This window comes from Triticum urartu, chromosome 7, assembly GCF_003073215.2.
Source record: "Triticum urartu cultivar G1812 chromosome 7, Tu2.1, whole genome shotgun sequence".
In the NCBI taxonomy this organism is placed as follows: Eukaryota; Viridiplantae; Streptophyta; class Magnoliopsida; order Poales; family Poaceae; genus Triticum; species Triticum urartu.
This window is the reverse complement of record NC_053028.1, coordinates 47409053-47481141: the sequence shown is the minus strand read 5'-3', so window position 1 is coordinate 47481141 and position 72089 is coordinate 47409053. Positions and strand designations below refer to the sequence as shown.

Genomic DNA, 72089 nt, shown 5'->3' with positions numbered 1-72089 from the left:
CCCGATGGCTTCGCCGTCCCCAGGAGCCACTTCACCCCGCGCCTGAGCGCCAGCTGCTGCTCCTACCGCGTCACCACGCCGGTGAGCAGCGGCGGATGCTCCCGGCCGCCGAGGGCGCCGCCGTTGGCGGATTCATCGTACGTGAGGGCGAAGCAGACGTAGGTAACACGACCGACCACCACCGCTACCATCAGGCGCGATCCCTTGCCCTTCAGGTTCCGAAACCTGCCCGCCAGCTCTTGCTTATCTGCTGTGGATGGATGGATGGATGGATGGATGGATGCATGTTCATGTGGGACGAGGGCAAGTACCCCGTCAACGCCCCGCTCAAGGAGACCGTCGCCAGCATCCAGTCCCAGGTCGCCAAGATCGAGGACGACATGAAGGTAACTAACTCTGCTTCTCTCTCTATTCATTAGCCCACTTCTTCTTCATACTAACCAAATCACGCATGGATGCCAGTGAGATTTTGGAACATTGGCAGCAACTTAACACTTCATTAGCTAGGCTAGGCGGGTACTGTATTTTGGATAGTGTTGCTTCAAAGTTACATTTGGGGTGGTCCTCAACGCTGAATTGGTAGATTTTGGATGTAGCTTACGTCCTGTTTGTCTTGGTCTGTTTGGCTCCGACTAGCTACCTGTTTGCGCAGCTAGTTTCATGATTATTTATTTAGGCCCTGTTCGGATGTACTCCACTCCACAGCTCGAGTCCGGGAGCAGGTGGAGTTATAGTTAAAATTCATGGAGTGCCTGTTTACCAGCTCCGCAACTCTCAGGATTTCACGGAGCTGGAGGGATTCCAAAAATTTGTGGATCACCTGTTTAGTCTTCTGTCCCCTTTTCTGGCACTAAATTGCCACATAATGTTCACAATGCAAACAAGTAGGGAATTGGTGCCACATTTTGTCAGGAAAAGGAATAAATTGAAGTAATTATAACTGAAATACCGTGTTGATCTTGCCTGCCAAGTGCAGTCTTGGTTTTATACATACCTTCATTTTATTTTGTGCTCATAGATGCAAATAAGTGTTTTGGTTGGATGTTACATTTACAGAAGGACTGAATATGCCCTTTTCCAGCTTAGAGTTGCTGAATACGGTAATGTTAAGAGCCATCTTGGCGCAATCAATAGGAAGCAAACTGGAAGGTAAATCCTCTCACCATACTTTGTGACTAGCTCTAGAGGGAGGGACATGCTATCTCATCGTTCAGGCCATTCTCCGTCGGGTAGGGTTTCGGGGTGCCTAATTAGATGCAACTGATAGATATGGTAGATCGACTTGCTGTGCTGCACTTTGTGTTCCTGATTGTTCGTATAAACTTGTCTCAGGATGATTCTGTTAGTTGAATTGAGCATTGTAATGGTATTCTGCAATGACTACCGCTTGCTGAATTTTGAGATAGAGTTCTTAAGCTGACAAGTTTAGCAAATGTTGCGGTGCTTATGGTTTAGTTTTACACCTGCGTAAAAAATGAATGGCTGCTACTGTTTCTAGTTTTAGGTTGGGATGAGATGCATGTTTGCATGCTTCCGCTTCTGTCAATACAATCTATACTACTGCTATTGTCATATCCTGGTTGTTTTGTTGCTACCAATATTTGTCCCATGTCTTGTTTCCTTGCATGCTTACTACTACAATCTGTACTACCGCTATTGTCATATCTACTACTTGTGGTTCTCCTCAAATTATCTATACCTGCTATTGTCATATCTCTATTCACATGTACAGTCAAACATCTTTGTACTACTGTTGTTGTTGTATGGCAAACACTAGAGGCAAATCATGAGCGATGCCAAGGAAACAACCAAGTCACTAGCCTTGCTTATTAATTTATGCTTTAATCCGCTTATGCGATTCTGCTAAGTTTGTAGAGGAAGCACCCGAAACTAGTGTTGCATCCTAGTACTAGCTTAAACCCTGAGATGCTTTGTTTGTTTTCTAGATAGATAGAGTGCTTGTTCATCTGGGCTTCTGATGTGTTGTGCTTATGTGTTATGCTTGCAGCTGCCGACCTCTTCCTATGGTCCGAGTCGGCGCCTGGAGCTGGCGAACACGGCGATACTGCCAAAGGAGGAGGTGCAGGAGCTGGCCAACGACGAATGGCTCATGGGACAATGGCGACACTGTCCAGCGCCAACACCGTCACCATCGTCAGCCGTGTGTCCCGGCCGGCCAGGAGGTAGCCGGCACCCTGGAGGCCCCGAAGCCACTTCATGGAGTACGGGTTCGCGCTGGACGGAGACGGGAGCGTCATCGATGAGATGTTGCAGCTTTACTGCTCTGCTTTCGGTTACTATTCTTTGTGTAAACTAGTGGCTTGATTTCCCATTTTGTTTGCCAAATCTGAAGGTACTGGTGGTGCCTATGCTGTCTACGAGATCCTACACCCGAGAGGATGTGGTGGAGCTCCAGTGTAGAGCTACTCATTTGATTCATTTGAAAAGATGAGTAATTCTTTTTCATTAACAGAAACTTCTCATCTCTTTTCTTCTATTTTCCTCTCTTCTCTTCTCATTGTTGCTGTTAAGTTAGGACTCGCTGCTTATGATTACTATTGTTAGAAATCATGATTGCTTATTTTAGTGTAGGACTTGCTGCTATTGCTGTCATATTCATACTGTATTTACCAAAGTTTGATAGCATGTCGTCCTTAGGATAATTTGTTTATAAAAAATGGACTAAATTAAAGCATTCCCAGGACTTGATGCTGTTGTTATTGACCTGCTGCTGTTGCAAACTGTTGTTGTCATTAACTTGGTGTTACCGAGCTTTAACCTTTGTTTAAGCTTTCTTGTTCTTGCAATTACTAGTTGTGATAATTGTATGGTGATAAGAATGCCTCTGTAGGACAATATATTTTGCTGTTTCCACCGCGCCATCACATGAAACTTGGTGCTGCTGCTTCCTGGCTGGCTGTAGCTTTGCATGAAGCAACAAGAGATGGCTTCACTTTGCTGGCCTATTTTTTGCCCCCTCCGACTGAGATGCCAAAGCATAGAGGTACACGCATCCCTGTTAATATTGAGTAGAAAGCACACCTTCTGATTTTGAATTGGGTTACTCTGAAATGCTGTCACCTTCCTTCCATGAGTTTATGCAAGCATGTGTTGCCAAAGTTCAAGAAGGCGTGCTTAATAGGCTGATTATGCGCGCTGAAGCAAGATGCGCTGGCTCAACGCCTCGCCTTGGTCATGTGCGGGCAGAAAAGCGCTAGGCCTCTAGCTGTACTGCTGTTGTTGATGCTCTACTGCTCTAGAATCTAGCTGTACTACTGCTGTTGATGCCCTGGGCCTTTAGCTATACTAATGCTATTGATGCTCTAATGCTCTAGGCCTCTAGTTGTATTGCTGCTGTTGATGCTCTAGAATCTAGATGTATTGCTGCTGTTGATACTCTAGGCCTCTAGCTGCACTGCTGCTATTGATGCTCTAATGCAGTGCTGCCATGCTAGTTTTGTTTCTGCTAGCTATTGGCTGCTTCTATGCTGCTGCCGATGGTGGATGGCTGGCTGCTCATGTTGATCCACTAGTTAGTAGTTACTGCTGCTTATGTTGCTTGTGCATTTGTGCTAATGCTGCGGCTATATTGGCTAAAGAAATAAGCTATGTACAACACACACACACACACACACACACAGATAGGCAATCTTCTTCTGTTTCCATTTTCAATGTGTTATTTGCATAATTCCTTTGTTGTGGATTGCTTCTACTTACTGCCTCCTAGTCCCCCTTTTCTTTCTGTTGTCACTTTTGCTTTTGGTAGCCATTACGTAGTTGTCTACTAATTATTAGTTAATAGTATTTGGCTTCTATGTGATGTCATGTATTGAAAGATAGGTACTATCTATATGTTTTCCAGGTTACACGCTAATTGTACTCCTTCAGTTAACTCTTTTAAACATGACTTGGTTACTTAAACCCAACTCTGCCCGTGTATAGGCCAAGTGTAGCTTCCCCTAAGATATTCATTTTGCAACTTCATCTATTGATGCTTTGCCACTAAATGCAATTTGCAGGGAGCTTGATAAAGCTTGGACGTTGGTCAGGGCTCCAACGGTGCTGATGCTATTGGGTTGGTTGTGGCCTCATGCATGGTAGTAGGCTTGGCTGGCCCATGATATAGAGTGCTATATTGTTGATAGTTTTACCTGTAGAGTGCCATATTGTGATTGGTGGAATAATGTATGGTGTATATTGTGATTGTGTGGAATATTGTAATAAACTGAGTTTGGCTATTATTTGAATCGGTGTGTTGACTACAAGATGTGAAAAATTAAAACTTGATGATTGGTATACTGGTGTTTTCACTACAAGCAATGTGCACCCAGTTGACTACAATAATCTAAAAATTGAATGTAATAAAAAAACAAAGAAAATCCAGAAATAGAAATTATATAGAATGTGAAAAGGCTAGATCATAGAAAGCAAAAAGGCCAAATTAATGGGCCAAGCCCATGTAGCTGACCAAAATTAATAGTAAAAAATGAGTAAAAAAGGCTGAATTGTTGGGCTCGGCCCATGTAGAGCACCGAATTGGACCGGGCTGAATCTAAGTAACGACCTTTTGAATTGGTCACAATTTTGCCACGTCAGATTGCCACGTCGGATCCGATGTGGCCTGAGAAGACAGCCAGTGGCCAAAACAAAAGGTCATGGGTTCAACGACCTTCTGTTTTGGTCGTAAACATCTACGACCTTCTCACAGAGAAGGTCGTTAATTTCAGTTTACGACCGCCAGCTTTTGACCTTCTATTTTTGGTCACAAAAAGGTCGCAAATGAAAAACTATGACCTTTCAGCGGCCAATAGTGAGGGTCACAAGTTGACATATTTCTTGTAGTGACCAAGGTGGTTCCTCAAGGAAGCAAGGACCCAGGCCCGCGATACGTAAGCCGGACTATGAATTACCAAGAGAAGCTCAAGTGCGGCCTTGTGAATGGCCGTCAGAAAATTTTATGATCCAAGCAGGAATTAAGGAGGAATTTGACGTGTATGGGCGTAATGCTGAACTTGAGGGCTTCGTGTCAGATAAGTTCCCCCAATATTATCTCCTAACTGATTCCTTTGTGAGAAGCTTTAAATTTACATCATCACGCAATTCGCACACAGTCCTATTTGATCTCTATGATAAATCTTATACCATGGACTTAGAAGATTTTAATACTGCTTGTATACTCCCGCAGTGGGGTAATGTTAGTGAACCTTGCAAATCTGAATTTAAAGAATTTCTTGCTAGTATCACTGTGGGGGAATCTAGAGAAATAACACAAGCTACCATAGGGAGCATTCATTTTCCTGCCATACATTATTTTGCTCTCTTTATTGGTAGATGCATTAATGGTAAGGATGAGGCATGTCACATGTGTGTTCCCGATCTTAGTGTTCTCAAGAGTGTGGTATTAGGAAATAAACAATACAACTTAGGGGCCATTGTTGCACGTAGGTTGCATCATAACAGTATTAGTGGAGATTTGTTCGGTGGAATTTATGCAACCCCTTTAGCTTATTTTCTTGAGGTACCCATACATGAAAATGATATGGAGTTGCCTCCTGCTTATCTAGATTTTAATGCTATGGTTCGCCATCAGTTTATTGAGAGGAATGAACAACCTCTCCAGTACCGACTAATCTTTGACAGGCATCGCACTGTCCATGTTGCTCTCCCTGCTCCTACTTTCTTTGACTTTCAGGCAAAAGGGAGATATGTTATAACCAGTGAGGAGGCGACGAGTACGAGAGGAGGACGGAGGCAACTCGCCTCCAGGCTGCAGCTCGTGAGGCAGTAGCGGCTGCATATCAGTATGACCCCAGTTACAACTTTGGATATCCGCCAGGCCATCCATGGGCATAGACCAACTTAGGCCAAAAGCCTAAGATTGGGGGAGTACGTATTTCTCACCGACATTACATTCATGTTCACACACTCATGCTAGTTGTCGGTGCTCACACTTTTTCATTGCATGATCCATGCTAGTTTACTTTCTGTTTTAAGCTTTCTTCTTCGGTGTTTGAAAAACCTTAAGAGAAATAAAAAAATTAGTTGTAGCTTTTAGCTAGTTTACTTTCCATGCCTGTAGTAGTAATAACTAAAAGAAAACCCAAAAAGATTTTCCGTTCTTCTTTTGCTTGTTGGGAGCTTTCCCCGTGTAAATAGTTTTGTTTCTTTTCTTTTCTTTGGGGGTCGGGAGGAGAAGACCATGATGAAAATGTTGAAGTGGCTCTTATATGAATTATTGTTGATTTAACCAAGAGGCCATATTACCTTGTCTTCTCCCTTGTATTGAATTCTTGCAGATTCCAGCTTAGTCCAATGCACGTGCACTATTATTATTATCCACACCATTTGGTCGTGCAAGTGAAAGGCAATAATGACGATATATGATGAACCGATTGAAATGAGAAAAGCTGGTATGAACTCGACCTATCTTGTTTTTGTAAATATGATTAGTTCATCATTCCTGATTCAACCTATTATGAATCAAACATGTTTGCAATGACAATTAGAGATTATAGTTGCTCATGTCATGCTTAAGTAGCTAGGAGTTTATAATGGTTTACCTTGCGTGCCAACATGCTATTAAAATGGTTGTGATGTGGTATGATAGGGTGGTATCCTCCTTTGAATGATTCGAGTGGCTTGACTTGGCACATGTTCACGCATGTAGTTGAAACAAAATCAACATAGCCTCCATGATATTTATGTTCATGGTGAATTATATTCTACTCATGCTTGCATTCAGTGTTGATTAATTTTAATGCACGTTCATGACTATTGTCGCTCTCTAGCTGGTCACTTCCCAGTCTCTTTCTAGCCTTCACTTGTACTAAGCGGGAATACTGCTTGTGCATCCAATTCAATAAACCACAAAGTTATTCCATATGAGTCCACCATACCTTCCTATATGCGGTATCTACCTGCCGTTCCAAGTAAATTTGTATGTGCCAAACTCTAAACCTTTAAATGAAATTCTATTTTGTATGCTCGAATAGCTCATGTATCAACTAGGGTTGTCTATATCTTCCATGCTAGGCGGGCTATTCTCAAGAGGAGTGGACTCCGTTCCACACTCACGAGAAAATGGCTGGTAACCGCGATGCCCAGTCCCATGCTCAAATCAAATCAAAATAATTGCAAACAAAACTCCCCCAGGATTGTTGTTAGTTGGAGGCACCCATTGTTTTGGACAAGCCATGGATTGATGTTTGTTGGTTGTAGGGGGAGTATAAACTTTACCATTCTGTTTGGGAACCACCTATAATGTGTGTAGCATGGAAGATATCGCGATCTCTCGGTTGTTATGTTGACAATGAAAGTATACCACTCAAAATACTATTTATCTCTATTTCAAAATCGAGTTGTGGCACCTTTACAAATCCCTTCTTCCCTCAGAGAAGGGCCAATCTATTTACTTTTATGTTGAGTCATCATCTTCTTATTAAAAAGCACCAGTTGGAGAGCAACGCTGTCATTTGTATGCATTACGAGTAGTTTACATTGAGTATGACTTTGACTGAATTACAATTTCCAGTCAGTCCTTGATCTTCAGAGGTGCTCTGCATTTATGTTTTGCAGTCTTAGAAAGGGCTAGCGAGATACCATCTTGTTATATCATATTATGATTGTGTTGAGAGAGTGTTGTCATCCGAGATTTATTATTATTGCTCGCTAGTTGATTATGCCATTGATATGAGTAAACATGAGACCTAAATGTTATTGTGAATATGCTTAGTTTATAATCTTTGCTGAAAACTTGAATGCTGGCTTTACATATTTACAACAATAAGAGCAAACAGGTTTGTAAAAGTTTTGCTTTATCACTTTCAGTTTATCAACTGAATTGCTTGAGGACAAGCAAAGGTATAAGCTTGGGGGAGTTGAGACGTCTCCGTCGTATCTACTTTTCCGAACACTTTTGCCCTTGTTTTGGACTCTAACTTGCATTATATGAATGGAACTAACCCGGACTGACGCTGTTTTTAGCAGAATTGCCATAGTGTTATTTTTGTGCAGAAAAGTTCTCAGAATGACCTGAAAATCAACGGAGAATTATTTTGGAATATATACAAAATACTGGAAGGAAGATCCACGTCAGGGGGGCCTCCACCTGTCCACGAGGGTGGAGGGCGTGCCCCCTGCCTCGTGGGCCCCTAACGCTCCATCGACCTCAACCCTGACCCCATATATTCACTTTTGGGGAAAAAACAAAGAGAAGGATTCATCGCGTTTTACGATACGGAGCCGCCGCCAAACCCTAAACTCTCTCGGGAGGGCTGATCTGGAGTCCGTTCGGGGCTCCGGAGAGGGGAATCCGTCGCCATCGTCATCATCAGCCTTCCTCCATCACCAATTTCATGATGCTCACCGCCGTGCATGAGTAATTCCATCATAGGCTTGCTGGACGGTGATGGGTTGGATGAGATTTATGATACGTCTCCGCCGTATCTATAATTTTTGATTGTTCCATGCCAATATTATATAACTTTCATATACTTTTGGCAACTTTTTATACTCTTTTTGGGACTAACATATTGATCCAGTGCCCAGTGCCAGTTCCTGTTTGTTGCATGTTTTTTGTTTTGCAGAAAATCCATATCAAGCGGTGTCCAAACGGGATAAAAACTGACGGAGATTTTTTTTGGAATATATGTGAATGTTGGGAAGTGAAATCAATGCGAGACGATGCTCGAGGAGCCCACGAGGCAGGGGGCGCGCCCCTGACCCTCGTGTCCACCCCGTAAGGTGGTTGGTGCCCTTCTTTCGCCGCAAGAAAGCTAATATCCGGATAGAGATCGTGTTAAAATTTCAGGCCAATCGGAGTTACGGTTCTCCGAGAATATAACAAACGGTGAAAGGGAAGAATCCCAGAACGCAGAAACAGAGAGAGACAGATCCAATCTCGGAGGGGCTCTCGCCCCTCCGCCACCATGTAGGCCATGTACCAAAGGGGAAACCCTTCTCCCATCTAGGGAGAAGGTCAAGGAAGAACAAGAAGAAGGAGGGCTATCTCCCCCTCTCTCCCGGTGGCGCCTGAACGCCGCCGGGGCCATCATCGTGTGACGGCGATCTACACCAACACCTCCATCATCTTCACCAACATGTTCATCACCTTTCCCCATCTATCTACAGTGGTCCACTCTCCCGCAAACCGCTTTACCCTCTACTTGAACATGGTGCTTTATGCTTCATATTATTATTATCCAATGATGTATTGCCATCCTATGATCTCTGAGTAAATTTTCGTTGTCCTACCGGTGATTGGTGAATTGCTATGATTTGTTTAATTTTCTTGTGGTTATGCTTTTGTCCTTTGGTGCCCATCATATGAGCGCGCGCGTGGATCACACCATAGGGTTAGTTGTATGTTGATAGGACTATGTATTGGAGGGCAAGAGTGACAGGAGCTTCAACCTAGCATAGAAATTGATGCATACGGGATTGAAGGGGGACCAATATATCTTAATGCTATGGTTGGGTTTTACCTTAATGAACGTTAGTAGTTGTGGATGCTTGCTAATAGTTCCAATCATAAGTGCATAGAATTCCAAGTCAGGGATGACATGCTAGCAGCGGCCTCTCCCACATAAAACTTGCTATCGGTCTAGTAAAGTAGTCAATTGCTTAGGGACAATTTCGCAACTTCTACCACCACTTTTTCACACTCTCTATACTAACTTTATTGCTTCTTTACCTAAACAGCCCCTACTTTTTATTTACGCGCTCTTTATTATCTTGCAAACATATCCAACAACACCTACAAAGTACTTCTAGTCTCATACTTGTTCTAGGTAAAGCGAACGTTAAGCATGCGTAGAGTTGTATCGGTGGTCGATAGAACTTGAGGGAATATTTGTTCTACCTTTAGCTCCTCATTGGGTTCGACACTCTTACTTATCGAAAGAGGGTACAATTGATCCCCTATACTTGTGGGTTATCAAGACCCTTTTCTGGCGCCGTTGCCGGGGAGCAATGGCGTGGGGTGAATATTCTCGTGTGTGCTTCTTTGCTTTATCACTAAGTAATTTTTATTTGGCGTTCTAAGTTGTTCTCTATCTTTAGTTATGGATATGGAACACGAAATACCAAAAAAATTAGGTGTACCTGCTACTCATGGAGATGGGGAACCTCCTAAAACCCTCGATGTTGGTTATGTGAAAAATATTATGTACTACTTTGATAATCCTGAGAAAGCCCCATTCAATTACGTAATGGGAGACACGTTGGATCAACGTGAATACTTTAGGGATTATCGCTTGACTCAAAAAGGGAAACTATTATGGGATCAAATTCATATGTTGCATTGGTATGCTCGGGAACTACGGTTGAGATATGATTATACTTGTTGCTCTAGGATGAAGGATCCACACCTTCCCTTTTCATGCAAATTTAATGATGATAAAACCTTGGATTCTTATGCTAATGGTATATATGATTACTATGATGTGGAACAAACAGAAGAGTTCACTGCTTTTATGGGTGCTTATGAAATTGAATCTTTGTTTCAAGAGTTTGAAGATTTTGATGATTCAGTTTATAGACCTGAAAATTTTGCTATACTTAAATATTGCTATGAGAATTATGAATTCAATTCCGATATTGATGATTTTATTGGGAAAGTCTCCACTGTCCAAGAAGAGACTAATATTTTGCAGGAGTCTATGGAAGAAGAAATTAATGACATTGTGAGCTCATTGGATGAAAAGACGAGGAGGAGGAGAGCCAAGAACAAAAGGAGGATGTCAGGACCCCGATTCCATGTCACATCGATCTAGCCGGTAACACCTCATATCACTTTGCGGCCTCACGCACGGTATTCCCACGGGTGTCGCCTTACCATGGCCCGGGACCGTTTGCGCCTTTTGGCTCACGTATATGATAGTGTCGCTAGCATCCATATGACAGTGAACCCGGGCAGACATGGCTAGTCGTGAACCCAAAGCGGCACTAACCTATGGGGACAGGCATACATGAATCACATCGAGCATGTCGGTCAGCAGCGTGTGAATCCGGGCTGTAGCACTGGGCTAACAGGACTCTGGGAACCCAGGCTGTAGCAGGCTAGGCAGGCCTCCGGATGTCACCGCGTGACATTTCCCCGAAGGGACAGACACAGGAACGAAGTGAAACACATGCCGGCCAGTCAAGTGTCCTGAGAAGTAGTGCTGGGCTGACAGGACTCCGGTGAACCAGGCTGTAGCGGACTACTATGGCTCATGGAAGCACTAGACTACATTTCCCCATAAGAGAGGCTGCCAAGGATAAACAACTAGATTGTCGGATCCCACACATACCAAGCATTTCAATCATACACACAATATGCTCGATATGTGTAAATACAACATGGTATCACAACATAACTCTACAACTCAAGTATTTATTCATTAGGCTCCGAGGAGCGAGATATTACAAACATGGGTCTCATGACCCAACAATCATGGCATACAAGTCAAAGCACATGCGGAAGCTTAACATGTCTGAGAACAGACATCTACAAATGAAAAAGGCTAAGAAGCCTGACTATCTACCAGATCCTGCCGAGGGCACAAGATCGTAGCTGAGGTATCAAGCTAAACGTCGAAGTCCACGCGGAACTACTAGCGAGACTGAAATCTCTCTGCAAAACATAAATTAAGCAAACGTGAGTACAAAGGTACTCAGCAAGACTTACATCAGAACTAGCTACATATGCATCGGTATCAACAAGGGGGGGGGTGGTGGAGTTTAACTGCAGCAAGCCAGCTTTGACTCAGTGGCTAACCTGAACTACGACTGCAAGCAACTCTTTTGAGGTGGCGCACACGAGTCCACATATTCACCATATCAATACACCACTATGGATTCGCTCCCGCCTCCCTACGAGAACGCCATCCATAGCACTCACGCTTATCTTGCGAGTTTTAGAGTATCCACTTTCACTTGTCTATGAACTATGCAAGGGGTCCAAGTTTCCATATCCGAGGAATCCGGCTATTCGAATAGATAATGATAACCCTGCAGGGGTGTACTTCTTCACACACGCTCCCACCACTTACCGTCGTTTACACGACATGTACTCGGCAACCTTCAAGCGGAAGCCCAACGAGGGTGTCGGCCACGGCCTACCTAAAGACTCAAGTCTCTAGTCCAGGTTTATCGCCTATCCAGGTTCCATCCGCAGGGAGTCCGGCCGAGGTTTCCACATACGGCCCCGAACGATGTGTACAGGGTTCCGAGACACCAAACGGGCGCCCGGCATGCCCGGCCACGGTGTATCTACCGCAACATAGCCCACCCCTAGGGTCAGCGCTACGCACGGCCGCCAACACATATCCTACAAACACCAGAAACTAGTTGCAACTCCTGGACAAAGGACTAGGGTGATTAAGAAGCCGAGAGGGTCAATTAAGGATCCCAATGAGTGGTAGTAGCTGTTCATGGATCACAGACACAGAACTCAGTTCCTAAGAACGGCTGGAATGAGACAACCCACCATGTACTCCTACATGGCCTCTCACCGCTACCTTTACCAAATCGTGTTCACACACTTAGCTCTCAACAGTAGGACATGTTCACCACATTCCAACTCATCCCCGATGAATCAGACCTGACTCAACTCTAAGTAGTAGCAGGCATGACAAACAAGCATTAATGAGTAGGCACATCAGGGCTCAAACAACTCCTACTCATGCTAGTGGGTTTCATCTATTTACTGTGGCAATGACAGGTCATGCAGAGGAAAGGGGTTCAGCTACCGCAACATGTAATAGTTAAATCGTTGTTATCCTAATGCAATAAAAGAGAGCAGGAGCGAGAGATTGGGATTGTATCGGAATGAACAAGGGGTTTTTGCTCGCCTGACACTTCTGAAGATAGCATTGAAAAAGGTCTTCATCAGTGTCAACGATCACATCGTCGAAGCAACGTCTACTGAGAGGGGACAATTACCGGCAATAGAGAGAAAACAGAATCAATGCAATGCAACAATATGATGCATGAACATGGCATGTCAATATGCTGTGATTTGAGCTAATGCAACTAAACCAGATTAAATGAAGTTGGTTTGAACCAAAGATTTAAATTCAACTCCATATGTGATTATTTAAATGCCACTTATTTGATTTGACCTGATCAGCAGGCATAAGTTGTTCAAACATGCATGATAATGCCATAAACAGATTCCTTGAATTTTTTTGATAATTTTTCATATATAATTTGTTTGATTTGGAGTTATGGATAATTTACTATGATTTTTACAAGTTTTAACTATTTTCTGGAATTTCCTGAATAAGAATAAATCCAGAAAAGGGCATTAATGCGTCAGCACTACGTCATTGTGACGTCAGCTGGTCAACAGGGTCGCCCAGAGTCAAACCTGACGGCTGGGACCCACTAGTCAGTCTGACAGTTAACTATTTGGGTTAACTAGACTAACTAAACAACACCGGGCCCACTAGTCAGTGACCAATTAAACTAACTTAATTAAGTTTAGCTGTAACTAACTAGGTTAGCCGGGCGAGGCCCGCATGTCAGTGACTCAAGGTCAAACAGAGGTCAACCTTGGGTCAAACCCGACGCTAACTGGGCTTTGACCCACTCTGGGGCCTACTGTCAGCGTCTGTTAGGATGGGTAATTAATGGAGATTAGCACTAATTACGCCGCCACGTCGGCATGCCGGAGTTTGGCCGGCGGCGACCTCAAGCCGTGGCGGAGTCTGCTCGGGATTGAGCTACAGGTGATGGTTTTGAGCGTGGTTTGCAGCTACGGGACGCTGGCACTCGCGCGCATCCAATGGTGCCATCAGTTGGTCGTGGGGTGGCCGGATACATTGACGGCGTCGAGTTCTGCGGCGGCCAGAGTTCGGACCTTGACGGAAACGACTCTACGGGGCGTCTCCGGGCGAGCTGGTGGTGTCTGCGGGTTCCTAGGGGCGCAGTGAGAATGAAAACGTGCTCAGACGTGACGTGTGTGGGCTCTAGCCATGGCGGTGACATGGCCGGTGGGTGGGAGCTCACGGCTCCGGTAGTTAGCGCGGCAGAGGAAGAAAACCGGCGGCGGGCTAAGTTAAATAATCAGGGGCTCACAGCGGTCACGGAGAGCTTCTCGGTGTGGCCGGGGATGATCTGCAGGCGGTGAATCGACCGATGGCGTTCGGTGGCCGTGGCGAGGGAAACGGCGATGATGGCGACGGTGTGCTGCTCCCAAGCTTGCGTGCGTCATTGAGGGGAAGCTCCACGCCATGGTGATGCTCCAGAACCAGGCGGTGGGGTGGTTTGAGGGCTCTGACCACGGTGATTCTCGGTGGCGCGCTCCGGCGTTCTCGGGTCCGAGGGGGGAGCGAGGCAGAGAGCTGGGTGGGGGCAAGTGAGAGGTCGGGCGGATCCGTACGGCAACGGGGTGGTCATCCGCGGCGTCGACGTGCGTCGGGGCAAGCAGGAGGTGGAGGCTGGCGCGCGTGCTGGCGCCACGCACCTGCCTGTCCTCCTGGCAGGAGGTGGAAGACGGGTGTGCCCCTGGTGGGCTAGGCCGCCAGGTGGCCTGGCCAGGTAAGTGGCCCAGGTAGGCGTTCTCTCTCTCTTTCCTAAATTGTTTCTGTTTTCTATTTTTTCTGCAATTGTTTTGACTTAAATAAAATGCTAAGACATTTCCAAAAATCATGAAACTAATCATGGCTACTGTTTATAATATATCCAATAGTAAACATTTTAGTTTATGATTATTTGAGCATTTAGAATATTTTATAGCATTTAAATGCCCAAATGCAAATATAATATGATTTAATTCAGAGCCCAATATGTCATGGAAAAATGTGCAACACCTCTGGTTATTGCTTCCAGCATTTTCCAGAAATGATGAACATTTTTGAAAACCATTTGGGTTCACTGAGAATATTTTTAGTTGAACCTAGTGAATTTCATTTGGTGCTAGGGTTTCAACAATCCCCATTCCAAGTTTCTTTGGAATTAAAACATGATGGCATGAAGAACAAGCAAAGTCAAGCAAGGGCTGAACTGGGGCTGTGATAGAGGAAGAGCAGATTGATCACCCATGCCCACCTTCTAATGATAGTAACTCTTCAAATCATACATTGTTTAATTTCCCTTCGTGCTTACCGAAGGATGATTGCTATGATGACTGTTATGATCACGTTGATTCTCTTGAAATATCCCTTTTTGATGATGCTTGCCATGCTTGTGGCCAAGATGCCAATATGAATTATGCTTATGGAGATGAACTTGCTATAGTTCCTTATGTTAAACATGAAAGTTTTGCTAGTGCACCCACGCATGATAGTCCTATTATCTTTTTGAATTCTCCCAACTACACTATATCGGAGAAGTTTACCCTTATTAAGGATTATATTGATGGGTTGTGTTTTACTATTACACATGATGATTTTGATAGATATAATATGCATGTACTTGCTTCTCCTACTTGCAATTATTATGAGATAGGAACTACATCTCCGCCTCTTTATTTTTCCAATATGAAAAAATTGCAAGAAATTGTTTATACTATGCATTGGCCTTTACTTTGTGTGCATGAATTGTTCTTTTATGACATGCCGATGCATAGGAAGAGAGTTAGACTTCGTCATTACATGATATATGTTACTTTGTGCTCACTACAATCTTACAAATCATTGTTAATTAAAATTGGCTTTGATATACCTTGGGATCCGGGTAGATCCATTACTTGAGCACTATATGCCTAGCTTAATGGCTTTAAAGAAAGCACTGCCAGGGAGACAACCCGGAAGTTTTAGAGAGTCATTTATTTCTGTTGTGTGCTTTTATAAGGTTTAAAAATAAAAATAATGTGCCAAGGTTTTCCTTTAGGATGTTTACAATGCTTGTTGGTTTATGCGGTGCAGGGCAGAAACTTTGGCTGTAGTGCGCGATTTTACATTTTTTACTAGAACGTCAAACGGTTCTGAAAATGTTTGCACTGTCCTTCTATACAAATTTTTTATTTTTACTAATTTTGGTAGAATTTTTGGTGTACCAGAGGTATGCTGAATGTTCAGATTATTACATATTGTTCTGTTTTAGACATATTCTGTTTTTGATGCATAGTTTGCTTGTTTTGATGAAACTATCGATTTATATCAGTGGATTAAGCCATGGAAAAGTTATATTATAGTAGCTACAATGCAAAAACAAAATATGAATTGGTTTGCAATAGTAATTAGAGTAGTGATTTGCTTTATTATACTAACGGATCTTACCGAGTTTTCTGTTGAAGTTTTGTGTGGATGAAGTGTTCGAAGATCGAGGAGGTCTCGATACACTAGTAGAAAAAGGGTCTTCTATCCCGGTTGGTAAGGGCCTTTTGTCCCAGTTTTTGAAATGGGACTAAAGGGTCGTTACTAATGCCCTGGCCCTTTACTCCCGTTTCAAACAGGAACCGGGACAGATGGGCCTCCACGTGGCCGGTGCGCCGAGCCCAGGCAGGAGGGCCTTTGGTCCCGGTTGGTGGCACCAACCGGGACCAATAGGCATCCATGCATCAGCATTTCAGGAGCTGAGGTTTTTGTTTTTTTGCCTTTGCTCCCGGTTGGTGGCACCAACTGGGACCAATAGGCATCCACGCGTCAGCATTTCAAGGGCTGAGGTTTTTGTTTTTTTTTGAAAGGGGGGGGATTGGGGGTTTTGGGCGGTTAATTTAGGTGTTTCATATATTGTGTTAGCTAGCTAATTAAAAGAAAAGTGTCCTATCTTATGTCCATGCTTAATTGGTCGACGCTACGTACGATATACGTATAGAGAGGACTTGACACGCTAGCCGCCTGACCCCGTGCGATGGTGAAGCTTCTTCTTTGCAACATTTTTCTTGTTTGTCGCCGACATCTTCTTACTCTTTTCCGATGTCTTGTAGGCCACAAATGCGGGCCAGTGATCTCTGATCTTCTCATATCTGCCGATGAATTCTGGTGTCTCTTCGTTGTCGAAAAACATTTTTAGCTCATTCTTCCACCTCCTGAATAGCTCTGCCATCTTCTTAAGAGCATGAGACTTGATTAATTGCTCTTTAACTGGCTTCTCCGGATCCTCCTCTGGCGGTAGGGTGAAATTTGCGTTCAGCTCAGTCCAAAGATCATCATTCTGCATATCATTGACATAAGACACCTCAGGGTCTTCGTTCTTAGGCTTATACCGTTGCTGGATGCTGATCGGGATCTTGTCCCTAACAAGAAACCCGCACTAAGCAGAAAATGCTTCCTTTGTCCGGATGGGTTCAATCGGTATGCCATCGTGCGCGATTTCTGTGATCTCAAACCTTTCATCCGAGCGCAACTTTTTCTTCGGGCCTCGTCTCTTTACCGAAGTTGTTCTCGATCCAGAGGGCTAGAAAAAAGAAGAATTAGATGATAGTTAATTAGTATGTGTACATACCAAAATAATGAATGCATCAATTAGCTAGTCATCACATGCTTAACTAATATATTTACCTGGCCGGACTCTGTTCGGTCATCGGAGCCGTCATCACGGGCTCCTTCTTGCACCAGCATTGGGTCACCAGAGCCATCATAATCATGTGTTTCCTCCTCCATTCTTCGATCACCGTAGACTACTTCTTCTTCACCCTGTTCTGCTTCCAGACCATCATTGTCGTTAAGATACGACATGACATCACCTCCGGCTAAGATTATGTCCCCAACACCTGTTCTTGTTCCTCGTCTCGTCCGAACTCCATTGTTTCTGCAAATATTACAACACGGCAATTATTACGCAAACATGACATCATGTGGATATATTAGTGGCAAACGTAGACCTAGCTTATTCCGGGTTTGGGGTGGCCTCGGCAACGCTTCAAGGGTAGGGGCGCGGCAGGAGGGGATAGGAGACCGACATCGTTTTTTTTAGGGTTTGGGTGTCCTCGAGAGTTTTGGTCGAGCGATAGGGCCGGGGGTGCTCCGTGGTATAAGTTATCGGGGAGCGGGTAGGTCGAACCCCCTCCCCTCGTTTTGAAGTTATCGGGACACGGAGTATATCGACAACGACATATCCGATAAAAAATAAGAAGACGAAGAAGAAATAAAAAGAGGAGAATTCTGTTTTCTCTTCTTCTCCTCTATTCCTTTCTTCTTCTCCTCTTCTTTTTCTTCTTTTTTCTTCTTCTTATTTATTTCTCCTCTTCTTCCTCTCCTCTTCTTCTCCTTTCTTCCTCTTCTTATTTTCCTTTTTCCTCTCACTATTTTTCTTCTTCTTCCTTTCCTAGCTAGATATATAAAACTTTTCTAAAAATGTAACTTTTGCATACATACATGGGAAAATAATATTATCGGGGAGGGGGTAGGTCGAACCCACCCCCCTCGTGTTGAAGTTATCGGGACACGGGTTATATCGACAACGACATATCCGATAAAAAATAAGAAGACGAAGAAGAAATAAAAAGAGGAGAAGAAGATATTAATAGAGGAGAAGATCGAAGAAAAAAAAGAAGAAAAAAAGAGGAGAATAAGAAAGGAATAGAGGAGAAGAAGAGAAAATAGAATATTCTATTTTCTCTTCTTCTCCTCTATTCCTTTCTTCTTCTCCTCTTCTTTTTCTTCTTTTTTCTTCTTCTTATTTATTTCTCCTCTTCTTCCTCTCCTCTTCTTCTCCTTTCTTCCTCTTCTTATTTTGCTTTTTCCTCTCATTCTTTTTCTTCTTCTTCCTTTCCTAGCTAGATATATAAAACTTTTCTTAAAATGTAACTTTTGCATATATAAAACTATTCCATGGATCATCATTTTCATATATATATATATATATATATATATATATATATATCCATCTATAGCCACATACATATATAAATGGAAAAAAATGCTATGAACAAAAATACATATATATCAATGCACACATCCATGGATCATCATTGCTCATATATCCATAGTCATATATAAAAACTTTCTATATATGAACAAAAAACTTTATATGAACAAAAAAACTTTCTATGAACAAAAAAACATTTTTGACATATTTAACACATTCTAAATTTTCCTAACTCTTTTACAACCACAAAAATTACTCCAACTTCATGACAGTACCCACACTCCATTTCACCAAAAACCTTCTTATCCATAGTTCAAAATTTTCAAATTTCATTCAAATGAAATTTTAACCAGATTCAAATTCCTTGCTGAAAACCTATTCTAAACCAATCCAAAAATTCTAAAATTTTGCCATCACCTTTGTCTTGCATCAGTACCTCACCACAAAAAATATCCTAAATTCTAAAAATGCCCAAAGCCATCTAGCACTTGATCAAACAACCTCTATATGCACTGTTCATATCTGAAAAAAAATCAGAAATTTCAGATCATGGAGCAGGGGCGTGTTGCTGCTGCTGCTCCACTCCTTCTCCTCTCCTCTCCTTCTCCTCTCCTTCTGCTCTTCAATGCGTCGGGGCCGGCGGTGACCATGGAGCAGGGGCAGAGAGCAAGGACGCTCGGGCGCAAGAGCGGCGCTCGATCGGGACCATGGGAACGGGGGGCTCACTTCGAGGGGGGCGCCGATGGCAGGAGTCCGGCAACGAGGACGGCGGGCTCGGGGTGGCACGCCATGACGGGGACAGCACGGGGCGACAGGGACGAGGAGGGTCGGCTCGCGGAGGCACGCGGCGACGGGGACGACAAGGACGGTGGGCTCGGGGATGCTGGCGACGAGGACGGCGCGTGCTCGGGGAGGCGACGGCGTTGGCGGCGGCGGCGTAGACGGCGAGGTGGAGCAGCCTGGCGGCGTCGATGTGCTCGGCGTCGTCGGGGGCAACTGGTGTGATGAACTCTGCAAAATTTCTAAGTGCCACTTATATACCAAGAGCATTGGTCCCGGTTCGTGGCACAAACCGAGACCAATGCCTCCCTTTAGTCGTGGTTGGTGCCACCAACCGGGACCAAAGGTCTCTTTTCAGCAGCACAAAGGGCGGGAAGCGGAGGCCTTTGCCGGGACCAATGCCCCTCTTTTGTCCCAGTTGGTGGCACCAACCGGGACCAAAGGCCTTGTGCTGCCCCGCGTCAAAAGTTTAGTACCACCTCGCTAGCTGAGAGAGCTCGAGAGTGGTTTATAAGCCCCACCGCGGCTGCCCTCTCGAGCTCCTCTCAAATGCAGGCTTATGGCCTAATCTGACACTATGCTGTCTGTTGGCCTATTGGGCCTTCTGCGGGCCTTAATCCTGGCCCAGGTTGGGTTTCTAGTCGTATTCAGGCCGTGGTGGCACAATAGGTGGCAGTTTTTTTTATTTTCTTTCCAGTTTTTTTGTTTTTTTTTGCATTATTTATTTTCTTTTGTTTCTTGCTTTATTTTTTAATTCTTTTTGCTTTTAGTTTTAGAAAAATTATAAACTTTATGTTAGTGCCATTAGTTTTCAAATATGAATAGTTAAAATTTGAATTCTTTAAAATTTATGTGAATCACAAGTTTGTGATTAACTTTACTAGAAACATAGTTTTTTCCAGTTTTTTTCTTTTGTTTTCTGCATTATTTATTTTCTTTTGTTTTTTGCTTTATTTTTTAATTATTTTTTCTTTTTGGTCAGCAAAATTATAAACTATGTCCCGCGAACTCCAATCCACTACTTCGGGCCCATGAGGCCCAATAACCCCCGGGGGGGTTCCGGTAACCCCCCGGTACTTCGGTATATATCCGATAACCCCCGGAACCATTCCGGTGTCCGAATATAGTCGTCCAATATATCAATCTTCATGTCTCGACCATTTCGAGACTCCTTGTCATGTCCGTGATCACATCTGGGACTCCAAACAACCTTCGGTACATCAAAACTCATAAACTCATAATATAACCGGCATCGAAACGTTAAGCGTGCGGACCCTACGGGTTCGAGAACTATGTAGACATGACCGAGACATGTCTCCGGTCAATAACCAATAGCGGAACCTGGATGCTCATATTGGCTCCCACATATTCTACGAAGATCTTTATCGGTCAGACCGCATAACAACATACGTTGTTCCCTTTGTCATCGGTATGTTACTTGCCCGAGATTCGATCGTCGGTATCTCAATACCTAGTTCAATCTCGTTACCAGCAAGTCTCTTTACTCGTTCCGTAATACATCATTCCGCAACTAACTCATTTAGTTTCAATGCTTGCAAGGCTTTAGGTCATGTGCATTACCGAGAGGGCCCAGAGATACCTCTCCGACAATCGGAGTGACAAATCCTAATCTTGAAATACGCCAACCCAACAAGTACCTTTGGAGACACCTGTAGAGCACCTTTATAATCACCCAATTACGTTGTGACGTTTGGTAGCACACAAAGTGTTCCTCCGGTAAACGGGAGTTGCATAATCTCATAGTCATAGGAACATGTATAACTTATGAAGAAAGCAATAGCAACAAACTAAACGATCAAGTGCTAAGCTAACGGAATGGGTCAAGTCAATCATATCATTCTCCTAATAATGTGATCCCGTTAATCAAATGACAACTCATGTCTATGGTTAGGAAACATAACCATCTTCGATCAATGAGCTAGTCAAGTAGAGGCATACTAGTGACACTCTGTTTGTCTATGTATTCACACATGTATTATATTTCCGGTTAATACAATTCTAGCATGAATAATAAACATTTATCATGATATAAGGAAATAAATAATAACTTTATTATTGCCTCTAGGGCATATTTCCTTCATATAGTTTTCGCCTTTTCAAAATTCTCATAAGCTACATATGGCTATGTGTATCATGATGATGTTGAGGCCGGGGTCCTCCCCTTTTCCGAAAAAATAAGCTAGAGTACATAAGGCCAACCCCATCGCGCCGCCGCATTTGGTCCGCCGTGTCCGTTTGGACCGATACAAATATAAGCACGTGATGGCCCAACACGCCTGCGCATGCGCAGATTTGGTCCGCTTGATGTCTATCTGGACACATTTCCAGCTTGAATTTGCGCCTGATTTGCGTCCACGCAGACACGAGATGGACGCGACGCACGTCTTCTAGGTGTTCGCCTTGGGCCCATGTGTAGGCTGGCCAACCACCCAGTCAGTCATAGTCAATGCAACCCATCAACCTCGGGCCCGCTCCTCAGCCAAAGGAAGAGTCGAGGCCACATCCTTTTTAAAAGGCAAGCGGGGGGGGGTGTGGAGGGTGTCACACCCACTTCTTCCTCGCATAAGTCCACATCTGTCCACGCGTGCTCCCACGCCGGTCGACACAAACCCTAGCCACCGTTGTCTCCATGGGCTTCTTCAGTCGCAAACGCGGCAAGCATGACCATGAGGCCATCTCTTTTTGCCGCCCGACCAACTTCACGCTGGTGCCGGGGCGGGGGGGGGGGCACGCGACTGGCTCTACATCCTGGTGCACCGTGCATAGTGCCATTGGGAGTACCACATTCAGCTGTCGTCGCCCGATGTCACCCTTCCGCATGGCTGGTACCTCAACCCCCACCGGATTCTGGTGCCGGTCGTGTCGCAGTCTGAGGGCGCACATGTGGCAGAGATCCGCAACCGCCGTGCTCTCCTGACCCCCCCCCCTATCTGGGACGTTTGATTCAGAACTGAGCAAAATGTGTGCCGCCGCGATGTCATCCAGATCGACGCTCGCGCTTCACCGGTGTTGCTGGTGGTGGTGAGGGAGGAGGCGACCTGGTTCACCAACGAGTACTCCGAGCAAAAGGAGCTCGCTTGGTGGTCTGGTCTCGAGGAGGCACTCCGGTTGTCGACAGCCGTCGACCACGTCTTCCCACCGTCACCACTGCCACCAGCCCCACCTGTGCCCATGCTCGACGAGTACCAGTGGGCGGGCCGCACGCTAGCAGTGGAGCGGGCGGAGGCGGAATGCCTGATGCAGTGGGATCGCAGGGAGGAGGCGGCACAGCGGCAGGCGGGGCAGGCGCAACAGCACCGATGCGTCCCCGCAGACTACGACCCTAGCAGCCTACCAGGGTGCCTTCCCATCGACGGAGGTGCCGGATTTCATTGACCCTGGCCTGCTCCGGCGAGGACAACGCCGCCGCCCAACGGCTAGGCAGAATGCAACTACGGGATTTTTTTAGTTTTTATCTAAATTTTTGAAGTTTTAATTATTGTAAGTGGACTTTCGCCGGTGTTTAGTTATTGTAAAGTCTTAAGTTTTTATCTTAAATTTTTCTTTCTATTATTTTTGTGGCTAAACGGGTGAGCATGCACCAAATGCATCAGCCGCGTTGGGCGCACCTATGCTCCCACGGTCAAAACCGGACACACTCATCTGCTTAGCCGACCAAAACAGACAAAAACCACGTCCATTCGGCTGGGCCTAACCACTCCCTCTGTACTATTTGTATATAGTACACAATTAGCAGCGACGTCGCGGAAGAACACCCGCTTGCCGACCAGTGAGAAAACAACCGGTGGCTTTACCATCCGGATGCACGCAAACTTGGAAGCATGGGCTGGTTATTCAGTCCCTAACTTGAAACATGATTGTGGTAGCTGAGTTGCACTTGCACGAAGGGATGTTGCGTTGCCACGACGACCATGAGATGATCGAGCGCGAGAGAGGTTGGTGCATGCAGCTGCATGCCGAGGCGACGGGGCCACGTGCGTTCCGGGCTTGCTAGCTGCACCCACAAGTCAAAACTTCTCACCAACGCGACAACGCAACACACACACCACACACACACACCGGACACCGAGCAAAGCTCCATCTGCTAGCTACCCTAGCTTTCTCTCTCTCTTTCTCTCTCTCTCTCTCTTCTTTTGAAGGGAAAGCGAGCTAGCTACCCTGGCCAACTACCCGGCGACCCTTCTACCAACCTAGATAGTCTTTTGTCATGGACTCAGCTCGGCGCGTGGCATCGGTGTAGGGCCGTGACGTCTGCCTCTGCCTTCTGACTCTGCCGCCTATAAAATGCCCCATATGCATATCAAGTTGCTGCACACACACATAGCACATAGCATTTTAGTAATATATCTTGGTCCTCGTCGTTGTTTGTGGTGCACACACTGTTGCGTGCACAGTTTTGTATATAGCGTATGTTGGTCGTCGCCGCCGCCGCCGTGGTGGTGGGGACTCACGGCGGGGTTAACAAAGGTACGTACGTAACTGATGATCCTTTCGCACGCAGCTGAGTAGCTTGCATGGAATTAACAAGCGGTGGTATATATCTACGTAAGTGATATGATCTGCTCTGTGTGTTTTCTGCAGGGGTTCCAACTGATGTATGCCTCGGATCTGGTGCATATATGCCTCGGATCCTACGTGCAGCAGGTCTTTGAATATGTGTATATATGTATATGTATGTATGTGGGTGATGTGTTCCTTGCCATGATCTTTGTCAGGTGAGCAGTTCTTCGCTGTTCCGGCCTCTACTTCGTTGTCTGTTCGACCTCGATCGATCTGCACAACTTTTTGTCCATGATTTTTTGTGAGCGAAGATGAACTTGTCTGAAGCATTTAGATGCATGACAACTGCACAAACTGAAATAATGTTAAATGTAACTGATATATATTGCTAATAATGAGGCGGGTTGACAAAAAACAAAGGTTCAAAATCGTCTAATCCTTAGCTCAAAATTCTCTGGAAGACACAACTAAAGCATGGACACCTTGTTATGATGCTTTGCAAATATCTTTCTAGAGACTTTTCAGCTAAGAACTACTCCCTCTGTAAACTAATATAAGATGTTTTATATCACTAAACTTTACAACTCCACACGTTTGAATGTGTTTTTTATACAGGTACATATAAATGTACCATTTTTCATACAGGTCCACACATGTTCATCTTTTTTTTTTGTAGTACACAGATGAAAATATGCCTACATGCAAATTTGCAGATATGTATTGCATGTTAACATGTGTACATATGTGTTGACAAAATTTCAGAACTTTTAGAAACTTCAATTTGCGGTTTTCAAATTTATGAAAATCTCCAGCCCAGAAGCCAGGATCTGCACTTAGACGACTAATTAATATAATCAAAACCATTTTTGTTGGTTATGCATAAGTGGTACCACATGAAAAATGTTTTACAATATAAAGATTTTTGTAATCGTTCACTCACATAGTCATACTTTTTTAATGGTCCAAAATTCATATTATGGATACCAAAAAAAATTAGAACACATAAATTTGGAAGGCCTAGACTATTACTTAGACACAGATAGTTCTACTACTCCAAACATTTACCACACCCTCCCTACATATACACCTTTCTGAACACATAATCATGCTAATGTATATTTGTCTTAAATCCTTAACCATGCATGCACCTAGTTAAAGTAAAACAATCTACCTGTATTTGCAATTAAATTAATATCCAGCAACGATTCTAAGAAAAATAAGAAATGATAAAGTATAGTGCATATCGAAGAGAGGTCGAATGGGCAGCGAAGTTGAGGTTGACGCTGAAGGACTGTCTATTTGACAACGCCAGGTATGGAACAAAACATCGCCCTGGGTGTGTGCGAGGATCTCCATGGATACTGAGATTCCTCGAGTTCAAAGTTGGAGTTTGAGATACTTGGGAACTAAAACGATAGGTTCAGTAAATTGCAATTCTGGTACGAGGTGCCACTAACTCTACTCGTCTTATTTTGCGGCTCTCGATTTTTTTTGTGTATAAAATCACTACTGCAAAACCCCTTGGGAGGGTTACCAGTTTAGCCATTTAAAAATCGGTCATTAGGCTTGTCAATTGTTAAAACACTAGCACTAGTGATCGGAGTGTACATTGGGACCGTCACTAGTATTTCATTACTACTACTTCATTAGCAGTGGCCGCTCTTCATTAATATCAGAGCCCAAAAGGGTGTTTATTGGGCCCGTCACTAGTATTTCGTTGGCAGTAAGACTAGTCACAATGGGAGTAAATTCAGCAGTAACATCGAGTCCAACTCAGCAAATTTGCTTATGTGGCAATGAGTTAATGAGGAGAGAGGGAGCTGTAGTAACTTAGGTAGTTACTGTAACATCACATGTTCCAATGCAATATGAGTCTATAGCATAATAAATAAAGGTTTGCATGTTATCACACTTATGTTACTACCCACTATGAAGGTAGTAACATAGTCTAGGGATATGTGTATGTTACTACTGTATGTTACTCTCTGTGGCTGGTCTGACCGCTCTCCATTGGTATTAGAGCCCCAAAAGACCGAAATCACTAGTTAGTGGAGGATGTGGCCCGCGCCTTCTCCCGCTGCCTCGCTGCACACTCCGCCTTGGATATCAGTAGGGGTTGGGGCGCCACCTGGTGGCGCCTCTTGAGAGAAATCTAGGCGGTGACAGGTTGAAAGTGCCCATTCCACTTACTTTGGCGACAAATTTCGGAAGAGCTAAATAAATGACGCTTAAATACAAGGGAGATTAGGGCATCTAAAACACAAAACACTGATGGCATGAGGTAGAACCGGAAAGACAGAGAGAGTTCACACATACTCATTATCTAATGAATCAGTATATGTTGCAAGTTTCTGCAGTGGTAAGAATTCAACATTCAATCAGAAAGACAAAGAGAGCTCACACATACTCATTATCTAATGAATCAGTATATGTTGAAGTTTCTGCAGTGGTAAGAATTCAAAATTCAGTTGTGACATGAAGTGCTACACCAAAACAATAAGAGCACAATGACGGAAAGTTTAAAGGGTATTCAAGCTGAATGCTCAAATTAAAATCACCATGAAATGTGAGGAAATTGCCACCCGGTTCTATGTGGATTATGCGACATGTCTTGCAAGTAAACATATCATTCAATAAGCCAGAAATTTTATAGACATCAAGTGGAGTCAAAAAATGCTTGCAATGCTAACCGTCCGAGGAAGACAGTCTTCAGCATGTCTCCTAAGAACAGAGAAACCACCACGGGTACTTGTATCCGAGGTTGCTAGTGTCCTGCAAAAGGAATGTATGACGACTTTCTCGAGCTCTTGTGGTTTAGGACCCAAGCTTGTGAGCTCACCTTACTAATTAAGGGGGTTCAAACGGGAAAATTAATGAACGTACATGTAAACAGAAACATGGAACATTACTAACAAAGAAGACTGCTAAATGAAACAGAACTGATATTATATGTGAAGAAATGTACATAGGAAAGGACAAGGCTTTGTTACAAGGTATCTACCATTATGTTTCAGAAGAGTGTCAGGTTGTAGCCCTCATTTTGAAGCTTTGCCTCAATAGTCTCAGACAATAAAGAAGGGTATCATGACTATTATGAGTAAGTCCTCTAGAATATCAACCACTACTGTGGGAACTGATGTGCAGATAATGGAATAGAAAGCAGTACTCTAATCTATCAGCACAAGAGTTACAGAATATGTAGTGTGCCTAAATCAATTCATTAAGAACTTAATTAGACCAGTGTACATTACAAGAGGTCCAAAAAGGACAAAAGGGAGTGTGGAATGATGCTTCCGTATATTCATACATTTGGATAGTCAAATTGTAGGTGACAGGTAACAAAGGTAACACAGATATACTGAGCTTACATCATATGAGAAACACACAGAGGAGGGAATACGTACCAGAAGAGCATTAACACAAAGAAAGCATTCTGGTAGAAGTTATAGAGAATCATGTATGTCATAGACCGATGGTTCCAGTGCTTGTGCGCAAGAAGCGCTCTATTAAAAAAAAATGCCCCATAACAAATCTGAGGCCATCACTCCTTGACAACCTTCTTGACCACATATATACCAAAACTAACATCAGCCATTTGTATCATTGAAATATAATTTGCCCTTGCAAATAGAAAACAAGAGCATAGAAAACCAGACTGTCAAGATGAACATGGGAAGATGCCAAATAGTGGAGAAAATAGTTAGCCATGTCTCCAAAATTAAAGGTGACAGCAAAACTGACAAGCTCAATGTACATCAAAAACTTATATTGGCATAATTCTGCAGTATTGTTTGTTTGATCTTCAATTGTCAGAAATGACTTGTGCCTCTGTACTAATTGTGACGTTCAACAGATAGGGAGCTTATTATTGTATAAAGCCTTATCAGTATATAACTGGATTGCACAGACAGAAATGCAATGTGCATCATGTGATTCCACTCCTTCCTCTTAGTCCAGCCCCCTCTTTTCCATAACCCTCTCTCAAATACACATGTCCTCCCTTGAGGGGAAAACATAAATTAGTATGAAAACCATAGATATGGAAAGGAAAAGGAAGAAAACATGTATATGGAATTTTGAAGCCATGCCTTCGTAGACCTGCTTGTAACTATAGTGCTATGTGTACAATTATTTTCTTATAAAGAACAAGCCCACAAAAACTACAATATCATTGAATGTATTGTATTTGGAGAACCATAATGAGCAGATCTAGAAGAAAGCCTTTTCGCACCGGTATTTGGAGACAATATGAGGAACAGACACAGCCAGATGTCGAGAATGAAGAGTTAGTACCAAAGAGCATACCTCACATGTCGGCCGCTGCAGCAGGCGCCTGCTTGAGGTGGTCCAGGAGCCCGCCGCCACCAAGGCTGAGCTAATCGGCATTGGCAGGGATGACGTGGTCAAGCTGCAGTGAGCGTGTCGCCTTTCAAGAATAATGCGTTTTCTTAAGAATGGATCTAACAAAACATGCTATAGCCAAGTATTCTGGTGCATATGAGTTGCACCCAGATCAACCGCATGCTTATCATAAGGGATTTAAGGCAGTTTCTTCCTTGACAAAATGTCATTCTTTCCAACTAAATATACCATACTTTAAAGAAAATGCATCATATATCCAGTTCATGTTTTCTTCAAAATTGTATGAGTTGAGGGTTCACAATATGTACTAGTGGGCAAGGGCGCTCCGCTGCGCCAGGAAGTTACCCAGATGTTTGCTTGGCCTTTTTTGAAAGGGAAGGTTGTTTGGTTGCCTATATATTATTTTAGCTCTATAAAAAGTATTTAGTTGTCCATCACTTTAATGAGTTGGTTTATTTAGCAAATGTGGCATATTCTTAGATAGAAAACATGGCACATTGATAGGTGAACAACACCACAATAGTTCATTTTTAGAGAGCAAAATATACGATATCCACTGTCATTGTCAGAAACAAATGTTCACTGCCATTGTCTTAAAGAGAAGTTCTCAGATGAAACTAAAATTATAATATTATATGCCTAATTTAGCAAGTTACCAGCATGTTAGGCAGCTTTTGAACTGAATGCTTGCTCACAAGAAGTACTACAATTTGTAAAATTCAGCCATTTCTGCATTACTATACCCTTGAGAACAGAAACCGAAGAAATATTTGCAACATGAATGTGTACAATTAGTCTTAAACAAAGAATAGACATAATCTTCACAAGGTCCAGCGTGGCAAACCATGTCTACAGTTCTCAAATAAGACGTCGCAATATCATCACCGACTTGTTGTTCCAGCCATACATTAGAAATTCCATCCATTAGCATTTGACAACATGACTCAACGATTACCTTACCTCATCAAATCATCGTGACACCTTGTATCCTGCATGGTCAAGTAGTACACCTTCTGATGGCAATAACAAATTCTGGATAAGATTAAGGAAAAATTAGCATGCTGATCTTTTCCAGAAAATAAATAAAATATGATTCCTTGGTCTTCAAGGAAAATAGAAATCATGGTTCATAATTCCAATATGAAACAACTTTATTTGTAGAAGTAAGCAAGGCAAGCAACTCAGCCAAATGGATGCGGTATATACATGAATACATACGTAGCAAAAGGAAATCATATATGCATGGGACATGGGCACAACACAAAAAATTCTTTATGCATATTTCACATACATAACTAAAGTTAATGATCATCTCATGCAAAAATAGTCACTAATTAATTAAATCAATTCATCCAACATTATACTGCTAGTCTGATACAACTTGTACTGAGGATTATTATAAGAGAGCACTTCTAGAATTATGCAGATATAAACTGTTTGACATTTATGTCAACAAACTACAAACCACCATGCATGTTGTGTGGTCAAGTTCTAACGGGATGACTGTAAAACGATTTACCTTCAAACTAAATTGACAGAAAAATAGATCGGACTCAGCTTAATCTTTTAACTCGTGTAATTAGCACTCAGTCGTTTGCAAAAACAGTTCATCTGGTTATATTTAGTACCTACAAAAGCGAGCATAGAAATGTTTATCCTCACAAACAAAGAATAAGAATACATGTGTAAGACCAATACTATAACTGGTTATCAAGAAAACTAAACAATAGAAGAAACATAAAACAAAGGATGGAAGATTGGACCTACCTGACTAAGAATGCCACATGATACAGTAGGAATTCCTTCTTTATGGCTGGCTCCCAGAGAATTTCCAAGAATGCATATTGACCAAGCTCATGCAGTCCTCGATAGAGCAAAAATCCAGGGACAACCTTCATAACTAATATCCAACCACCTGAGTAGAAAATACAAACCTTGTCATCTGTAGTCACATCATGTAAATTGAATAGTAGGTTACTGCTAAGTTAGCAGCTTACAGTGAAAAGTTCTATCCTACAGAAAAGGGAAAAGAAATGCCACCTGTAAGCCAGAGCCAAATATATAGATGGCCAATCATTGCAGCAGCAGAATAAACGAAAATTTTCACTTTAAGAAGGAATCTTGACTCAAGATATTAGAGGTTTAAGTCACTGGTTGTGGCTATCTTAACAGATGAAACGAAAGATGCCTCAAAAAGGCAAAAAACCAATCTGTAAAACAGTAAAAGTATGTAGATGAGGAAAAAATATGCCATAGTAATTGACTCAGAAGATCAATTTGGATTTTGGAGTACATATATTTGCTTTCCACAAAAACAGAACCTCAGTGAAATATCTGAATTGTACATATATTTGGATTTTGAAGATCAATTGGTTCTTTCAAAAATACTCAATGAAACAAAGAACTCGAAGCTGCATCACACAAGAGAGAAGGGTGCTTCTCTCCATTCCTGAAAATACCTGCAGGTGATGGAGCGCACGGCGAGCAGCATCTCGTCGGGGCTGGCGACCTCGGTGTCGGCCAGCCGCACAAGCGCTCGGGCGGCGGACTCGACGGGGAAGTAGCCCCCTGCGCCCTCCGAGGCGACGACCGCTACCATCTGACGGAACTTGCCGCCCTCGGGCCTCCCTTTCCCGTCCCCGTCCCCGTCCCTACAAAAAGGAGCATGGCGGCAGGGCCTCTATTCAGTCCGTGTTATCCTTCTGCGTCGAGGATAAACACGATGCTGCAGAGAGGAAGAGTAGGCGGGCAGCGGGGCATAGGAGACGGCGGAGGGAATGGGGATTTTTTCCTTTCTTTCCGATGAACCCTAGCCTAGATAGCTTGCTCACGGGGACGACTGCAGCGGCGAGACGGCGGAAGATAGGAGGAGGAGGAGGGGCGGTGGCGAGGCGGCGGCTCACGTACCGGGAAGGAGAGGCGACACCGCTGGATAGAAGGGGTGGGGTGGCGGCGCTGGAGAAGAGGACGAGGCGGAGGGCGGAGAAGGGGCTGTGAAGGCAATTTTCTCCTCCTGTCTTTTTCTTAGAATAAAAAGCAAACGATGTGGCGGGCCTGATAAATCTTTTTTGTCTCGTACCGTTGCCGACATGGCTATCGCGAGCTATCGCCTTTGATGCGTAGCTGAATGGTTTTAATGGCCCGGCAGCCACGGACGTAACCGCCTACTCCAAGGTAGTGGAGGAAGCGGCCATGCACCTTCGCAAACGTGGTGGCAGCTCCTCCTTTATCAGGTGACAATGGCGTCGTAGTGGCAATGAGGGCTCGTCTATCTGCGTGTAGAGGCTGTGTGGTGGGGGAGACGCCGACTCGTCCTTCACACAGCGGAGGCGCTGGGGGACGTCGGCTCCTTGACACAGGCGCCGATGTGGAGTCCGTTGCGCGGCAGGGATGCCAGCTCGTCCTTCACCTGATGGAGTGGGGATGTCAACTCCTGCTGCACGCAGACGTGCGCAGGGGGGACTCCTTCACGCGCGCCCGTGGTGGTGGCGCCAGGCCCATCTGACGGACGACTTCTTTGTCCGTTAGAGCACCTCCGAGAGGAGACCAGGCCGCTGCTAAGGCTGGTCCTCCTCGTCGGAGGAGGAGATGACTCCTTGCCAGAGGAGCCTGTCGCCGTGGATGCAGATGGTCTCGGAGAGCGAGGACGGCGGCGCCACGATCTGCCTGAAGAGGAACTTCCACCTGCGTAGAGAACCAGAATTTTAGCATCCCCGGTGGGTTTGGCGAGGTGATGGGAAGGGGGAGGAGGACGGTACTCGGGGAGGGTGAGTGCGGATCTATGTGTCTCCTTCGCATGACTTAAATAGTTGCGGCCAGACCAGGCGAAGTGGCGGTCATCCCGTTTCAATGCGGCGCGGCGGTCGGAGTTGGTTTCTCGGGATGCGGCATCCATATTGAATCGGTGACGCCTGAGAGGTCGCGTCTGTTTGCTCCGCCTTCCCATCCGATCAAATCACTAGCATCAATGCCGGCCGCTGCATAATCTGGGTCGGCATGAATGCGGCGTGGCAAGCATCGCGGGTGTTTGATGAAAAGCACGAGAGAGGTGGGTGGGATTTTTTTGTGGTCCAGGGCAGTCAGGAGTGGACATGGCAGCGGTCTGGACGCCTGCGAAGCCCCCCCCCTACATTAGTGCAGAACCGGGCAATAGCACCGGTTCATAAGGCCCTTTAGTGCCGGTTCGGTAACCGGCACTAAATTGTGGGCACTAAAGCCCCCCCCCCTTTAGTACCGGTTCAGCACGAACCGGTGCTAAAGGGCAACCACGTGGCACGAGCCAGCTTCGGGGGCAGGGAGCCCTTTAGTTCCGGTTGGTGACACCAACCGGTATTAAAAGGTTGGGGGGGTTGGGTTCATGATTTCTTTTTCATTTAATTTTGTGTTTTCCATTTAATTCTTTTTCGTTTGCTGGTATTTTACGATACTACATATTGTACACGTTATGCATATATATATAAATAGAATTTCTAGTAGAACCGATCATAATATATATATATAGGGTCACGCTATTCGTCACCCTGGATGAGGAATATTTATTCTTCATCCCTCTCTAGTTTGACGTCAATGCATCGTATTTTTAGGTTCCGTAAATTTTGTCTTATTTCATACGTAAAAAAAGAACGTAAGAAAATATATACTCCCCGTAAAAATATTTTATGTCACGTAAAATTATGAACGTAAAAACAAAGTGTAAAACATACATAAAATGCGATATTTCTGGTCTTATAACTTATTTTTTTTTGTTTTCTTATACCATATTTTACGTAGTGAATCAATATGAATGTAACTATTTGTATTTCAAACGTAATTTATTTATGAAGCGATCGTAAAATTACTTCAAGTGAAGAATAACTTATTCTGCATCCTGGGTGATGAATAGTAACACTATATATATATATACATGTGTGTATATATGTGTGAATTAATTAATGGTGATTGTGGGACATTCGATGATATATATATATATATATATATATATATATAATTAGCTAGCTAGCTACAATTTCTCATAATTGGTGCCTTCGGAGCCAGTGGCATTAGCCTAATTGGTGCCTTTCGGAGCACGATAACAATTGGAAGTGGTTCATGGGGGCGGTAGCGGGTAATAGTATTCTCTTTTGGGATCTATGATCTGGTCGAGCAAAAATCCCGCTATTTCCTCTTGAATTGCTTCTATGCGGTCCTCTGTTCGGAGCTTCTCCCGCACCTCTTTGAACTGTTAAGAAGGAGATCAATATGCATGTGTATTAGTTGTGTGACTAGATATCGATAATGGTGTAAAAATTGTGAATAATGTTCTGACAAACGTACCCACTCCTGTCTTTGAGATCTACTCCTTTCGGACGCCATCATGCAAATGTTCTCGCAAACGTAGTATGCACACAGATTATTCCCCGGCGCCTGCTTTAGGGCCTTTACGAGAATGGAATTTGATCAGATAATAATTAATCAAGCATGATAATTAAAGAGATGGCAGCTAGCTAGTACTAATTAATTACTTGCCAGGGGTCGATACCATTTCAGATTTTGTTTCCATGGGCCTGGAGTGGCCCTGATGAACTTTGACCAAGCCCTGCCCGCCGACAAAGAAAATGAATAAATGAGTTATTAAATATTTGTTATCAGGAAATGACAAACTAATTAAATAGGCCGAGATATAGTTAATAATGATTGAAATTACCTGTTGACTATCCCCTTCACGATGGTGTAGTCACTTGCTTTCTTAAGTAGTGAGTTTAGTACTTTAACTGTTCCTTCATCAACTTTAATGATTAACAAGATCCAGTGAAATCTACATGCACACACGTTTGCATGTCTTAATTAAGCGGGCATATGTAAGCAAAAATATGTAGCTAGCTAGTAGGCAAAAACAGAATTTGTAGTACAAGACAGTGTGACTCACTCGAAGTTGTAAGGAAGCAGTATATCTTCATTGTATTTGAGGCGCTTCAAGAACTCTAGCATGCTTTCCTCTATATTTTTTTCATAATATGGATCTAATTTCCATGTATATTCATTAATGGTATTTGGGTCAACGAACCCAATGCCATAGCGTCCACCTTTTTTCATTTCATAAATCTTCATCCTGCATAATACCACAGAAAAGAATATAGTGAGGATAATTACATGTAATGATTGATCAAAGTGATCACTACAGCTAGCTTGAGACTTAAATTACAGAAAGAAATCACTTACAAACAATAGCAACTGACGATAGATTTGTCGAGTGCGTCTTGATTGTATAGCTGAAATAGTTCTGAATACTCAACGGTCACAGCTTTCTCATGTTTGAAGGGAAAACCATTAACTTGCTTCCAATGACCCCCGATGAAATAATAAATGATGGGAAAGCTAAATCAACAGATCATGCTATGCATACTATGCTTGCGATCAATTCTGAAATTTTTCCGTTGAGTGTCTCAACTTTTGAACTAGACATACCACATGCTCAGGTAGTTCATTTGTGTCCCATAATTCATACATGGACTCTGTGTGGGATAAAACTTTTCATGATATTCCTAATGGTGTTGTTACAAATTTATTTCACCCTCATAACCTAACACCATCGGAACGGCCTATATATGTTGCATCTATTTATGCGTTGCTCTATGATGTGTTTCAGATAAATAAAAGCCGAGGACGGCTTTGTTTTCAAGGGAGGATGATGTGGGCATAGATACGTCTACAAATATTACACGACACAATTTTCAGGTAATTTGTATTGATCATTATATGATATTATATTTTATTACCAGGGACAAAAATACTGCACCAATTTATTTCTTGTGTAGGATTGCTGAAGGCATTTGCAAAATAAGTATCAAGATGAGAGATTATGCACTTGAAGTTTACACGGGCCATACAAATGCACCCATGCACATGCAGCCGAGCCAAAGAAGTGCTCCTGTACATGCATGCGTGGGGAAGGTGCAAGGAAAAGCCAGCCTTGCATGCTACGATGCCCATGTACATCACGTTGGGGCCACACATCTTGTCAACCGAAGGAAACATCAATTTCGGCTGAGGCGTGCAGACGTTGGACTCCGTACATCCTCCGTTCCGTAAACCAAGACACAAGGCGGCCGCTCCTCTTAATAAATAGCTAGTTAAAATTAGGGTTTAGTCGGGTTTTGTTTAGAGAAGTTTAGCTATTGCTACTTTTATTTGTCTTCGCTCGTAGCGGCTAGTGCGACCGTCAAGACATCCTATCGGAACCCTATCTTGTGAGATTAATCCCATCTAGCATATTCGCAATTTTGAGATTGCTTGGCTATTATTTTCTTGCATGTTCTTCGATTTGCTTGCAGGAAAAATCCTTCATGGATAGGTCGATCGCGCCGTTGGCTCGGTCGATAACGCCGTGGAGTTGGTTCAGCGATTGCCGTGGATATCAGTCGTGTACGGTTCTTCCTGTACAGTTGGTAGCCGGATCGTGAGGGTCAAGTCCCACCAAAAATCGTAGTTATCCTCTCTCATCGAAAGATCGGGTCCCAGTTCACATCAGTAATGATCCTTCTTGACATTCACCATAAGGGACTCTCGATTGGAAATCTTGGTAATGTCCATGTACCATTGATGCAATTCATAAATTCTCGTTGGGAGCTTCTTGACCTCGTCTGGCTCGACCAAAGGTTGGCCCCGGACATATTTCCGTTTTATTTCCTCCTCTCCAGTCGGAGACATGGGCTCGATATCGAGGAGTTGTCCAACAGTGATCATGAGCGTTTCAACCTGCTCAATATGCTCCTCGGTTATTACCACATCGCCCAGCCCGGGAACGTTAACGGTTTGCCCACAATAATATTGGGCACGCCTACTCTCATATGTTGTTGGCACAACAAGCGGGGGGATTGATTGCGCCGCCTGTTCTCCCAGCTGGGGAACGGTTTTAACGCTCCATTTGCCAGCTGATTTGCTCGAGCTCGAGCTCGCCTCTTTCTGTAGACGTGCTCGATTTAACTTCTTGATGTGGCTCTCATAGTCTGTGTCAACAGGCTTGGGAGCTGGTGCTCTAGCCATACGAATGAAGTGGTCAATCTTTTCCACAGGCACTTTCTCCCTTGGCGGCGGTGGCGGTTTCGGTGCAAAATGGGCTTCCACCTCGGCCTTCGATATGGCTACGTTTTCCTCCTCGGACTTGTCGTAAGGCCTTTGCGGAAGAGGCGCGAGGCTTGGACCATATTGAAATCGCTTGCCTCTGCCTGTACCTCCAGTACTACCTCAACTTGTACCGCTACGCATCATAGCTGAGGCGGCTCTCTTCCATGATTGTTGAGGCGGCGAAGACGGCTGACGTGGCTAAGTTGGAGGGGGAGGAGTGGCCTGAAGCTGTGCCGGACTTGGAGGAGGAGTGGCCTGACGCTTTGCCGGACTTGGAGGAGGAGGAGTGGCCTGAAGCTGTGCCGGACTTGGAGGAGGAGTGGCCTGACGCATTGGTGGACTTGGAGGAGCGGGAGTCTGCTGACTCGGTGGCGGACTTCGACGAGGAGTCGGATGACGAGGTGTCGGTGGCCTTCGAAAGATGATGCAATCCTTTCTCCATAAGATGATACGATGGTTGGCCTCTCCCAGTGTGTGCTCATCGTCACCTCCAGGAATGTCAAGCTCTAGCCCCGAATATTGGTCCACCACCTCATCAACCAAGACACCAGCGTAGCCCGCTGGAATCGAGTTGCAATGGAAGGTTGCCTCGGGGGGGGGGGGTTGTAAAAGCAAGGGCGTCCGCCACCTTCATGGATATGTTCTTCATTTTGAAGTGTAGCTCGCAGTTAGTGTTCTCTATGATGTCATCCACTGGGTAGCTATCCAGCAATGCATCGCCCGGGGCGGAACCCACGCTGCTTCTCGGCATGGATGGGACGGTGCTATCCAATAGTGGATCATCCGCTAGCTGCTGCAGCTGCTGAGACCCCCTTTGCTGGCTAAGTGAGTCGATCTGCTCCTGGTGCCGCTGGAATTTGACTGCCAAGTCCGTGTGCGCTGATTCTAGGCCTTGAAGGCGTTCATAGTCTAGCTTCCTCTGCTCCTCCTCCATCTTCCTCTTCTTCTCCTCCGCAATCTTCTTTCTCGCACGGGTTCTGTAGTCGGCGTTCCAGTCCGAAAACCCCTCATACCATGGAATAGCGCCCATGCCTCGTGTTCTTCCCGGGTGTTCATGATTTCCCAGGGCACGCGTATGCTCGTCGTTCTCTCTGTTGAGCTGGAACACCCCCGATCGAGCCTCTTCTATTGCAACAAGTAGCTTATCTTCGGCTCCGTCCAGACATGCCTTCTTCGAAACTTTGCCTGTCTTCGGGTCCAACCCCCCCCCCCCATTCGCATAGAACCAAGTCTTGCACCTGGGGGGCCAGCTCAATGTTTCTGGAGTGACACCTGCATCCAACATCTCTTTCTCAGACTTATCCCACTTAGGCATTCCCACCGCATAGCCACCTGGCCCCAGCTTATAAAACTTATCCTTTTTTGCAGCATTGGCCTTGTTTATTCTCGACCGTTCCTTAGATAATTCACAATCCTTGAATTTCACGAAATCATCCCAATGAGCACTTTGCTTCTCTAGTGTTCCCTCAAATACTGGAGTCTTCCTTCCTCCCTTGACGTACTTGGCCCATTCACGATTCTTGTGGTTCTTGAATGCAACCGCCATCTTCCTAAGAGCAGCGTCCTTGACTTTTCCACATCTGCATCTGTGAAATGATCTGGTAGGGTGAAATGTTCCATGAGCGTTTCCCAAAGTAGAAGTTTTTGTCTGTCGTCGACAAAAGTAACTCCTGGACGTGGCTTTGCTGGCTCTCTCCATTCTTGATGGGAGATCGGGAGTTGGTCCTTCACAAGAACTCCGCACTGACGAATGAACTTGTCCGCAATCTTCTTAGGCGCTAATGGTTCGCCATTAGGTTTGATGGCCTCGATATTGTACTTTACGCCCTCCTTCAACTTTTTGTTCGGGCCTCGTTTCCTGTTGCCTGAAGATTTGCTCGATCCGGATGGCTGAAAGAAGAAAGATCGATTCGTTAATATATCTTCAAGTCATTTAAAACATGTGATGATCACCAGATGCCTGCTTATATAAATATATATACCCCGCTGGTCTTTGTTGTTTCAAGATCAACATTTTCTTCGTCATGTTCATAGTTTATGACTTGATCAATTTGGTCGTCGCGATCGAATATCATATCACCCTCCCCGGTGTTGTTTAGATATTCGGAGCCGTCATAATCTTCTTCATTCTGATCATCATCTGGCCCGCGAGGATTGCGTATGATATTGAACAGGGCCTCTTCTCCCTCTCTGCCGGTATTGTCCGTCATAGGTTTTGTTTAACTAATCCAAAAGAAATATATTCAAATTACAATGCATGGATGCAATCAATTAATAAGGAAAAACTGAATCAATCATAGTACATAATAAGCATCATCGAATATAATCTTGAATACGTCGTCTCGAATAATAGACATAATCTCGAATACATCGTCTCGAATAATATATATAATATCGAATAAATCATCTCAAATATTATATATCGAATACATCACTAGTTAGCTAGCTAGCTAATAAAGATCGAATACTAGAGAGTAATCTAGGCGGTGGACAACCAAAGTGAAGGAACCATCACTCGATCATAGCTCGGGTGATCTCCCCAAAGAACCTGCCAGGTATTGGAGAACCTGACGTCCATAGCAGCCATGTAGCGATGGACGTGCTCGTCCTCCTCCCTGACACGGCGACGTGCCACCTCCGGCGGGGCCGGCTCCCTCCGCACCGAAAGTGGCCCACACGAACGCCACCAAAGGAGATGAGGGTTGACGACGGGACCCGAGGCCGGGTTCCTCACCAAGCGTTGCGCCCCTGAAGGTAGCACCTCCCAGTGCCAGCCCGGCGGAGCCCAGTCCCGGACATGGGTCCTCTGAAGCAGGATGTCGTCGCGAACGGGTCGACGGCGAGGATGCGGGTCGGGCATCGTCGACAACAAATACTATATGCCGCAAAAGTAAGGTAACATTTTTTAAATGATGGATTGTGATTTCATATATGCAAATTCTAAATTTTATAACTAAAAATATAAGAAACTAAAAAAACATCGATCATCGTCTAACAATTTAAAATTAATCTAATTCATCTAGCTAAAACTAACATTTCCAAAATTTCTAACATTTCTATATAACTAACAGTTCTATAACATTTGTATAAAAACAGAAAAAACCTTTGACATTCTATATATTATAACTAACATTTATATATACTATTTGACATTAATCTAATCTAATTAATTAATTCATCTAAAACTTTGTATGAAAAACAAAAAAACCAAAAAAAACTAAAAACAGAAAAATTGTGTGTGTGTGCGCGTGTAGTGTGTGTGTGCATGTAGTGTGTGTGTGTGTGCGCGCGCGCGTGTGTACGCTACGGCCAGCGTCGGCGCGCGGTGGCTTTGATCGATTGGAGGGAGGAGAGGGGCCGGGGGAGGGGCTCACAGCGCGCGCGGGCGAGGTCGAGGCGACAGCGGCGAGGCGAGGGGACGGCGACGGGCCGGTGCGGCGACCGGGACAGGCCGGCGACGGGGGTGCCGCGGAGTCGACGGGGACGACGCGACGAGGACGGGGGCGTCGCGGAGTCGACGGGGACGTCGCGGCAGGGGCGGCGATGGCGCGGGACGGGGCGGCGGCACAGAGAAGTGGGAGATGAGAAACTGAAATTTTTCGAAGTGTTTTCTTATATAGGGGACACCTTTAGTACCGGTTGGAGCCACCAACCGGTACTAAAGGTCTGTTTTGGCCAGGCCAGGCGGCGGGAAGCGCACCCCTTTAGTACCGGTTACCTCTCGAGCTCCTCTCTTAAGCAGGCCTTCCGGGCCTACGTCGGCTGATATGCCCTGATGGGCCTATTGGGCTAGCGGGCCTGCATCCTGGCCCAATTAGAATTTGGGTTTCTAGTCGTATGCAGGCCGCTGTGGCCCAGTAGGTGGGTTTTTTCATTTAGTTTTTTCTTTTCTGTTTTATTTATTTTTAGTTGTTTTTTTGCTGTATTTGGAGTTTCTTTGTGAATATTTTTGCTTTAGGTACAAAAATTAGAAACTTTCTGTTAGTGCTGGTAGTTTTCAAATTTGAATAGTTTAAATTTTGAATTATTTGAAATTTGTGTGAATCACTAGTTTATGAATAACTTAACTTTAAAAATACATTTTCCAGTGATTCTTTTTTATTATGTTTAATATTAGTGTGTTTTATCATTATATTCAATTTTGCTGAAAAAATCAGTAAAGGCATGAAAGAATTTGTTTGCATATAAAATTTCTTCGCGTTTGAAATGCCAAAACACATAACTACCCTAACTATTACAGAGATTCCCTCCTGGGTGTGAAACACAGAAGAAAGTGATGATAGCTAAGCCGATCACATCCCAGATCTTTGGGTGTGAAACTTTTTCTTCGTGTGTGTCCCTTTGTGTCGTAGCCATGGAAAATCTTCATCATTTAACGGGATGCTCGGGTCAATATTCACTGTGAATGGAGCAATTTCATCAAACTTTTCATAATCTTCTGACTTGTCTGTCTTGTCATCCACTCCCACGATGTTTCTCTTCCCAGAAAGAACTATGTGCCGCTTTGACTCATCGTACGATGCATTCGCTTCCTTATCTTTTCTTTTTCTTGGCTTGGTATACATGTCCTTCACATAGAAAACCTGTGCCACATCATTGGCTAGGACGAATGGTTCGTCTGCATACGCAAGATTGTTGAGATCCACTATTGTCATTCCGTACTGCGGGTCTTCCGTTACCCCGCCTCGTGTCATATTGACCCATTTGCACCGAAACAAAGGGACCTTCAAACCACGTCGATAGTCAAGTTCCCATATGTCTTGTATATAACCATAATATGTTTCCTTTCCCGTCTTGGTTTCTGCATCAAAGCGGACACCACTGTTTTGGTTGGTGCTCTTCTTATCTTGGGCGATCGTGTAAAATGTATTACCATTTATCTCGTACCCTTTGAAAGTCATTATATTCGAAGATGGTAACTGGGACAGCAAGTACAGGTCATCTTCAATAGAGGTGTCATGCATGGTACGTGCTTGCAACCAGCTGGCGAAACTCCTGGTTTGATCACGTGTAATCCAGTCATCAGACCGCTCCGGGTGTTTGGAGCGTAGCAAATTCTTGTGTTCATCCATATACGGAGCCACCAAGGCGGAATTCTGTAGAACTGTGTAGTGTGCTTCAGTGAGAGAATGTCCGTCCATACATATTATTTGTTCCCCTCCTAGCGTGCCTTTTCCATCCAGTCTGCCCTTATGCCGCGATTCAGGAACACCAATCGGCTTAAGGTCAGGAATAAAGTCAATACAAAACTCAATGACCTCCTCATTTTGACGGCCCTTGGAGATGCTTCCTTCTGGCCTAGCACGGTTATGAACATATTTCTTTAAGACTCCCATGAACCTCTCAAAGGGGAACATATTGTGTAGAAATACAGGACCCAAAACGTTAATCTCTTCGCATAGGTGAACTAGGACGTGCGTCATGATGTTGAAGAAGGATGGTGGGAACACCAACTCGAAACTGACAAGACATTGCACCAAATCATTCTGTAACCTTGGTATGATTTCTGGATCGACTACCTTCTGAGAGATTGTATTGAGGAATGCACATAGCTTCACAATGGCTAATCGAACGTTTTTCGGTAGAAGCCCCCTCAATGCAACCGGAAGAAGTTGCGTCATAATCACGTGGCAGTCATGAGACTTTAGGTTCTAGAACTTTTTCTCTGGCATGTTTATTATTCCCTTTATTTAGACGAGAAGCAGACGGTACCTTAAATACTGAGCAGGCATTCAAAGAAGATTTCCTTCTCTTCTTTGGTAAGAGCGTAGCTTGCATGACCCTGATGTATGCAGTCTTTTCCGTGCATACGTTGCTGGTCCTCCTGTGCCTCAGGTGTATCTTTTGTCTTCCCATACACGCCCAAGAAGCCAAGCAGGGTCACACAAAGATTCTTCGTCACGTGCATCACGTTGATTGCAGAGCGGACCTCTAGGTCTTTCCAATAGGGCAGGTCCCAAAATATAGATTTCTTCTTCCACAGATTGTCCACCAGGACCCTTTCCAAAGACCACCTTCAAATTCTTGACCATATCATGTACATCAGCACCAGTACGGTGGCAAGGCTTCGTCCGGTGATCCTCCTGACCTTTGAAATTCTTGCCTTTCTTTCTTATGGGATGCCTGCTCGGAAGAAATCGACGATGTCCCAGGTACACATTCTTCTTACAATTAGCCAAATATATACTGTCGGTATCGTCCAAACAGTGCGTGCATGCGCGGTATCCCTTGTTTGTCTGTCCTGAAAGGTTACTGAGAGCAGGCCAATCATTGATGGTCACGAACAGCAACGCCTTTAGGTCAAATTCTTCCCCCATGTGCTCATCCCACGCACGTATACCTGTTTCATTCCACAGTTGTAAGAGTTCTTCAACTAATGGCCTTAGGTACACATCAATGTTGTTGCCGGGTTGCTTAGGGCCTTGGATGAGCACTGGCATCATAATGAACTTCCGCTTCATGCACAACCAAGGAGGAAGGTTATACAAACATAGAGTCACAGGCCAGGTGCTATGGTTGCTGCTCTGCACCCCAAAAGGATTAATGCCATCTGTGCCTAGACCAAACCATACGTTCCTTGCATCATCTGCAAACTCCTTCCCGTACTTTCTTTCGATTTTTCTCCACTGCGACCCGTCAGTGGGTACTCTCATCTTTCCGTCTTTCTTACGGTCTTCTCTGTGCCATCACATCGCCTTGGCATGCTCTTCGTTTTGGAACAAACATTTCAACCGTGGTATTATAGGAGCATACCACATCACCTTGGCAGGAATCTTCTTCCTGGGGCGCTCGCCCTCGACATCACCAGGGTCATCGCGACTGATCTTATAGCGCAATGCACCGCATACTGGGCAAGCGTTCAAATCCTCGTACTCACTGCGGTAGAGGATGCAATCATTAGGGCATGCATGTATCTTCTGCACCTCTAACCCTAGAGGACAGACAACCTTCTTTGCTTCGTACGTACTCTCGGGCAATTCGTTGTCCTTTGAAAGCATATTCTTTATCATTACCAGCAACTTTCCAAATCCCTTGTTAGATACACCATTCTCTGCCTTCCATTGTAGCAATTTCAGTGTGGTGCCCAGCTTTGTCTTGTCACCTACGCAACTCGGGTACAAAATTTTTTTGTGATCCTCTAACATGCGCTGCAACTTCTTCTCCAAATCACTTGCGCAGTTTCTCTTTGCACCGGCAATGGCCCGACCTAGATCATGAACGGGCTCATCTGATGCCTCTTCTTCAGCTTCTTTCCGCATTGCCGACTCAGCTTCTTCCCGCATTACCGGCTCAGCTTCTTCCCTCATTGTTGTATCATCGTATTCAGGGAACCCATGGCCAGGATAGCTGTCGTCATCCTCTTCTTCTTCATTGTCTTCCATCATAACCCCTTTTTCTTCATGCTTGGTCCAAACATTATAGTGGGGCATGAAACCGGACTCAAACAGGTGGACGTGAATGGTTCTTGACGTAGAGTAATTGTGACCATTCTTACAGCCAGCACATGGACAAGGCATAAAACCATCCGCCCGCTTGTTTGCCTCAGCCGCAAGCAGAAAAGTACGCACGCCATTAATGAACTCGGAAGAGTATCGGTCATCGTACATCCATTGCCGGCTCATCTTCAATACACAGAACCGAAAACACCAAATTAATACAATACATAAAGTTCATAAATAAAGATCATACAACACTTAAATGCGACAAACAAAGAATTTAAATGCAACAACAAATGCGTTCAAGATCGCAACTAAGGTAACAATTGATCCAACAACATAATGATACCAAGCCTCACTATGAATGGCATATTTTCTAATCTTTCTAATCTTCAAGCGCATTTTCTCCATCTTAATCTTGTGATCATCGACGACATCGGCAACATGCAACTCCAATTCCATCTTCTCCCCCTCAATTCTTTTCAATTTTTCCTTCAAATCCTCGTTTTCTCTTTCAACTAAATTTAACCTCTCGACAATAGGGTCGGTTGGAATTTCCGGTTCAACTACCTCCTACATACAAATATCTATGTCAACTTGATGGGCATAATTTGTCATAAACACGAAATGCAATGAATAGTTTTAAAAGAGAATATACCACATCCGAATCATAACCCGGACGAGGGCCGACGGAGACGGATATCAAAACCATGGCACTATGTATAACAAACAACGTATGTGTAAGATAATTATACAAGTAACTATATATCCAAATCACACAAACATCAATTTTTTATATAAAACTTCATGAACAAGAGGCTCACCACAAGGTGGTGCCGCCGACGGGACGTGCGAGCGATCGACGGTGGTTACGACGGAGATTTAGAAGGTACTAAGTAAACCACACCTACATATGCAAACTAAGTGGTATTTTTGACCTCAAATTGCATATAAATCAAATACTAGCACATATATATAATTCCTCTCAAATTACTAAACTCAAAAATCAATCACTATATAAAGCATTGCACGAGCTAATCTAGCAATGAGAGATGAAAGGACAAAGTTGCTAACCTTTGTGGTCATTTGAATGGATGGGGGCCTTCAAATCTTGACAAATTTTGGGAAAAATGTGCGATGAGCTTGAGAGGAAGAGGGAAAAGAACAGAGAGGAGAGGGGAAAGGGGAAGAACAGAGCGAGCTCGGGTGAACTAAGGGTCTATGTAGGACGACCTTTAGTACCGGTTCGTGATACGACCCGGTACTAAAGGTGCTGGAGGGGCCCCGGACTGACAACATCCTGCCACCACTCACTTTAGTACCGGTTCGTGGCACGAACCGGTGCTAAAGGTTCGCCACGAACCAGTACTAATGAGAGCGGCCGGCTAGCCGTTGGAACCGGCACTAATGCACACATTAGTGCCGGCTCAAATTCAAACCGGCACTAATGTGCTTCACATTTGACCCTTTTTCTACTAGTGCTAGTTTGTCTCCGGTTTGCGGGGAAAAGTACTTCCGGATCGTCCAGTGGACCGATACAATGCTCGCGTTGGATGGCACAACACGTCCGGACCATGCAGGTGGTTTGAGGGTCGGCGTTGAAGATGCCCTAAGAGGTCCCCCTTGCAAAGGTCATCCCCATCTTATGAGGCGCTGACAAGTGGCACCTTGCATGTGTGCCACTTGCTGTAACCGGAGTGTCTTCCTTTTTTTGTAGATTCATTTATCAAAAATGTTTTATGTCTCGAGCCGTGCGTCCAAATTTTGAACCATTTTCATCCTTGGATTTCTTGCGACAAGATTTTCAAAACCAGTTCCCATGTTAATAGGTAACGATGAAGTTCTTTTACACGGAAAACAAAAGAAACAAAAAGAGACAAAATCTAGTAAAAATGGAAATAGAAAACAGACGAGAAAAAACAAATAAAAATTAGTAGAAAAACTGAAGCCCGGAAGTATGGCTTTAAAAAAATCCCTTTCCAAGAAGAACAGTTTGTTTTTCACGAGAGCAAATTCGTGCTTTCACGAGAAGCAAATTTGTTCTTCTCATGGAAGCCCGATTTTTCCCTCGCGGAAGCAAACCCGTGCTTCCACGATAAGCTAATATGTGCTTCTCATGAAAGCATAGGTTTTTTCCTTTCCGAGAAGCATAGATGTGCTTCTCGCGGAAGCAAATATGTGTTCTCGTGGAGGCACAATTCTTTTTCTTTCGAGAAGCAAGAAGCACATATGTACTTTCACAAGAATCAAATCTGTATTTTCATGAGAAGCAAACTTGTGCGTCTTGTGGATGATAGTTGTTTTCCCTTTTCGAGAAACACACTTTTCATGGAAGCACATCTACGAGAAGAAAATTTGAGCTTTTGGTAGAAGACAATTTTTCTTCATTTATGAGAAGATGGAAGCAAATATGTGCTTCTTGTGAAAGCACATTTTATTTTTGAGGACCCCAACCGTAAGAAAATTGATTCAGAATGTAGAAAAAAACCTAGAAAGCCCCAAAAATGAAAACACATCTAAAACCCAAAAATGCTTTTAGAAAAAAAAAATCAGAGAAAGCGCCCAGTACGCAACACGTGACTGGGACTGGGCGCATAACTTGACGCGCTCGCATGCCAAAAAGATGACCCTTGGAGGATCCCCGGAAGGGGTAACCTTGGATAGTTGCTCCCGAAAAGGCAATGACGGTCTCAAATTGTAGGCCATCACTCTAAATAATCCATGCCATAAACCCATTTCCCGTTACGTGGGGGTATAAAATTGCCGAGCGAACCTAACAACCCGTTGGGTAACCTTTGGGTTACACATGGACATGGAATTAAACGACTTTGTGTCTTTACAAACATTCATCTTTCACTACACTACAACAAGATCAGAGGGCACTTTATCTATCCGAAAAAATGTGGCCTAACACCCTTTTTCCTTTTACAGTATGTCGGTAACACCATGTCCAAACTGGTTATCGGGTGTGTGGACATTTTGAACTCTTTTATGATGCATCATGTTCATAGGTGTATATACTTTGAATAAGAGTACTAGAGAAAGCATAGCCACTAAATGTAAAGGATTCCGTGCGTTGCAGCGGATCCAAAGTAGAATAATATTTGTTCACAAACTTGAAAGAAAACACTCTATTTTTTATATACATATATCACTAAAGATATATTGTGTTTCACTCAAAATATATTTCGCGCGCTGTTTTGATGAGGTGGAGGGGGGGGGGGGAGGGGGGGGGATGTGGTTGGTTTCAAGATACTAAGGAGTTTTCTGCAAATTGGAGTAGAGAAGTGGCCTATTGTTGTAAAAGGACCACAACTTATCTCATAGTCATTAGATGCAGATTTAATGGTCAGAAATAATGGATGGTAGACACACCATCAACTGAGCTTTTTTATAGGAGTATAGATAAAAATGATAAAATATGTGTTGCATCGATATTATTATCATTTTGCCGGAGAAAAATCTGTGATATTTTTGTTACGTTTTCATGATTAAGTAGCACGGAAGAATAGTAATGAGAGAAATCACCAGCTCTTCCAATATTTTGGTTACGTTTTCATGGTTAGGAGCCCGGAAGGTTTCAGGCCGAGTACCCTTAGCCAAGAATTACAGTCGGCAAACTCTCTGTCGAGTGTAAAATGGCTTTCGCCGAGTTTTCTAGTACTCGGGAAACTTGGAAATCCCAGTAGTGATGGCTCCCATAATTTGCTCATGCATGTATATGATTGTTACCTATACATTTCATGGAAACCCGGATAGTTCCCAAGGTTCAGTAAGTCTACATTTCCAAAAGAACAAAACCCACATTTAGAAGTCCTTTTTTAGCAAAACTTGAGACGTACAAATAAATGCGGATCGTCTTTTTTGAGTAATGCACAAATGAAAACACGTCTACATAAATTTTGCAGGTATTATTGCAAGTTCACATGTGTACGTATGCGTTGACACAACCTCAGAACTTTTTGAACCTTCAAATTTTGGGTTTTGAATCTTCGAAAATTTTGAGCTCACTAGAGCCCGAAAACCAACAGTCAACACTTAGACGACTTACTAATACGAAGAAAACCATTTATGTTGGTTATGTGTAAATGGTACCACATGAAAAATGTTTCAGAATATAAAGTTTTTTGTAATCTCTCACTCACAGTCATACTTGTTTAATGATCAAATATTCATATTATGGATACCGAACAAAGTCAGAACGCATAAATTTTGGAAGGACCTGGACTATTATTTAGACACAGATAATTCTACTACTTAAAACATTTACTCCCTTTCTGAACACATGAAATCGTTTTGATGAACCATGCATGCACCTAGTTAAAGTCAAAACAATTAAACAACCTAGCTATATTTGCAATCAAATATCCAACAAAGGTTCTATTTTTTTTAAGAAAGAACAAAGTATAGTGCTTTTTTTTGCGATGGTAAGGGAGTTTGTATTAATCAAGCATCGACCATGTCTGCCTTACATAGGTCTGGCACATCTCCAGGCCCGGATCGAAGCCATACCGCAGTACGCTTCTCGTATCTACCAAAGTTAGCCAAATAATGGCTTACATTATTTTGTTCTCTCCTAACATGCTTGACTAGAAACTCCCTCCCTTCATGGAGAAGGCTCTTAATCTCCTCAATTACCATGGAATGCACCGACCTGTCCTTGGTCATGCATTGGATAAGATTAATGACGTCACTGCAGTCGGACTGAATAATAATCGGCAGGGTTGTCCATTGAAGAGCAAGCTCAATCCCCTCCTTGCATGCTGCGATTTCTGCTTCCAGAGGAGACGCGCAAGTACGTAGCTGACGGCATGCAGCAAATATAGTGCATTTTGAAGAGAGGCCGCACGGGCAGCGAAGTTGAGGTTCCCGCTGAAGAACTGTCTATTTGACATGGCCAGGTAAGGAACAAAAGATCATCATGGGTTTGTACAAGGGCCTCCAAGGAAATACTGGGATTCCTCGAGCTCACAATATGAGTTTGAGATACTTCGGAACTAAAAACATGAGGTTCAGTAGATTGTAAGTCCGGTATTAGGTGACACTAACTTTACCCCTCTTGTTTTACAGCTATTGCAATGTTTTCATAGTGATAGGCGTGTATATTGGACCAGTCACTAGTATTTCATTAGCAGTGGCCTTTAAGCCAAAAAGGTTTTTTTTTAGACAAATTTAAGCCAATAAGGTAATGACGGGTTGCAAACTGTGGGCCATCACTCTAAATAATCCGGCCCAGAAGCCCACCTTTTGTTAGTAAGGTATAAAATTGTCCACTGGACCTAACAACCTGTTTGCGCTGGTAGAAAAAGGGCCTGTTGTCCCGGTTCGTAAGGGCCTTTAGTCCCGGTTCCTGAACCGGGACTAAAGTGTCGGTACTAATGCCTTGTCCCTTTAGTTCCGGTTCAATCCAGAACCGGGACTGATGAGCCTCCACGTGGCCTGTGCGTGGAGCCCAGGCAGGAGACCCTTTGGTCCCGGTTGGTGGCATCAACCGGGACCAATAGGCATTCACGCGTCAGCATTTCTGTGGCTGGGGTTTTTTTTTTTTTTTGGGGGGGGGGGGGGGGGTGGGGGGTTTTGGGGGGTTAATTTAGGTGTTTCATATATTGTGTTAGCTAGCTATAATTAATAGAGAGAAGTGTCCTCTCTTATGTCCGTGCTTGGTCGACGCTACGTACTATACATATGTATAGAGAAGACTAGACACGCTAGCTAGCTAGTAAGCGAACGAAGCAAACAGAAGATCGTCATGAACATATATGCATACAGAGAGAAGTGATATCGACCACCTCTCCTTCTCCGAGAGATTGATCGAACAACAAGTTCTCGTATATCTATCCGACACTACCGGCTACATATATACAATAATTATCTCTTACAAATATAATCATACAGACTCATGGTCCACATAGTATTCTCCGTCTTCAGCGATCACGTGGTCAAGAAAGAATGCCGCCAATTCCTCTTGAATTGCTCGCATGCGAGCTGGTGCTAGGAGTTCATCCCGCTTTCGAAACATCTAATTTGAAGAAGGGGGGTCAATACATATATATATGAATGAATGAAACTCAACACAAATGATGCTAATAAAATAAAATTGTGAATGTTGTTATTTACGTACTTCATATTGTTCGTCAGAGTACCCGCCCCGCTCACAGGTCGTGTGGCGGATGGACTCGCAGACGTAGTATCCACAGAAATCATTCCCTTGTTCCTGCCACAACCACTTTACAAGAAATAGAGGTCAATCAAACTGATAAGCAAGAATGCTAAATGGTATTGATGAAACTAGCGCTTGAATCACTAGGAGATGCGCGGAACATGCTACTATAGTACTTACTTTCGGGTGTCTAAATTCTAGCTCCTTCGGCAGTCCCGGAACTTTTCTGGTGAATTTTCTCCAAACCCTGCCGGACAAAGAAAACAATTACTTGATATCAGGAAATGAACAAAGTTGCTGATATGGTGGATAATGATCGATTTAACTTACTTCTTGAGGATTTCAGTCATGTCCGCATACTCCTGGGGATCTTTTCGTTTAGAGTCCAAGACGGTTACTACTCCCTGCTCAAGCCTAATCTCTAGGAGAATATAGTGGAAACTGCACACACATCCATAACTCATCAATTACATTACTATAACCTGGACTAATATATAAGGGAAACCGAATATGCACAAGACAGTAACAGTCACTTGAAGTTGTAAGGAAAGAGTATTATATCTTTGTTTTCATTTTTTTTGAATGATCGTAGCAAGTTGGCCTCGGTATTTTCGGGACGATGTTCAACCTCAGTTGCATCTATGAGATATGTGTTAACGAACCCAATATCACCGATTTGTCTTTTCTTCAATTCGGCGATCTTCAATCTGCATAATATAGTGAGGATAATTATAAATACACGCAATGAAAGAGATGAGCTATATAGAGAGACTTAATGACAGAAGTAGTAGTACTTACAGACAGTAGCAGGTGATCGTTGTTTTATCGAGGGCCAATTGATTGAAAAAATGATAGAACTTCTCAAATGGAATAGGTAACAGTTCAATTCCAACGAGGTCATGCTCCGGTATAACTCTCGCATACAAAGTACTCCTCCCCCCAGACTCTCTGCAGATTTTCAAGTACCAATCATGTAATCTTCGCATCATCGTTGCTAAAGATTTTTCATCTTTGACGAGAGGCTTCCCGTACTCGTATCTGTGTATCTGCACCTCCATGGGATCATAATGTACATCGTCGGGCAGGTAATCGTCAACATTGCCATAACCGGGCACCATCCTCGGATCGACGATGTCGCTAGGCACCTTGAGCGGGGGGCAAGATTGCTTCGCTAGTTCGCCGAGCTGGGAAATTTGTTTCCCAGCTGCTCGTCGTTCTTTCAGCCTTTGATCACTGACTGTACTTCCCGACCGCTCCGCTTCGGCCCATGTCTTTGCAATAATGCGCTCATAGTTGCCTTTCGGCGGAGACTTGGGTGGTTTTGCCAGGGCAGCCAGAGTGCGCTTCACTTTCACCGGATCTACCTTCTTCTCCGGAGGTGGATGTCTCTTTGCTTTCAACCCTTGAAACCAGTCATCCACTTCGGTTCGCGCGATCTTCGCGTTCTCCTCCGGAGTCCTCTCGTATAGTAACTTCTGTGGACTCTTCAGAGAAGGACAGAATCTGTATGTCCTCCCACCTCTGGTTGTACTGCTAGACGCCGGCCGAGCAGACGAAGCGGTTGTCTTCTTTACTTGCTTACGAGGCAGAGGAGAAGGACTACGACGCGCCGGAGCAGCTGCTGGAGCGGTGGCGGGTCTCTTCCTTCCTTGCTGACGAGGCGAAGAAGGAGGAGGCTGGCTGCTCGGGCGCGCCGGCGCAGGCGGAGTGCCGCCACGCGCCGGAGAAGGAGCCGGCCGAGGGCCCTGATCGTCACTCACCGGAGGAGGAGGCGGTGGAGGAGGCAGAGTGCCCTGACTCGCCGGAGGAGGAGGAGGAGGCGGAGGCATCCAGTTCGGAAGGTTGATGAGCTCCTTCCGCCATGGGCATGGAGTCTTCAGAGCAGACCCCAGCCGAGTCTCCCCTTCACCGGTAGGGTGGTCAAGCTGGAGGTCCTCAAATCCCTCCGTTATTTCATCCACCATCACCCTAGCATATCCTTCTGGAATCGGCCGGCAGTGAAAAGTTGCGCCGGGTTCAGTAGGATAAACAGAGCCAACAGCCGCCTTGACCTTCAAATTCATCCATTGCGTCATAAGGTGGCAATTTTGAGACTCCGTGATAGCATCCACGGGATAGCTGGCAGGAGCCGTCAAGGCATGCTCCAGCTGAAGCAGCTCAGTGGAAGCCACGCTGCTTCTGCGCTGAGATGGCGGGGTAGCCTCGGGGGAAGCTTCGGCAGTACGTTTGCTGCGATTTGCTTCTCGTTCCTCTATCGCGTCTACCCTTGCTTGCAGCGCCTGCATTTGGGTCTGCTGCACTTTTTTCCTCCTCTCATGGGATTTGTAACCGCCTGCGTCCGGAAACCCAACCTTCCACGGAATGGAGCCTGGCGTGCCTCGTGTCCGTCCAGGGTGCTCAGGATTCCCGAGGGCCATTGTGAGCTCGTCGTTCTCTCTGTCTGGAAAGAACTTCCCTTGCTGCGCTGCTTCGATATACTGCTTAAGCTTCCTAACTAGTATGTCCATTTGATCGTTCGTCCAAATGCACTTCCCTGTTCCAGGGTCCAAGGTTCCGCCAGCCCTGAAGAACCAAGTCCGGCAACGGTCTGGCCAGCTAATTGTCTCTGGTTCGATCCCTTTATCAACCAGATCATTCTCAGTCTTGGCCCACTTAGGCCGGGCTACGAGGTAGCCACCTGACCCCGTGCGATGGTGAAGCTTCTTCTTCGCAGCATTTTGCTTGTTTGTCGCCGACATCTTCTTACTCTTTTCCGATGTCTTGTGGGCCACAAATGCGGGCCAGTGATCTCTGATCTTCTCATATCTGCCCTTGAATTCTGGTGTCTCATTATTTTCGACAAACTTATTCAGCTATTTCTTCCACCTCCTGAATAGTTCTGCCATCCTCTTAAGAGCAAAAGACTTGATTAATTGCTCTTTAATTGGGTTCTATGGATTATCCTCTGGCGGTAGGATGAAATTTGACTTCAGCTCAGTCCAAAGATCATTTTTCTGCATATCATTGACATAAGACACCTCAGGGTCTTCTGTAGCCGGCTTAAACCATTGCTGGATGCTTATCGGGATCTTGTCCCTAACCAGAACCCCGCACTGAGCAACAAATGCGTTGTTTGTTCGGATGGGTTCAATTGGTTGGCCGTCGGGCGCGATTGCTATGATCTCAAACTTTTCATCCGAGCTCAACTTTTTCTTCGGGCCTCGTCTCTTTACCGAAGTTGTGCTCGATCCGGAGGGCTAGAAAAAAGAACAAAGACTTAATTAATATGTGTACATACCAAAACAATGAATGCATCAATCAGCTAGTCAGCACAGGCTTAACTAATATATATACCTAGCCGGACTCGGTTCGGTCACCGGAGCCGTCATCACGGTCTCCTTCTTGCACCAGCATTGGGTCACCGAAGCCGTCCTCATGTTCTTCTTCTTGCACCGGCATTAGGTCACCGTAGCCAGCTTCTTCACCCTCTCCTTCCAGACCATCGGTGTCGTTGAGAAACAACGAGACGGCATCACTTCCTTCTGCGATTATGTCCCTCAACAATGCTTCTTTAGCTTTGTCTCGGGCGGTGTCCATAGTTTCTACAAATATTTACAACATGGCAATTATTATTCAAACATGACAGATGGATATATTAGTGCCAAACGTAGAACTAGCTACCCAATCATAGTAAGGAATCATATATATTAATTAGTGGCCTCGACGCTGCTTCTCTAGGGTTTGGGGTGGCCTCGACAACGCTTCAAGGGTTTGGGTGGCCTCGAGAACGCTTCAAGGAGGGGGTAATATCGACCCCCCCCACGTGTTGAAGCTATCGGGAGGGGGTATATATCGACAACGACGACACTACATCTATGTCCCTCAATGACCCTCGTTTCCGATAAAAAAGAGGAAGAAGAAGAAAAAAAAGAGGAGAAGAAAGAATAGAGGAGTAGAACACTCCTCTATTCTTTCTTCTCCTCTTTTTTTTCTTCTTCCTCTTCTTTTTTTATCCTCTTCTTCCTCTCATGTTCGAGAGGATCGCCGAGGGGTCGGGAGGTTGCCTAGTGTCAAAGGATTCAACAAAACCATGTCTTCATCATTAGGCGAAAGTAACAGGTGCATGATGGTACGAAGCTCTCCAAAGTTATTTTGGAACGGAGTCCTAGATAGGATAATTCGCATTTTGGTACAAAGTTCAGCAAGAACCTTCCAAATATCATTATTTGGAAGGCCTTTGCTGAAATTCATACAAAAAGGCAAATTATCCTATCCGGGACACCATTCCAAAATAACTTTGGAGGACTTCATCATGCCCTGGTTACTTCCGGCTAATGATGAAGCCATGGATTTCTTCAATACTTTGACACTAGGAAATCTCTCTCTCGACCCCTCGGCAATCATCGACCCCTCGAACCCTTGATGACCCTGGAACCCTCGACCCCTCGGCGATCCTCTTCTTCCTCTCATGTTCGAGAGGATCGCCGAGGGGTCGGGAGGTTGCCTAGTGTCAAAGGATTCAACAAAACCATGTCTTCATCATTAGGCGAAAGTAACAGGTGCATGATGGTATGAAGCTCTCCAAAGTTATTTTGGAACGGAGTCCTAGATAAGATAATTCGCTTTTTGGTACAAAGTTCAGCAAGAACCTTCCAAATATCGTTATTTGGAAGGCCTTTGCTGAAATTCATAAAAAGGCAAATTATCCTATCCGGGACACCATTCCAAAATAACTTTAGAGGACTTCGTCATGCCCTGGTTACTTCCGGCTAATGATGAAGCCATGGATTCTTCAATACTTTGACACTAGGAAATCTCTCTCTCGACCCCTCGGCGATCCTTGACCCCTCGAACCCTCGACGACCCTGGAACCCTCGACCCCTCGGCAATCCTCTTCTTCCTCTCATGTTCGAGAGGATCGCCGAGGGGTCGGGAGGTTGCCTAGTGTCAAAGGATTCAACAAAACCATGTCTTCATCATTAGGCGAAAGTAACAGGTGCATGATGGTACGAAGCTGTCCAAAGTTATTTTGGAATGGAGTCCTAGATAGGATAATTCGCTTTTTGGTACAAAGTTCAGCAAGAACCTTCCAAATATCGTTATTTGGAAGGCCTTTGCTGAAATTCATACAAAAAGGCAAATTATCCTATCCGGGACACCATTCCAAAATAACTTTGGAGGACTTCGTCATGCCCTGGTTACTTCCGGCTAATGATGAAGCCATGGATTTCTTCAATACTTTGACACTAGGAAACCTCTCTCGACCCCTCGGCGATCCTCGACCCCTCGAACCCTCGACGACCCTGGAACCCTCGACCCCTAGACGACCCTGGAACCCTCGACCCTCGATCCCTCGACCCTCTACCATAGTTCCCGACCCTCGACCCCTCGGCGATCGTCGACACCCTCGTTCCCGATAAAAATTAAGAAGAAGAAGAAGAAGAAGAAGAAGAAGAAGAAGAAGTAGAAGAAGAAGAAAGAGGAGAAGAAGAAAGGAATAGCTAGAGGAGAAGATTGAAGAAAAAAAGAAGAAAAAAAAAGAGGAGAAGAAGAAAGGAATAGTGGAGAAGAAGAAAAAATAGAATATATTCTATTTTCTCTTCTTCTCCACTATTCCTTTCTTCTTCTCCTCTTCTTTTTCTTCTTTTTTCTTCTTCTTATTTATTTCTCCTCTTCTTCTTTCTAAGTCATGCTTATATACAAAGAGTATTGGTCCCAGTTCGTACCCCTCTCGACCCCTCGTCCCTCTCTCGACCCCTCGATGACCCTCGTCCCTGATAACATTTTTTTCTCCCCTCGACCCCTCTCGACCTCTCGTCCCCCTCTCGACCCCTCATCATCATCTATCACCCCCCTCGTTTTCTTTAGCATATATCCATGAACAAAAAATAATTCATATATAGAAAAAATACTATATGAACATACATACATATGAGCATATACAGAGAGCATATACATAGCCAAATCCATATACAGAGAGCATATACATACATACGTACATACATATGAGCATATACATACATACATAGCCAAATCCAAATACATATGAGCATATACATACACATATGAAAAAATTTATCACACACAGAGAGCAGCGGCGGCGGCTGCGATGGTCAGAGCGACAGCGATCGACGGGAAGGGGCGGGGAGCTCACCGGGGGCGCGACGGGCAGGAGGCCGGGGACGGGGAGGAGGCCGACGACGGAGCGGGGGAGGCCGGCGACGCGGCGCGGGGCGACGGGGAGGGGGCGGAGATGGCGCACGCAACAACGAGGACGAGGCCGACGACGGCGCACACAGCGACGGGGAGAAGGCCTGCGGCTGCGCGGGGCGACGGCGACGGGGAGCGGGCGACGACGGGCTCGGGGCGGCGACAACGACGACGAATGGCCTAGCGGCGTTGGGGGCGAATGGGAGCGGTTGGCGAAATTTTCACAAGTGCTACCTTATATACCCAGAGCAATGGTCCCGGTTCGTGGCACGAACCGTGACCAATGCACACCTATGGTCCCGGTTCGTGCCACCAACCGGGACCATAGGTCTCTTTTCAGCAGCCGAAAGGGCAGGAAGCAGAGGCCTATGGTCCCGGTTGGTGGCACCAACCGGGACTAAAGGAGGGCATTGGTCCCGGTTTGTGCCACGAACCATGACCAATGCCCCCTTTAGTCCCGGTTGGTGCCACCAACCGGGACCAATGGCCTTGTGCCGCCCCGTGCCCAAAAGTTTAGTCCCACCTCGCTAGTTGAGAGGGCTCGGGAGTGGTTTATAAGCGATGTTGCGCCCACCCTCCCGAGCTCCTCTCAACTGCAGGCTTTCGGGCCTAATCTGTCACTGCAATGCCTATGGGCCTACTGGGCATGCTGCGGGCCTGAATCCTGACCCATGGTAGGGTTTCTAGTCGTATTCAGGCCGTGGTGGCCCAGTAGGTGGCATTTTTTGTTTTTTTGTTGCTTTATTTATTTTTCTTTTGTTTTTTGCTTTATTTTTTAATTCCTTATGCTTTCAGTTTTAGAAAAATTATAAACTTTTTGTTAATGCCATTAGTTTTCAAATTTGAAAACACTTTTTTGGTTTTTTTGTTTTCTTTGTTGCTTTATTTATTTTATTTTGTGATTAACTTTACTATAAAAATAGTTTTTTCCTGTTTTTTGATTTGTTTTTGCATTATTTATTTTCTTTTGTTTTTTGCTTTAATTTTTAATTCTGTTTGCTTTTAGGTTAGCAAAATTATAAACTTTCTGTTAGTGCCATTAGTTTTAGAAAAATTATAAACTTTCTGTTAGTGCCATTAGTTTTCAAATTTGAAAACACTTTTTTAGTTTTTTTGTTTTCTTTGTTGCTTTATTTATTTTATTTTGTGATTAACTTTACTATAAAAATAGTTTTTCCCTGTTTTTTATTTGTTTTTTGCATTATTTATTTTCTTTTATTTTTTGCTTTAATTTTTAATTCTGTTTGCTTTTAGGTTAGCAAAATTATAAACTTTCTGTTAGTGCCATTAGTTTTAGAAAAATTATAAACTTTCTGTTAGTGTCATTAGTTTTCAAATTTGAAAACACTTTTTTAGTTTTTTTGTTTTCTTTGTTGCTTTATTTATTTTATTTTGTGATTAACTTTACTATAAAAATAGTTTTTTCCTTTTTTTGATTTGTTTTTGCATTATTTATTTTCTTTTGTATTTTGCTTTAATTTTTAATTCTGTTTGCTTTTAGGTTAGCAAAATTATAAACTTTCTGTTAGTGCCATTAGTTTTAGAAAAATTATAAACTTTCTGTTAGTGCCATTAGTTTTCAAATTTGAATAGTTAAAATTTGAATTCTTTGAAAATTGTTTGAATCACAAGTTTGTGATTAACTTACTAAAAAATGAGAATAGATGCGCTTATAAAGAAAACTTGATGCACTTCGTGTACAAAATGGACAATCACTTTCAAATGAACTCTCAAAAGGTTGAAAGTTGGGATGGTATCATAATTTCACCCACATAGCATGTGCATGTACAAAACGGACAATGGTAGCATGTTCGTGTGTTACAAAGTTGGCATGGTATCATTATAATAGTTGCGGGAGAAAGTCTTCACTTTTTCTTCGCTTGTGTCATTTGCTTATTGCGCCGTAACCATGGATAATCTTCATTGTTTATCAGGATGCTTGGGTCAGCCTTGACATTGAAGGGAGGAATTTCATGAAACTTTTCATAATCTTCAGACATGTCTGTCTTGCCGTCCACTCCCAGGATGTCCCTTTTTTCCTGAAAGAACTATGTGGCGCTTTGGCTCATCGTATGATGTATTCGCTTCCTTATGTTTTCTTTTTCTCGGTTTGGTAGACATGTCCTTCACATAGATAACCTGTGCCACATCATTGTCTAGGACGAACGGTTCATCAGTGTACCCAAGATTTTTCACATCCACTGTTGTCATTCCGTACTGTGGGTCTACCTGTACCCTGCCGCCTAACAGATTGACCCATTTGCACTTAAACAAAGGGACCTTAAAATCAGGTCCGTAGTCAAGTTCCCATATGTCCACTATGTAACCATAATATGTGTCCTTTCCGCTCTCGGTTGCTGCATCAAAGCGAACACCGCTGTTTTGATTGGTGCTCTTTTGATCTTGGGCGATCGTGTAAAATGTATTCCCATTTATCTCGTATCCTTTGTAAGTCAATACAGTCAAAGATGCTCCCCTGAACAACAAGTACAACTCATCACAAATAGTGTTGTCACCTCTGAGACGTGTTTCCAACCAACTGCTGAAAGTCCTAATGTGTTCACATGTATTCCAGTCGTCGCACTGCTCCGGGTGTTTGGAGCACAGACTGTTCTTGTGTTCATCGACATACGGAGTCACCAAGGTAGAGTTCTGTAGAACTGTGTAGTGTGCTTGAGACCAAGAATATCCGTCCCTGCATATTATTGAGTCTCTTCCAAGAGTGCCTTTTCCAGTCAGTCTCCCCTCATACCGCGATTTAGGGAGACCTATCTTCTTAAGGCCAGGAATGAAGTCAACACAAAACCCGATAACATCCTCTGTTTGATGGCCCATGGAGATGCTTCCTTCCGGCCTAGCGCGGTTACGGACATATTTCTTTAGGACTCCCATGAACCTCTCAAAGGGGAACATATTGTGTAGAAATACGGGCCCCAGGATGACAATCTCGTCGACTAGATGAACTAGGACGTGCGTCATGATATTGAAGAAGGATGGTGGGAACACCAGCTCGAAACTGACAAGACATTGCGCCACATCACTCCTTAGCCTTGGTACGATTTCTGGATCGATCACCTTCTGAGAGATTGCATTGAGGAATGCACATAGCTTCACAATGGCTAATCAGACGTTTTCCGGTAGAAGCCCCCTCAATGCAACCGGAAGCAGCTGCGTCATAATCACGTGGCAGTCATGAGACTTTATGTTCTGAAACTTTTTCTCTGGCATATTTATTATTCCCTTTATATTCGATGAGAAGCCAGTCGTGACCTTCATACTGAGCAGGCATTCAAAGAAGATTTCTTTCTCTTCTTTCGTAAGAGCGTAGCTGGCAGGACCTTTATACTGCTTCGGAGGCATGCCGTCTTTTTCGTGCAAACGTTGCAGGTCCTCCCGTGCCTCAAGTGTATCTTTTGTCTTCCCATACACGCCCAAGAAGCCTAGCAGGTTCACGCAAAGGTTCTTCGTCACATGCATCACGTCGATTGAGGAGCGGACCTCTAGGTCTTTCCAGTAGGGTTGGTCCCAAAATATAGATTTCTTCTTCCACATGGGTGCGTGTCCCTCAGCGTCATTCGGAACAGCTAGTCCACCGGGACCCTTTCCAAAGATTACATAGTGTAAATCATTGACCATAGCAAGCACGTGATCACCGGTGCGCATGGCGGGCTTCTTCTGGTGATCTGCCTCGCCTTTGAAATGCTTGCCTTTCTTTCGACATTGATGGTTGGTCGGAAGAAATCGACGATGGCCCAGGTACACATTCTTCCTGCATTTGTCCAGGTATATACTTTCAGTGTCATCTAAAAAGTGCGTGCATGCGTGGTATCCTTTGTTTGTCTGTCCTGAAAGGTTACTGAGAGCGGGCCAATTGTTGATGGTCATGAACAGCAACGCCTTAAGGTTAAATTCCTCCTGTCTGTGCTCATCCCACGTACGTACACCGTTTTCATTCCACAGCTGTAAAAGTTCTTCAACTAAAGGCCTTAGGTACACATCAATTTCGTTGTCGGGTTGCTTACACTAGTAGAAAACGGGCCATTAGCACCGGTTCGTAAGGCCCTTTAGTGCCGGTTTCGGAACCGGCACTAACATTTCGGCACTAAAGCCCCCCCCCCTTTAGTACCGGTTCAGCACGAACCGGTGCTAAACGGCAACCACGTGGCACAAGCCAGCTCCGGGGGCCGGGAGCCCTTTAGTACCGGTTGGTAACACCAACCGGTACTAAAATGTTTGGGGGATTTTTGGTTTTATGATTTCTTTTTCATTTAATTTTGTGTTTTCCATTTTAATTCTTTTTTGTTTGCTGGTATTTTACGGTACTACACATTGTACACGTTATGCATATATATATATAAATAGAATTTCTAGTAGAACCAATCATATATATATATCATCAATGTCTCCCAAACCACCATATTAATTTACACATACACACATGTATAGCTATATACAATTTCTCCTACATATGCATGTTGCCTTCGGAGCCAGTGGCATTAGCCTAATTGGTGCCTTCAGAGCACACGATGACAATTGGAAGTGGTTCATGACATGTTCGATGGGGGCGGTAGCGGGTAATAGTATTCTCCCTTCGGATTTCTGACCTAGTCGAGCAAAAATCCCGCTATTTCCTCTTGAAGTGCTTCTACGCGCTCCGTTTCTAGGAGCTTGTCCCGCACCTCTTTGAACTGTTAAGAAGGAGATCAATATGCATGTGTATTAGTTGTGTGACTAGATATCGATAATGGTGTAAAAATTGTGAATAGTGTTCTGACAAGCGTACCCATTCCTGTCTTTGAGATCTGCTCCTTTCGGACGCCATCATGTGAATGTTCTCGCAAACGCAGTATGCACACAGATTAGTCCCCTGCGCCTGCTTCAGGGCCTTTATTACGAGAATGGAATTTAATTTGATCAGATAATAATTAATCAAGCATGATAATTAAAGCAGCTAGCTAGCTAGCTAGTACTACTTAATTACTTACCTTGGATCGAAACCATTTCAGTTGTGGTTTCCATTCGCCTTCCGTGACGCTGATGAACCTTGCCCAAGCCCTACCCGCCGACAAAGAAAATGAATAAAAGGGTTATTAAATAGTTCATATCATGAAATGACGAACTAAATAGGCCGAGATATATAGTTAATAATGATTGAAATTACCTGTTGACTATCCCATACAAGATTTGTAGTCACTATTTGCTTTGAGTAGCGAGTCCAGTATTTCAACTGTTCCGGTGTCAACTTTAATGATACACAAGATCCAGTGAAATCTGCATGCACACACGTTTGCATGTCTTAATTAAGCGGGCATATGTAAGAAAAAACATGTAGCTAGCTAGTAGGCAACAACAGAGAATTTGTAGTACAAGAAAGTGTGACTCACTCGAAGTTGTAAGGAAGTAGTATATCTTCATTGTATTTGAGGCGCTTCAAGAACTCTAGCATGCTGTCCTCTACCTGCTTTTCATAATACTTGCTCATTTTCCATGTGTATTGATTAACGGTGTTTGGGTCAATGAACCCAATGCCGTAGCGTCCACCTTTTCTCATTTCATACATCTTCATCCTGCATAATACCATAGAAAAGAATATAGTGAGGATAATTACAGGTAATGATTGATCAAAAGGATCACTACAGCTAGCTTGAGACTTAAATTACAGAAAGAAATCACTTACAAACAATAGCAACTGATGATAGATTTGTCGAGTGCGTCTTGATTGTATAACTGAAACAGTTCAGAATACTCAACGGCCACATCATTCTCATGGTAGTAATCATCCTTCTTGACATACACCATGAGGGACTCTTGATTGGATCTCTTGGTAATGTCCATGTACCATTGATGCAATTCATACATTCTCGTTGGGAGCTTCTTGACATCTTCTGGCTTGACCAAAGGTTGGCCCCGGACATATTTCCGTTTTATTTCCTCCTCTGTAATCACAGGCATGTCCTCGATCTCGAGGAGTTGTCCAATAGTGATCTTGAGTTCTTCAGCCTGCATTATATGCTCCTGGGTTATTACTACATCGCCCACCTCGGGAACGTAAACTGTTTGGCCACAATAATATTGGGCGCGCGTACTGTCACGTGTTGTTGGCACAACAAGCGGGGGGTCGATTGCGCCGCCTGTTCTCCCAGCTGGGCAACGGTTTTCCCGCATTTTTTGACAGCTGCTTTTTGTTTGCTCGAGCTCGAGCTCGCCTCCTTCTGTAGACGTTGTCGATGTAACTTCCTGATGTGGCGCTCATAGTCTGTGTCAACAGGCTTAGGAGCTGGTGGTTGAGCCATACGAATGAAGTGGTCAACTACTTCCACAGGCACTTTCTCCCTTGGCGGCGGTGGCGGTTTCGGTCCAAAATGGGCGTCGACTTCTGCCCGCACTATGGCATTGGTTTGCTCCTCGGTCCTGTCGTAAGCCCTCATAGGAAGAGGAGTAGTGAGGTTTGGACCATATTTATATCGCTTGCCTCCGCCTGTACTTCCTGTACTATGACCTCGACTGGTACCGCTACGCACCATAGCTGCGGGGTGTCTCTTCTGCGATTGCTGAGGCGGCGGAGACAGCTGACGGGGCTGAGTTGGACGAGGAGGAGTGGCCTGAAGCTGTGCCGGACTTGGAGGAGGAGTGGACGTCTGACGCTGTGTCGGACTTGGAGGAGGAGTGGCTTGACACTTTGCCGGACTTGGAGGAGGAGGAGTGGCCTCACGCGTTGGTGGACTTGGAGGAGCGGGAGTCTGCTGACTCGGTGGCGGACTTCGACGAGGAGTAGGGTGACGCGGTGTCGGTGGCCTTCGAAAAATGATGCAATCCTTTCTCCATAGGATGATACGATGTTTGGCATCTCCGAGTGTGTGCTCCTCATCACCTCCAGGAATGTCAAGCTCTAGCCCCGAATATTTGTCCACCACCTCATCAACCAAGACACGAGCATAGCCCGCTGGAATCGGGTTGCAATGGAAGGTTGCCTCGGGGGAATTTGAAAAAGCAACGGCGTCCGCCACCTTCATGGATATGTTCTTCATTTTGAAGTGTAGCTCGCAGTTAGTGTTCTCCGTGATGTCATCCACGGGGTATCTATCCAGCACTACTGCGTCGCCCGGGGCGGAACCCACGCTGCTTCTCGGCATGGATGGGGCGGTGGTATCCAATGCTGGATCATCCGCTAGCTGCTGCAGCTGCTGAGACCCCCTTTGCTGGCTAAGTGAGTCGATCTGCTCCTGCTGCCGCTGGAATTTAGCTGCCAATTCCGCTTGACTTGCTTCTAGGCCTTGAAGTCGTTCATAGTCGAGCTTCCTTTGCTCCTCCTCCATCTTCCTCTTCTTCTCCTCCGCAATCTTCTTTCTCGCACGGGTTCTGTAGTCGGCGTTCCAGTCCGAAAACCCCTCATACCACGGAATAGCGCCCTTGCCTCGTGTTCTTCCCGGGTGTTCAGGATTTCCCAGGGCACGCGTAAGCTCGTCGTTCTCTCTGTTGGGCTGGAACACCCCCGATCGAGCCTCTTCTATTGCAACAAGTAGCGCATCGTCGGCTCCGTTCAGACATGCCTTCGTCGAAACATTGCCTGTCTTCGGGTCCAACTCCCCCCATGCGCATAGAACCAAGTCCTGCACCTGGGGGGCCAGCTCTTACTAACCGGAGTGACACCTGCATCCTCCATCTCTTTCTCAGACTTATCCCACTTAGGCATTGCCACCGCGTAGCCACCTGGCCCCAGCTTATGGAACTTATCCTTTTTTTCGGCATTCTTCTTGTTTATTCTCGACCGTTCCTTAGCTAATTCTGAATCCTTGAATTTCACGAAATCGTCCTAATGAGCACTTTGATTCTCTAGTATCCCCTCGAATACTGGAGTCTTCCTTCCTCCCTTGACGTACTTCTCCCACGTCATTCTCTTGTGGTTCTTGAATGCAACCGCCATCTTCCTAAGAGCAGTGTCCTTGACTTTCCGCACGTCTGCTTCTGTGAAATTATCTGGTAAGGTGAAATGTTCCATGAGAGTATCCCAAAGCAGATTTTTTTTGATTCTCGTCGACAAAAGTAACATCTGGACGTGGATTTGCTGGCTTTCTCCATTCTTGAAGGGAGATCGGGAGTTGGTCCTTCACAATAACTCTGCACTGACGAACGAACTTGTCTGCAATCTTCTTAGGCGCTAATGGTTCGCCATTAGGTCTGATTGCCTCGATATTGTACTTTACGCCCTCCTTCAACTTTTTGTTCGGGCCTCGTTTCGTCCTTTTGCCTGAAGATTTGCTCGATCCGGATGGCTGAAAGAGGAAAGATCGATTCGTTAATATATCTTCAACTCATTTAAAACATGCGATGATCACCAGATTCCTGCTTATATAAATATATATACCTCGCCGGTGTTTGTTGTTTCAGGATCAACATGTTCTTCGTCGTAGTTCATGACTTCATCTTCTCGGTCGTCGCGATCGAATATCATATCACCCTCTCCGGTGTTGTTTAGAAATTTGGAGCCGTCAAAATCTTCTTCATTCTGATCATCATCTGGCCCGCGTATGATATCGAGCATGGTCTGTTCTCTCTCTCTGTCGGTATGGTCTGCCATAGCTTTTATTTAACTATGCCAAAAGAAATATAAAACAATTTAGTATAATCTCGAATAATAGATATAATCTCGAATACATCGTCTCGAATAATAGATATAATCTCGAATACATCATCTCGAATAATAGATATAATATTGAATACATCACTAGCTAGCTAGCTAGCAAGCTAATAAAGATCGAATAGTACAGAGTAATCTAGGCCACTCGCGGTTCCTGAGGTGCGGGCGGTGGACACCCAAAGAGAAGGAACCATCACTGGATCATAGCTCGGGTGATCTCCCCAAAGAACCTGCCAGGTATTGGAGAACCTGACGTCCATAGCAGCCATGTAGCGATGGACGTGCTCGTCCTCCTCCCTGACACGGCGACGTACCACCTCCGGCGGGGCCGGCTCCCTCCGCACCGAAAGTGGCCCACGTGAATGCCACCAAAGGAGATGAGGGTCGACGACGGGACCCGGGGCCGGGTTCCTCACCAAGCGTCGTGCCCCTGAAGGTAGCACCTCCCAGTGCCAGCCCGGCGGAGCCCAGTCCCGGACATGGGTCCTTTGAAGCAGGACGTCGTCGCGGACGTGTCGACGGCGAGGATGCGGGCCGGGCATCGTCGACAACAAAATACTATATGCCGCAAAAGTAAAGTAACATTTTTTAAATGATGGATTGTGATGATTTCATATATGCAAATTCTAAATTTTATAACTAAAAATATAAGAAACTAAAAAAACATCGATCATCGTCTAACAATTTGAAATTAATCTAATTCATCTAGCTAGCTAAAACTAACATTTCCAAAATTTCTAACATTTCTATATAACTAACATTTCTATAACATTTGACATTATATATATTATAACTAACATTTCTACATACTATTTGACATTAATCTAATCTAATTAATTAATTCATCTAAAACTTTGTATGAAAAACAGAAAAAACTAAAAGCTAAAAACAGAAAAATTGTGTGTGTGTGCGCGTCTAGTGTGTGTGTAGTGTGTGTGTGTGTGTGCATGTAGTGTGTGTGTGCGCGCGCGCGTGTGTGTGCGCTACGGTCAGCGCCGGCGCCGGCGCCGGTGTGCGCTACGATCGATTGGAGGGAGGAGAGGGGCCGGGGGAGGGGCTCACAGCGCGCGCGGGCAAGGTCGAGGCGACGGCGACGGCGAGGTCAATCCAAAGGCGACGGCGACGGCGAAGTGAGGGGATCGGCGACCGGGATGACGAAGGGGGTGCCGCGGAGTCGACGGGGACGACGCGACGAGGACGGGGGCGTCGCGGAGTCGACGGGGACGGCGCGACGGGGGCGGCGACGGCGCGGGACGGGGCGGCGGCAGAGAGAAGTGGGAGATGAGAAACTGAAAATTTTCGAAGTGTTTCTTATATAGGGGACACCTTTAGTACCGGTTGGAGCCACCAACCGGTACTAAAGGCCTGTTTTGGCCAGGCCAAGCGGGGGGGGGGGGAGCACCCCCCTTTAGTACCGGTTCCTGGCTCCAACCGGTACTAAAGGCCCCCCCTTTAGTACCGGTTGGTGCCACGACCCGGTACTAAAGGGGGTGCGCTGCCAGGCGAGGGGCGCAGAAGTTTTGTCCCACCTCGCTAGCCGAAGGGCGCTCACACCTGCTTATAAGCCCCGCCGCCGCTGCTGTCTCGAGCTCCTCTCTAAAGCAGGCCTTCTGGGCCTACCTCTTCTACTCTGCCCTGTGGGGCCTATTGGGCTTGCGGGCCTGCATCCTGGCCCAACAACAGGTTGGGTTTCTAGTCGTATGCAGGCCGCTGTGGCCCGGTAGGTGGGCTTTTTTCATTTAGTTTTTTCTTTTCTGCTTTATTTATTTTGTTTTATTTATTTTTAGTTGTTTTTTGCTGTATTTAGAGTTTCTTTGTGAATATTTTTGATAGTTTTTAGAAACTTTCAGTTAGTGCCGGTAGTTTTTAAATTTGAATAGTTTAAAATTTGAATTATTTGAAATTTGTGTGAATCACTAGTTTGTGAATAACTTAACTTTAAAAATACATTTTCCAGTGATTCTTTTTTCTTATGTTTAATATTAGTGTGTTTTATCATTATATTCAATTTGGTAATGCTTAAGTTATTTAAAAATGAAATGCCTTTGTAACGGATGAGTTTTCGTCCGAAACCCTGATACTTCGAAACAGATTGTCCATTTTGTACGCGAAGTGTATCCAGTTTTTGCGGTAACCCTCTCTACTTTTTTGCACATGCTATGTGGGTGAAATTATGATACCATGCGAACTTTCATCCTTTTCTGAGTTCATTTGAAATGCTTTTCAATTTCAGGGTCATTTAGCTGAAAAAATCAATAAATGCATGAAAGAATTTGCTTGCACATAAAATTTCTTCGCGTTTCAAATGCCAAAACACATAACTAGCTACCCTAACTATTACAGAGATTCCCTCCTAGGTGTGAAACACAGAAGAAAGTGATGATAGCTAAGCCGATCACATCCCAGATCTTTGGGTGTGAAACTTTTTCTTCGCGTGTGTCCCTTTGCGTCGTAGCCATGGAAAATCTTCATCATTTAACGGGATGCTCGGGTCAATATTCACTGTGAATGGAGCAATTTCATCAAACTTTCATCCTTTTCTGAGTTCATTTGAAATGCTTTTCAATTTCAGGGTCATTTAGCTGAAAAAATCAATAAATGCATGAAAGAATTTGCTTGCACATAAAATTTCTTCGTGTTTCAAATGCCAAAACACATAACTAGCTACCCTAACTATTACAGAGATTCCCTCCTGGGTGTGAAACACAGAAGAAAGTGATGATAGCTAAGCCGATCACATCCCAGATCTTTGGGTGTGAAACTTTTTCTTCGTGTGTGTCCCTTTGTGTCGTAGCCATGGAAAATCTTCATCATTTAACGGGATGCTCGGGTCAATATTCACTGTGAATGGAGCAATTTCATCAAACTTTTCATAATCTTCTGACTTGTCTGTCTTGTCATCCACTCCCACGATGTTTCTCTTCCCAGAAAGAACTATGTGCCGCTTTGACTCATCGTACGATGCATTCGCTTCCTTATCTTTTCTTTTTCTTGGCTTGGTATACATGTCCTTCACATAGAAAACCTGTGCCACATCATTGGCTAGGACGAATGGTTCGTCTGCATACGCAAGATTGTTGAGATCCACTTGTTGTCATTCCGTACTGCGGGTCTTCCGTTACCCCGCCTCGTGTCATATTGACCCATTTGCACCGAAACAAAGGGACCTTCAAACCACGTCGATAGTCAAGTTCCCATATGTCCTGTATATAACCATAATATGTTTCCTTTCCCGTCTTGGTTTCTGCATCAAAGCGGACACCACTGTTTTGGTTGGTGCTCTTCTTATCTTGGGCGATCGTGTAAAATGTATTACCATTTATCTCGTACCCTTTGAAAGTCATTATATTCGAAGATGGTAACTGGGACAGCAAGTACAGGTCATCTTCAATAGAGGTGTCATGCATGGTACGTGTCTGCAACCAGCTGGCGAAACTCCTGGTTTGTTCACGTGTAATCCAGTCATCAGACCGCTCCGGGTGTTTGGAGCGTAGCAAATTCTTGTGTTCATCCATATACGGAGCCACCAAGGCGGAATTCTGTAGAACTGTGTAGTGTGCTTCAGTGAGAGAATGTCCGTCCATACATATTATTTGTTCCCCTCCTAGCGTGCCTTTTCCATCCAGTCTGCCCTTATGCCGCGATTCAGGAACACCAATCGGCTTAAGGTCAGGAATAAAGTCAATACAAAACTCAATGACCTCCTCATTTTGACGGCCCTTGGAGATGCTTCCTTCTGGCCTAGCACGGTTATGAACATATTTCTTTAAGACTCCCATGAACCTCTCAAAGGGGAACATATTGTGTAGAAATACAGGACCCAAAACGTTAATCTCTTCGCATAGGTGAACTAGGACGTGCGTCATGATGTTGAAGAAGGATGGTGGGAACACCAACTCGAAACTGACAAGACATTGCACCAAATCATTCTGTAACCTTGGTATGATTTCTGGATCGATTACCTTCTGAGAGATTGCATTGAGAAATGCACATAGCTTCACAATGGCTAATCGAACGTTTTTCGGTAGAAGCCCCCTCAATGCAACCGGAAGCAGTTGCGTCATAATCACGTGGCAGTCATGAGACTTTAGGTTCTGGAACTTTTTCTCTGCCATGTTTATTATTCCCTTTATATTCGACGAGAAGCCAGACGGTACCTTAATACTGAGCAGGCATTCAAAGAAGATTTCCTTCTCTTCTTTGGTAAGAGCGTAGCTTGCATGACCCTGATGTATGCCGTCTTTTCCGTGCATACGTTGCCGGTCCTCCCGTGCCTCAGGTGTATCTTTTGTCTTCCCATACACGCCCAAGAAGCCAAGCAGGGTCACACAAAGATTCTTCGTCACGTGCATCACGTCGATTGCGGAGCGGACCTCGAGGTCTTTCCAATAGGGCAGGTCCCAAAATATAGATTTCTTCTTCCACATGGGTGCGCGTCCGTCAGCGTCATTCGGAACAGGTTGTCCACCAGGACCCTTTCCAAAGACCACCTTCAAATCCTTGACCATATCATGTACATCAGCACTAGTATGGTGGCGAGGCTTCGTCCGGTGATCTGCCTCACCTTTGAAATGCTTGCCTTTCTTTCTTACGGGATGCCTGCTCGGAAGAAATCGACGATGTCCCAGGTACACATTCTTCTTACAATTAGCCAAATATATACTGTCGGTATCGTCCAAACAGTGCGTGCATGCGCGGTATCCCTTGTTTGTCTGTCCTGAAAGGTTACTAAGAGCAGGCCAATCATTGATGGTCACGAACAACAACGCCTTTAGGTCAAATTCTTCCCCCATGTGCTCATCCCACGCACGTACACCTGTTCCATTCCACAGTTGTAAGAGTTCTTCAACTAATGGCCTTAGGTACACATCAATGTCGTTGCCGGATTGCTTAGGGCCTTGGATGAGCACTGGCATCATAATGAACTTCCGCTTCATGCACAACAAAGGAGGAAGGTTATACAAACATAGAGTCACAGGCCAGGTGCTATGGTTGCTGCTCTGCTCCCCAAAAGGATTAATGCCATCTGCGCTTAGACCAAACCATACGCTCCTTGCGTCATCTGCAAACTCCTTCCCGTACTTTCTTTCGATTTTTCTCCACTGCGACCCGTCAGCGGGTACTCTCAACTTTCCGTCTTTCTTACGGTCTTCTCTGTGCCATCGCATCGCCTTGGCATGCTCTTTGTTTTGGAAAAAACGTTTCAACCGTGGTATTATAGGAGCATACCACATCACCTTGGCAGGAATCTTCTTCCTGGGGCGCCGGCCCTCGACATCACCAGGGTCATCACGGCAGATCTTATAGTGCAATGCACCACATACCGGGCAAGCGTTCAAATCCTCGTACTCACCGCGGTAGAGGATGCAATCATTAGGGCATGCATGTATCTTCTGCACCTCTAACCCTAGAGGGAAGACAACCTTCTTTGCTTCGTACGTACTCTCGGGCAATTCGTTGTCCTTTGGAAGCATATCCTTTATCATTACCAGCAACTTTCCAAATCCCTTGTCAGATACACCATTCTCTGCCTTCCATTGCAGCAATTCCAGTGTGGTGCCCAGCTTTTTCTTGTCACCTACGCAATTCGGGTACAACAATTTTTTGTGATCCTCTAACATGCGCTGCAACTTCTTCTTCTCCAAATCACTTGCACAGTTTCTCTTTGCATCGGCAATGGCCCGACCTAGATCATCAACGGGCTCATCTGATGCCTCTTCTTCAGCTTCTTCCCGCATTGCCGGCTCAGCTTCTTCCCGCATTACCGGCTCAGCTTCTTCCCCCATTGTTGTATCATCGTATTCAGGGAACCCATGGCCAGGATAGCTGTCGTCGTCCTCTTCTTCTTCATTGTCTTCCATCATAACCCCTCTTTCTCCGTGCTTGGTCCAAACATTATAATGGGGCATGAAACCGGTCTTAAACAGGTGGACGTGAATGGTTCTTGACGTAGAGTAATTGTGACCATTCTTACAGCGAGCACATGGACAAGGCATAAAACCATCCGCCCGCTTGTTTGCCTCAGCCGCAAGCAGAAAAGTATGCACGCCCTCAACGAACTGGGGAGAGCATCGGTCATCGTACATCCATTGCCGGCTCATCTTCATTACACAACACCGAATAGACCAAATTAATACAAGTTCATACATAAAGTTCATACAACACTTAAATGCAACAAAAAAATAACTCTCTAGCTAAAGCATTTAAATGCAACAACAAATACGATCAAGATCACAACTAAGGTAACAATGGATCCAACAGCATAATGATACCAAGCCTCACTATCGATGGCATATTTTCTAATCTTTCTAATCTTCAAGCGCATTTTCTCCATCTTGATCTTGTGATCATCGACGACATCGGCAACATGCAACTCCAATTCCATCTTCTCCCCCTCAATTCTTTTCAATTTTTCTTTCAAGTACTCGTTTTCTCTTTCAACTAAATTTAACCTCTCGGCAATAGGGTCGGTTGGAATTTCAGGTTCAGATACCTCCTAGAAAAAATTTCTATGTCAACTTGATGGGCATAATTTTTCATAAACACGAAATGCAACTAGTTTTAAAAGAGAATATACATACCACATCCGAATCATAACAAGGACTAGGGCCGACGGGGACGGATATCAAAACCATGGCACTATATGTATAACAAACAACGTACGGGTAAGATAATTATACGAGTAACTATATATCCAAATCACACACATCAATTTTTATATAAAATGTCATGAACAAGAGGCTCACCACAAGGTGGTGCCGGCGACGGGACGGTGCGGGCGATCGACGGTGGCTACGATGGAGATTTAGAAGGCACTAAGTAAACCACACCTACATATGCAAACTAAGTGTTATTTTTGACCTCAAATTGCATATAAATCAAATACTAGCACATATATATATATCCTCCCAAATTACTAAACTCACAAATTAATCACTATATAAACCAATGCAAGAGCTAATCTAGCAATGAGAGATGAAAGGACAAAGTTGCTAACCTTTGTGATCATTTGAATGGATGAGGGCCTTCAAATCTTGACAAATTTTGGGCAAATTTTGTGATGAACTCGAGAGGAAGAAGGGAAGAACATAGGAGAGGGCCGGAGAGGGGAAAGGGGGAAGAACAGAGTGCTGGTGGACGAAGGGTTTATATAGGACGACCT

General features: G+C 44.5%; 1 protein-coding gene and 2 long non-coding RNA genes across 6 annotated transcripts in view; 2 read left to right on the top strand and 1 right to left on the bottom strand.

The window, feature by feature from the left end:
• The window catches only part of LOC125525329, a 4636-nt gene extending 350 nt beyond the window's left edge, over positions 1-4286 (top strand). The window contains exons 1-5 of one of the 3 annotated variants that reach the window (XR_007291252.1): positions 1-386; positions 1057-1149; positions 2009-2267; positions 2354-3004; positions 4020-4286. The exon at positions 1-386 is cut by the window's left edge and continues 338 nt beyond it. Coding sequence is in view for 1 of the 3 variants with exons in the window: in XM_048690330.1 (XP_048546287.1) it covers positions 96-386; positions 1082-1149; positions 2009-2264 (615 nt within the window). In the remaining 2 variants the exon portion in view is untranslated. Of the gene's footprint in view, positions 387-1056; positions 1150-2008; positions 2268-2353; positions 3005-4019 lie in introns of those variants that run through there. The other 2 variants (XR_007291253.1, XM_048690330.1) reach the window with 2 other exon arrangements.
• A 19579-nt stretch (positions 4287-23865) lies between these two features.
• On the top strand, positions 23866-24284 carry LOC125524520. Its single transcript, XR_007290799.1, has 2 exons — positions 23866-24006; positions 24121-24284. It is a non-coding gene; the product is annotated as an uncharacterized LOC125524520 (long non-coding RNA).
• A 1775-nt stretch (positions 24285-26059) lies between these two features.
• LOC125524519 lies at positions 26060-31000 on the bottom strand. 2 transcript variants are annotated; one of them, XR_007290798.1, is made up of 6 exons: positions 30861-31000; positions 30169-30316; positions 29921-30029; positions 29362-29433; positions 27444-28447; positions 26060-26811 (listed from the first exon to the last, which is right to left on the bottom strand). It is a non-coding gene; the product is annotated as an uncharacterized LOC125524519 (long non-coding RNA). The 2 variants fall into 2 exon arrangements; XR_007290797.1 differs by lacking the exon at positions 26060-26811 and having other exon boundaries at positions 27318-28447.
• Between the last annotated feature and the right edge of the window lie 41089 nt (positions 31001-72089).